The sequence below is a fragment of the Cololabis saira genome, chromosome 16 (genome assembly GCF_033807715.1).
Source record: "Cololabis saira isolate AMF1-May2022 chromosome 16, fColSai1.1, whole genome shotgun sequence".
Taxonomy (NCBI): domain Eukaryota; kingdom Metazoa; phylum Chordata; class Actinopteri; order Beloniformes; family Belonidae; genus Cololabis; species Cololabis saira.
In genome coordinates, this window is record NC_084602.1 from 25,773,167 (window position 1) to 25,845,255 (window position 72,089).

Here is a 72,089-nt window from a genome sequence, read left to right on the forward strand (position 1 = left end):
AATATTTCAGCATTTCCAGCTCACATTCAATGAAATAATAATACATTAAAGTTACATATATATGACATTCTAATAATACTTGAGTAAAGAAAAGAAGAAAAAAAAACTAATTTCAGTGACAGAACTCGTATCACAGTGCCATTACAGTTTTATATGCAAACAGGTAACACTGATTACGTCCTCTAAAGCAAAGCAGAGAAATGCTGCCCCCTACTGGTCAAAAGGAAAAGGAAGCTTCTCTTCACACCAATCATTGTACGCGTCTCGATTTATGTTACTGGTTTGTTTCTTAAGTATTCACAACTGCTTGAATACAGGTAAATAAACGAATCCTCACAGCTTCCACTTTCAATATAAAACGGGACCACAAAGACATCCTTCTTAACCATGTTTAATCTTTTAATGCTTCCAAGATGAAAGGAAAATTAGTTGGAGCCCAGATGTGCTCCGTAGGAAAACTTTACCATGATGAAGAAGCTTGCGGAGAGATGTTGTCATCTGTTTATTCCAATGTTTGAACTCATACATCAGTCGCTATTATTTTCCTCCCACAGCCGCATATTAGGCTGATCTGTGATTCAATTGTGACTCTAGGAGTGTGGGTAGCTCTTTGTTCATGGCCTGCTCTACAGTGGTGACCTGTCCTAAGTGACGTGCCGGCCTTTCACATAAACACAGCTCAAACAGACTGTAGCATCAGTAGACTGATCTTGCATAGCAAGATAGATGGATGATTTGTCTTGTGTTTATCTGAGCTCACAGATCATGCTATTATTAAGGAATGTGTGTGAGTTATTAAGGGAGGAAAAAGCCAGACAAATCCACTGCTGTTCTAATCTTGGACAGCAATAATCTTGTGAGCCCAGAGAAAGCAGCATGAATAACTCAGTAATTGATGACAGTAGTGTAGCAGTGTCATGAACACTATTAGAAGCTGCTGCATATTACTGTAGCATTGTAAGCAGATGAGACTGCAGTTTGCTACAAGACTTGATTTGTGTTTCTGTTGAAATATCCTGAATGAGCTCATGCACTGGAGCAGATGGGCTCTCGTAGCCCAGTAGCCTCCGCTGCAGGTGACGTTCAACTGAGCAGTGAAACGTGTGCGTGAAGTAACTGCTCATTTGCAGGAGCTCTGCAGTTTGAGTGAAGTCGACCCGATGATAAGGAATTTTCTTTCTTTGAATAGAAACATAAAGATTAAATAGGAACTGTATTCCATTCAAAACATTTTTTTACAACAATGAAGTGGTTGGAAATCAACCCATAGCATGAAAATATCATTAGGCCCTGCCGAACTTCAAAGCTTTTTTTTTTCACTTTGCATTTCACTGATTTCGTTCCAGTTTTTATAGCTACCATACTAACGTTTGAAATGAGCCCTCTGTTTAAAATCTGTCACCGCTCCCAGAAACATACGTTCTTCTGATCTTAAGTCCCTTTGCTGCATCAATCATTTTGTGGTCTGGCAGTGGCTTCACTGGCAGTGGCTCTTGTCGTGTTTTATCTGATCAGTTTAAATATCACAAGTGTTTGTTAAAGTTAAGCTAACTGCACAGAAGGCTTTTGCTTACTCAAACAAACGTCCTTAACAAACAAAAGGAGAATGAGTGAAAGCACGAAGATCCTGAATGATCTCTTAGCTGCTTTGTTCCCCCCGACAAGTCTCTCTTCCTAAATGAGATAATAACAACCCCAGCAGAGTGCATGTACGCTTACGGCAGCGGCTGCACACTACAGCATGTTGTCCACTTGAACTTGATTTTTCATGGAGGTGTTACATTTTTTATTTAATCTGTGTGTAATCCATGCATAAATTGAAGATTACAAAAACAGAAAAACTGAGCCAAAAATGACCACCAAGTTTTTGTTGTTTGGTTTTCCTTGTCCATATCCAGTTAGTCAGAACGGTTGTGATGATGAGTGCTCATCTAAAGTAAATCGTTTTTCTTTAGTTTTTTTTTTATCTCAAAATTGAGCACGGCATTCTTTATTTGGACCTCTGATGCTGCTCTCCACCCGAGGGTGAGCATTATGTACAGTCATAGTTATTATCTAACTATGCAGAAAATTGCAGCAGAATTGCAGAAGGAAAACATCAGTTATGACTTTTCTTAACACTTTGAGCCTGTTCTTTTTAACCTGGGATGTATAGATGTATGTTTTATTTTTTTACAAGCCAATCGCTCTCAGCCCTTTATTGTATTTACGCAATGTGTCACTCTTTTGATGTAAACTTTAAAGAGATGGGAGTTTAAACTATGAATTCTGCTTTTGTAGGTTTTTCTTATTCCTCGACTCAGCGAGTCAAGTCAAGTTTATTTATAAAGCACTTTAAAAACAAACAGCTGAGCAAAGTGCTGGATAAGCAAAAGGAAAACAACAAGAAAACAGGACAATGTAAAACATAAAACAGATAAATAAAATAAAACAATCCTGTTACGGGCAAGGTCTTAATTTCCACCTCCAAGGCCAGAGCGGAGTTACAGCCATGTCATCAATGTGCTTGATTTGTCAGTCATGACCTGAATCATGAGATTTGGTGAAGGGCAAAGGACCCGACTTTCATTTTCAGCGTGGATTTGAATCAATATCTTAGAAACAACTAGATAGTGCTTTGGTTCTGGTGGAGCTTGTCCTCCTGGGGTCCTTGCTAGTTTTACTAATTTTTCAAATCATAGATACAACAATCCAAGTCCTTATTGTAGTGTTAGTCTATCCTGACAACAAGCGGGCCGATCAGAGGCAGACGACACAAAGAACCATATACACTCACACAGTGATAGACTGTGATAGTGTGTATTACATCACCGAGGCATCGCTTCAAGAGTGAATGATAAACCTAATAAGACGAACATCCGGACCATACGAACATGCAAACACCTAAGCAAGGGCGAAACTTTAGTTTCAGAGGTAGGGGGGGGAGACAAGTAGGAACAGCAAATTTGTGCGTGTAACTGTAGCATGGATGTGCAGTGTGGCTTTTATAAGACTATGTGTGTGTGAATGCGAACAATCAAACAATTTTAATATGCATTTACTTTTTTAGACACTTTTTAACTTTTTTTTCCTGATATGGAAACCGTTTTGGGAAAATGCTGGATCTGAATTCTTGGCCAGGCTTGATTTTTCATTTTCAAAAGCCTGGGCACACAAAAAACATAGGATTCCATTGACTCCTTGTTTAAATGGAGCCAAGGAAATTCACAGTACCACTTCTCTTGAAATCTTAAGGTTAAGGTAAGTAACGTTGAGTAATATTTGGCTACTCATCTCTGCCCAGCCTACCTGCAACACAGCAGTGCTGCTGCTTTTTTGTCCCGCTGCAAAAATTGATTTTAAACTGAGCTGCCGGTGTTCTGCCAATCCTTGCTACCTGCCGAGAAATGCTACTTTGTGGTTCTGCGCATGCGCACAGTCAATTTTCAAAGTTTGCATCATTTCTTGCACGATGTAAAATTGATAATATGGGATGTTGAGTATTTGATCCTTCAAAATACACTACCCATGACATGAATTGCATTACACTTTGTGAACATTATACGATAAAGAGGGAAAAAAAACAATTCTATCGCCTTATTTGATATTCATTCAGTCATGACGTGCCGTCATCAGTACCTTTGCACAGGGTGTCTTGATGATTTGCAATTACAGGCTGAGCCTACCGTTAGTTTTTAAACTGTAGAAAGTGGTGGGGATAAAAACATGATTTTGAAAAGTGGGGGGGACATGTCCCCCCTGTTCCCAGTGGAAATTGCGCCCTTGCACCTTTTCAGGCATCAACTGAAAATCCAACTACCACAAAAAACAAAGTGAGATCATTTTGACACAAGAGGGCAGTATTTTATTACATATAGGTGTAAAGTTAAAGACGGCTCTTTAAAGTTTCCCATTCTTCTGTACTCTCTCTAAATAAAACCCCCTGTGTCCTGTACTACTCTGTCCTGAAATCTGGTTTATCTTTCCTCAAATGAGGAGATGCAGTGGCCTCCTGGAAGTCATTACTGAGGATGACTCTATTTTCAACAGAAGCCCTGTCTTAATCACAAAAACCTCAAAGCCTCAAGCTTCAGTCATACAGAGGAATGCAAAGTGTGAATGATTAGTAGAGGAATATGACCCTTTTATGACTGCCGTGTTTGTCGTATGGGATGCAGATGGCAGGATGCCAGAGGAAAAGAAAAATGTGAGCATGCAGTGTTGGGGGCCAACTTTGAGTGAGTTAGGCCGTTGCGTGCCTGCAGATAATTACCCTGAGCCTACAGAGAGCAGTATCCACTGGCTAACAAGAAATGAGCTCATGGTTACCTGTGGGGAAAAGATGCCAGAGGGAGCGTCTGGTGAAACTGTTACGCAAACTTTAATGGTTTTGGACATTCATTGAGATGACGCCACATTTGAATATTCAAAACAGAATTCTGAAAAACTGGTGATGCAAAATGACTGAATTAAATGGAGAGGTTTTAAAGAGATTTCAATTGTTAAACTTTAGCAGTAAATGTTGCCACCTAATCAAAGAGAAAAGGATAAGACTATGAATATTTTTCAGACTTTTAAATCTTCCTATATACAGATGTTTTTTTGCACATTTGTTTGCACATTATTCAATATCAGATTTAAATAATATCTTGCTACTATAACACATGGCATGTTTTTTTTTTACATATTTTGTTTAATTGCTTTGCAATAAAGATGATACTGAACACATTTTCCTTCCATCCATCCATCCATCCATCCATCCATTCATTTTCTATGCCCGCTTCAGCCTGTGCAGGGTCTGCTGGAGCCTTTCCCAGCTCATTACAGGCGAGAGGCAGGGGTAAACCCTGGACAGGTCGTGAACACATTTTCAAGATAGTTATTTTATTTCAGAGTTTTACTACATTTAAGATGATTTGAGGTCATTTTTGTTTTTCCTCTTAGTTCCAACCTAACTTTCCTCACGAGCCCTGTCCATCAATTGCAGAGGAAATCTGCCAGTTAACTTTTAGCCTCGACACCTGGTTACAGACTCACATTCACTGTTGGCTGTAACTATGTTTGGATTAGACTATTTTAGTACATCCATTGCATGGAGGACTGATCCCAACGCAGCTGCAGCTGCATCGATGGCATTCTTCTTCCTTTCCTTGCAGCACAGTCCAGCTGATTCAGTTTTGTGTTTACTGAGAAAGGCTATTAAAACAACTAGAACTTGAAGGTGTCCATGTCTCTAAATGCATAAGCCTTTACCTCGGGGGACATGGCGATACTGATTCATCAGTTATTTGTTTGCAGAGTACCAATTTGTTCAGTCTTGTGCAGTTTCTGGTCGTTGCCTTTCACAGCTGAGCTCAGCTGAGCTGTAAAGGGAACAGATAGTATTAGTTGCTGATTTGGTTCAGTTTGTTCTCCCAAAAGATTCTTTGTTTTTTATCATTGTGAATCACAAATTATGGATGTTCCACCCAAAGGCAATGCTATGTTTTACCACAACACAACATTAAGGGCCAGCACAGCGGGGCTGTTAGTCTGACCGTGGGAACTGAGGCCAGGGGTGATTAGCACATTTAGCCCTCAGTCCGGCCTGGATCGATTGTCGTAAAATAACTTTTAAGTGATGATCTTTGGCCCTTCAGCTAACGTGTCAAGGTGTGTTTGGATGACTGGATGATCCTTATTCATTTATTCTGAAAAGGTGCCTGCTGCACCTACCTACATATTAGGTTACATCACTTGAGTTTGATGCATCTTCAATCTCAAAAAGCTCCTGTCTCTTTTAGTCTGATGGTATAGCTACTGTATTACACTTTTTGTAGTACAAGTTTCAAGATTCTTTTTTTTTTTATTGTGATGTGAACGTTTTCATGTTTTTCTTGGGGAAAAAACACAAAAACATTCAGTTTAAACATACAAAAGCTTTTGTTAAAGACAGCAACACTCAATGGGTGCAGTGTGAGATGAGTATACACCAGATTAGTCTTTGCTTTAAGTGTAGCATGGAGAGAACAAGGTCTATTTATTTATTTATGACTGATCTGATCCTTTAAAATACCGGTGCAACTGAGCAAAAAGCTGGGGTAATTACTGCCTTGGACATCTGATTGGCGCTGGCCAAAAAGAGGGCTTTCATGCAGAGCGCAGCAGGCGTCTGTGGTATACCCGCGTGTGTCCATACGCTGAGCTACAGCAGAGACCTCAGTTGCAAACTGAAGCTGCTGTGCAAGCTGTGATAACAAATCACCGCCCCATGGTAAACGGCGGCAACAACATACATAAACAAATATATCAATATCAAGCGCTGGAGAGGTTTGACAAGTAAAAATACATAATCATTTGAGCCACATATCAACAAAAAGGCTTTTTACGCCACCAGATTAAGATCGGTAAAAGTCCACGTGCACATTCGGTATTGAATTTTACCTCTTCATATGAATGTCTACTTCTAGGAAATATCTGAAAGGTTGTCGAGGGATTCGATGATCCCGCACTGAGCCATGGTACGGAATGTTCACTTTTCACGCCAGCCCATAAAACTGTTACCAGAGTGAAAATGTGGCCACCAGAAAGGAAGTTCTAACACGTGTAGATCTGTGTTTCCTTTCATAGAGTGAAACTGAGCGCACAGACTAATTAATTGTTCTCAGTCTTAAACCACACTGGTGGTTCAGGGATTTCTCCAGACTTTGACATAAAACACGGCATGAAGGTCGAGGATGGGGAAACGGTGCTGGAGCTGAGGACTCCGTGACTGGGTTACACTTGGGGAGGGGGGGGTGTTAACTTCAGCCCGAGAGCATAAATTCTGATTAAGTCAATCATATTTGCTTTTGATGGGTTATTGTTGTCTTTAGCAGAACATAAAGGAGATTAATGACGCTGTTCCTAATGAGAACATAAAATTTGACAAAGGCTGATTTGTGATTGGCGTATTTTGTGTGCAGGAAAAGGGACATTGGCTCTGCGTGCTCTTTAATAAATGAAGTCTAAACTGAGTCTCCCCGACTGTGAATCTCATATGACCTATAAAACTTGAGGTCTTGTTCCTGGAACGTTGCGTGTCAAGAGGAAATATGATTAGTTAAATTCAATAACCGTGCATTGAAACGTCTCTTGCACTCACTTGATAATAATTACCAATTACGCAACACGACTGGGATTTATCTGAATGATGTTGGCATTAAGATCTCTTGCTGACAAAGATATGACCAAGCAAAACAACTCGAAATGGGCTTTATTTTACATTCTTTTCAGCAGGTTAAGGCAGCACACCCACCGGGACCCCCTTTTCCCCTCTCCTTTTACAAAAATGATTTATTTCCTTGAAAGCTCGCTCGTGAAATTGATGTGGGCCCTGAGCCTTTGCAACGTCTGGTTTCCCCACAGGCTGCAGTAAAATCAGGCTGAGGTCCACAAGCGGGGCAGCGGTTGCGTGACTGCAGAGTGGGGGAGCACTCAGTGGAGGGGGGCACCTGTGAACACCCCCACCTCTGTGCGTGTCATGATGTGGCCCCAAGATACGAGTACAAGGGCTGATAGATCTGAGGACCTTTAGTTAAGTTTGCAGATTTATGAGGGGCGTTTGCAGCGTGTCAGAGAAACTGTGTTACTCTTGCAGGGAGCACGAAATGAGGAAAAAAAACATTTAAAGGGCCTTTCAGGTCATGGCCCCGACTTGGGAAAAGTCTCCAAACAGTACACCGCCTTGTTGCTATCCATCAGGGTGGCCAGATGGTTTCAGACCTTGACTGAGATGAACCGTCTCGCCTGAGTCAGTTCGAAGTCTGTGCTTTCTACTCATCAGCATCTTTCATCACTTTGGAGATGTGGAAGATGCTGAAATTTGAGGAATCGTGAAACAGGAGAAGGATGGGGGGGGCGGGTGGATCAGAGGTCGGAGCCTCAGAAAATATTAAGATTGAAAACTTGAACTACAGCTTTTAAGCTTCTCCTTCCTGGAGGGTTCCATCTCTCCTCCCGTCATGTGGAGCAGCAGGCGGGATTTTTCCTTTTCATGTCACGTAATGTGGCTATCTTGTCTTTCTATGACCTCAGAAGCTCATCATCAAACAAATCACTCATTCATGGCCTTGTAAAGGAAAACACACAACCTGACATGCTGAAAGAGCTGTCTCACACACAGACCTGCCAATCAAATATGATCTAGCACAGCTCTCTCATGTCATTATCCCTTGAAATTTTGCTATATGTTTTTTTATACATTTTGTTTATTTGCAATTATTATTTCTTATTTTTTTCTTATCTTATTTATTATATATAAATGTGTGTGTGTGACATTGAGCTCTATCACAGCACAGCAGATATCACGACCAAGCAGAACATAAAATCAAGAATGGAGATTCTGAACTGGTCAGTAAATGCTATTGACAAGATTTTTTCTACACGGCGTGCTGGGACAAGGGAACCGGCCTGTCCAGATGGGACATTCTTGGCGGGATTCACCATGGACAGCTGGAATAAGTGGAAAGTAGTGTGTCTTGGGGTGCTGGATATAGAAGACGTGGAGGACGTCTATATATTCACGGGCATGACGGTGGGCCTAGTGATCCTAGGGCTTGGCGGGGTCTGGATGCTACAAAAGTTGAGAAAAGTGAGAGCTGATCAGGCAAAGCTGCTCTCTGGCCTCGCTGACATCCAGGAGAGACTGACCAGTGTATGGTCGGAGGTGTCCAAAGCTCGGGAGGAGATGAAGTCAGTACGAGCGGAGGGGGCAAAGGCGGCTAGAGAGCCAGAGGACGGCGACTAATCAAAATCTGCATTGACACACGCACCTCCATTGCAAAGTGGATTGCATGCAAAAAGAGGCTTGGACATAAAAATAACTGAACAGTGGACACAGTAGTAAATCACAGGAACGGTGATCAGGATGAGTGGACTGGACACGTGTACAAACATACATGCTATCTGGACTGTGAAGGATGAAATTAGACAAATTGCTATGTGGTAAACTATGTATCTTACTGAATTCTGTTGTTGATGTGATCATGAATCTTACATAGAACGGGGCGGGACTTTGATAAGCGTCAGCTTCTCCCGTACCCTTTTCGTCATGTGCTGAGTATGCAATGTATAATGTTCTGGAGATGAAATGTGTCTATATAAACATGCCGAAATAAACGAAAAAATAAAAAAAATAAATAAATAAATAAAAATAAAATTATTTCTTGTCTTGTGTTTCAAGTTGGTCGATGACCTGAGCAGCAGCCGCTCTCTGTTTATGAGCAGAGGAAGCACAACTGCACAGCTCCTCAACCTGAAACCCGAGAAGCACAACAAGTGAAGCCGTGTTCCTTTCACAACCAAAATCCTCAACACAAATCAACAACAAATTGCACTGAGTGAGAATGAACGGCCACTACCTCTCTCTTTTCACCAGCTCCGCTACTCTGATCTGCTCAACTCGTTCATTCTACAATCTTAAGCAGAACATTATGTGTAAAGTAAAAAGGTCCTGTAGAGGGTTTTCATCTCCCTACATGTTGGTATTAGACAAATAAATATGTGTCTTCATGCATATCCTCCGGCTGATTTCAAGGTATTATTGAAAATGCAGCAATTAATAAAGAATAAGAATGAATAATGTATGATTGTGGTCATAGCTGGAGTTTGGGTTCTCAAAGTCCATTACAGAAGCCAATGGTTAATAATTACTGTAGTGCAAAGTGTGTTTCCCCTCACCAGAGCACAACCTGGTGTTTAGATTTACACTTTGAAGTCCTTTTAAAGCAGCAAAACAATTTGTTGTGAGTTTTATAGACCACTGATTTTAAAACAGCTATTCACCCACCCAAGCATGAGCAATGAAAAAAATGTGAAGCTCTTCTGAAAATTGTGACCAAGTCAGAATTGGTCCCTGCACTGAGACAGTGAGAGCATACTCACGAGGATGCTGACTGCCAGCTGAAATGAGGTGTAACAAGCCAGAAAGTATGTATTTGTTTGTTTTTAACTGAACCAAAGACTTTGAAATTGAGCTCCTCAACCTGATGAATGAGGGAAGAGCGGCGCGGGAGCCTGGTGGAGCGGTCGGTGCAGCATTTTTAGCACTGCTGACTTGGTATCAGTCTCCTGTGGAGAAGAAAGAGGTGTGCCAAGAGGTAAATCTCTCTGCATACTTGTCAATCTATGTCCGTACTTTCACCTATGGACACAAACTGTGAGTAGTAACTGAAAGAATGAGATCAAAGATAAAAGAGGCTGAAATATATAGGGGGCTGGACATCCAGCTCAGGCGTCCTGGAGAGACTTGGAGCAGTCTGATGTAGTTCAGTTCCCCTGTCGTGGAAAAGCCCATCAAATGCTCTTTAATGTGTTCTTTCCAACTAGGCGAATACCTGGACTGAATCTGAGTGTCTAAGTTAACAAGAATAAGACTTGAGAAATGGTCCAGATTTCAGAAGATTTAATTAAACAGTTGCATGCAAAAGGGTCAGAACATACATGAGGTGTCTTGATTCAGAATGACAATGAAACAAAGGAAGCACAATGATTTTAAGCCACAAAGGATGATTCTTTCTTACGATCCGAGTAGACAAAAACATCTTTAAGGTCAGTGTTAATCTTTTTTGAGCAGACTACCAGTCTACATTTAGCCGGGCCAAGGCTATTATTTTGCTGCTCTCAGCAGTTTTGGTTTAATCAATTGGCCACGGTTGAATTTTCCATCACCCTTTTGATTGTGGTGCTTCCCTGGTGAAGTGTTGTGGACATGTCCAACTGGAAGAAGGCCCCAGGAATCAGGACATGCCGCAGAGATTACACTTCTCAGTTGGCCTGGGAAACCCTCGGTATTGGACCAGGAGGAACCTGAATATGGATTATTGGTGGCCACGTACTGCTGGCGTTGAGGCAACAGATGCTTGCGGGATCGGAAAATGAGCACTGAGGAGACAGGAAGTCTGGTCATCCATCATTTAAAGTGTCTGCAGCTTATCCATAAATTGTAACACTTTAGTATAAAAGGTATAAATAGTTTTTCCAAGAATGTATTTGGTCAGCTGCTTACTATGACAACATCTCTTGACTCAGCACCATCGTCTTCTCAGCTGCGAGGCATCCTGTGCCATGTGGTCTGCAGACATCTGAAGTTATTCTAACTGGCTGAGTCAAAGTGACTCAGCTGGACAAACAATTTGTTGACACCGTGTCTAAATTACACTAAGCAACTTTTGATTGAGGGTGTTTGTGTAGAATCTCAGTCATCGTAGGTCATAGTAACCACGAGTCTGAACAGAAAGCCACATTCATTTATGCAGGAGATTTAAATCTGTGCGTCACCAAATCATCCCTTGTTAAAAACAGCCACTGCTGTTTTCTAACTCTTAAGTACTGTATATCCTCTCTCAAGCAGGACTCAAACAAACCTCATAATAACCTCCAGCTTGGTCTCAACATTTACATAGATATATAAAAGTTAAGAATCTAAAGCTGTCTTCACTCAAACTGGACCTTGCTTGGTTTTGACTTGGCAGATGTTTGGGCCTTTAAAATTCACACTTGGTGAAGTTTGGCTTTTGTTTCCCACAAATGGTGAAGCCGTTCCTGCAACGAAGACGTATTTACTCTCTAGTGTAGTGCAGCAGGATTTTAAATTTGTAGAAATTTGTACAAAATAAACACTTGGTTCACTAGATGGAGAGCATGTGCTTAATAAACTAGTGCTTAAGTTTAATCATGTGAATCTGCTGTGAAATGGAGTTGAAAGGTGTGCTTTAGAGCCTTTCAGGATCTTAGCATTACATAAGTGCATGCTGCATTGAAGACAAAAACATGCGTTTTGAGCCTACAGGAGTCTGATCTCAGTGCAGCCACACACACGGTAAACTCAGTTTCCTGTGTCTCTCTCCACAGGGAGCCCTTAATCACCTTCCAGCGCTTCCCGCTACCCATCCAAGTGTGAGAATTTATTCCCCCAAAACGAAATGAACCAAGATCCCATGCGGAGAAAAATAAGGAAAGCATCCATTCTCGTGCCAATCCCAATCAAATCTTGTTTGTGTCTGTGTGTTCGCATTCGCGTTAGTGGCTGTTTAATGTGAGGGACCACCAGAAAAGTTTGCGTCCCGGAACAGTTGTTTTTTGTTTTTTTTTAATCTTCTCCATGGTTTGTTTTTAATGTCTTTCGTTAGTCTTTTAAGTCATTCTCAGAACATAAAGATCTTGCCCCTGTAATTTATTCATGTACTGTCAAAATATGCACTCCAGCTCTTTCAGGAAATGCAACGGACAAAACCACATACCATTTGGGCGTGCTGAGCTTGTTTGGAGCAAATTTCATCGTTCTGCTTTGAATTTGACCATTAAAGACACGTAATGACAGATGGGAAGCAGCAGTTGGTCAATAATAAAAATCTACATGTGAAAATTTCACAACTCTGTACGAGAAATGGAAGTCAGCGGCGTCACGTCCACAGCTTCTCGTTAGGAAATCGTGTCTGTGTTTACAGCAACCAAAGCACGACTCCCAGCTTCCTGAGCCAGACAGCTCCAAGTGATTCCATCCCCGCAGACATACTGACTGAAGCGATGGCAGAGGTTAATCCAGAACATGTTTGTGACTGTGTGGGGTTGTGCTATCCTGCTTTTCCTGACACTCTGCTGGATTTACGGGCCTCATCTCGCTGGAGTTTGCTGTGGCTCCTTGCTGAAATTAAGGATTACTGGGAAGTGATGCCAGCTGCTTTCCAGTGGACGCTCCAAGTGTGTGCTCCAAGGTGCTCATGGTGGATTTGAAGGGAGGAACACCTCTGATTAACATGTACTGCTGGATTGACGGGAAAAGTGTTGCTCTGCTTACGTCATATGCTTCACAATTGTTTGTGTGATTACTCAGAAGTTCTTTCCCGTCAAAAAAAGAAAAGAAATCGACTCAAGGATCAATTCACCGACCTTCCAGATTTCTTTCTCCTTTGCAATATATTCTACTCATGCATCATCCATCCATCTGGCCCGTTTGCTAGTTTTTATTTTCTTTCTGTGTGCTCTTGTAGCTTTGTTTCATTTTTCATCTGTGTGTAAGTCATTCAGCTCTAAACTTTTATGCCAGATGTCTTTTGAATGGGAGATGGGTTTCCTCATGGGACTCCTAACAGACTCAGAAGAGGTTCAGAAGAGAGAGGGGGAGAAAACATTTCATTAGTTAGTACATTATTTGTTACAAGAAGTTCATATAGAATAGCTAGTATGTGTCTTATTCGTATTATTTAAGATGCCTATATGGCAGGGGTCTTCAACCTTTTTTAGCCCACGGACCCTTTGGATTAGAGAAAAACAGAGCAGGGACCCCCGCTTGTAATTCTTATTTTTCCCCTCTTTTTTTTAATGTGTCAAGTTTTAAGCCTGGCTTATTATAACTTTTGAATGTGTTTTATTCTGCTTATATCACCTTATTAGCCAATTCCTGACTGGGTTATTAGCCTACATGTGTTTGTGGTTGATGAAACTTTGGCCTCGTCAGATGTGGGAGGAGTAACGTTAGGGCGAGCTGTAACATTACAATCTCCAGCTTTACGCTTCGTTATTGTCACAAATTTATCCATCAGTATCAATAGGAAATAGCCAAGTCAATTTCGCACCGAATTTTATTTTCTTAATCAGCTAGCTAGCTCGTTTTTCCTCTCTAAAGTTGACATTAGTCACATGACTCACGTCAGGGGAATTATTTATGTAGAGTTGTAGACTAAATAGTTATTGTCAAAAGTAGACTATTATTTATATATATTATAAATATATAATATTTATATTTAATTATAAATATAATATTATTTATATATATATATATATATATATATATATATATATATATATATATATGATTGAGAAAACTCCATTAACAGGAAATAATAGTCTAAAATAAATAAAATAAAATGTATATATATATATATATATATATATATATATATATATATATATATATATATATATATATATATATATATATATATATATATATATATATATGGTTAAAATTGCCTTTATTTCTTTTTAAGTTGGAGGACCCCCCGCAGTACCTCCGCGGACCCCCGGTTGAAGACCCCTGCTATATGGCGCTTATATTGTTTCTTCTGCAGGTCAGAAGCTAAAAAAACGCTTTCAGATAGAGTCTCTTTCTTTTCTCCCTTTTTCTCTTTGGTGTAAGTTTGAATTCACATAAAAAAATAACATTTGTATAATGTGGCCCATTTGTGATCAAATGTATTCATGATCCTGTAAATGTTCAGAAACTGAACAAAACTATTCAAGTGAACTACAGGACGAAAGATGCCCTTGTCCAATCTCTTCATAGACTGTGTAAATCAAGTATTTACTCTGCACATCTGCGAATAAGTGAGGAATTCTCACAGCCTGCGTGATGTAAATCATGTCATCTGAAGGTGCCTCTTTCAGAGGTCGGCCGTGTACCCTCCAGTCTTTTCTGATGGTTATATCAAAAATACATTTTATTCATGGGGAGAATTGTCACCATCAAAATGACGGTGTTACCAAAAATAAATTATCTTTTTTCAATGATACCATCCAAACCCCCTTCCTCTTGCTTTAAGTCATTGGACTCATATGTGTCAAAATTCTTGTGGAAGAATAAAACACCACGTATTAGCTTAAAGACATTACAAAAATCCAAAGAATGTGGAGGCTTAGACTTATTTAACTTCCTGCATTATTTTTTTGTTAATAAATTGCAGTATATCTTAAAATGGTGTAAAAATCATTCTCTAGATAGTCAATTGCTGGTGTTTTGCAATGATCTGGAAATCTCAGATTTACCATTTATTAGTCAAAACATTAAACATCATAAATGTTTTAAAAGCATTAATATTAACTCAACTCTGACAGCCTGGTGGGAATTCCTTAAAATAGCCAAAGTCTCACTTTTTCCATGTGACCGCACACCCATCTGGAACAACCCAGATATCCTGAAAAATGATAAAAAGATGGTGAACTTTACTCAATGGAGAGACCAAGGAATACGGTATCTACAACATGTATAAGTGGGCATTTTGTACCTTTTAATACACTCACTGTTCAATATGGAATTAGCAGTAACACATTTTTAGAATACCAACAATTTAAGTCCATAATAAATAAAAAATATAAACTCAACCAACTGGATCTGCAACTTCCCGCTAAGATAATAGAGTTATTTGACCTAAACACCCCAAAGTTGCTATTGAAACTCTACAGGTTAATGTCCAAAATAGATAACTCAGTCTCAAAATGGGAGGCGGACCTCTCTCTCAACACCGACCAGATCTCTTGGTCACAAATATGGGGCCCGCGCGGGTGTCGCCCTGTTGGGGGGTTCCCTCTCTCCGGGCCCGTCTCCGGTCCCCCCCACTGTCCGCGCGTCGGGGCACTCCTTTGGTCCTGGAGGGCTGCTTTCATGGGGGCGGGTGTGTGCCTGCTCGCGTCGGTGGCTGGGGTGGCTCTCTCTCCGGGCAAGCTGGCCTCTCGCCGGGTGGGGGTCGTTGGCCTGGGGGGTGTGGGCCTCCCGGCCGCATGTCCGGCCCGGGCCGGGTGGTCGGGGTTCGCCTGGGTCCCGGTCCGCCGCCGTGGGTTCCCTCGCTGCCTCTTCCCGTAGTCGTGGGGGCCCCGCCCGCAGGTCCCCTCGGCTGCCGCTGGGGGGTTGGCGGGCCTTGCTGGCGCTGGGTTTCTTCCTCGCCCTCTGTGGGGTTGCTGGTGGACTAGGTTCCGGGTTCTTCCTTTTCAGCCTCTGGTCTCTCGGGTCGCAGGGTTGCGCCCTCTCTCTTCCACTATAGTTACAGTTCAGGTGGAGCATCGATTGGACTATTACAAACACACACACGCGCACGCACACGCACACGCACACACGCACACACACACACACACACACACACACACACACACACACACAGCTGTGATTGGGTCCCGGGACCTGGGATAGTTGCTGCTCGTGTCTCTGCCTGTTCCCGTGTGTGTTTGTTTTTTTTTCTTGCAGATTTCCAGTGCTCGATGTGTGCTTCCATGAGTGTTTTCGCATCTTGGATTGGCGGCAGATGTAACGTGCACATATATATGCTTTAGGTTCTTACCAGCATGGTATTAACCATTAATATATGTGCAGACAAGGTAAAAAAAAAAAAACATTTTATTTTGTTTATTGACGAATGCTCGACCTGTTTGAAGAGAGGTCCTGTGATGCAATTTACTCTGTTTGTTTTTTAAACAAATAAAAATCAGCTTATAAATTATAATATTATAATATTATATTATAAAATTTTGAATTAATTCCACTCTTTTAAAATGCTTTGAGCAAACTCTGGAGCGCACAAGCAAACTATTAAAGAAACAACTACATATGTACGTCTCAGGTGCCTGTTCACGTGTGCAAAGGAGTCTGGTAAGTGCATAAAAAGTGAATATAACACAATAACCGGCAGATTGATGAATTAAATCATAAGTTCGCCATTTTTCTAATGTTTTATCTTTTCATTTAGACAGATTTTGTCAAAATAAAAGTGTTGACTTCCATGCTAACGTTGGTGCTCTAGTTGTGAAGTTAAAACTGGACTTTTTTAGCCACAGCCATACCTGATGTATGAAGTAAAAGAAATTCATCATATTTAGCCATTTTCAGCTCAGCCATAGACTTTCATCCCCAAAGTGCATATTAACATTAATTAATAATCATCAAATGAGCATGCCACAACCCCTCACTTCACTAAGTTTGTGATAGTTGCAATGAATCTGAGCCTTATATGGGTTCTGGACTTATCCCTCTAATATCAGTCAAACATTTACAAAGTTACATAATAAAAGAGGTGGTTCAGGAGTACAGAGCACATTACCAGGTAATATGTGTCAAACATGTACCTGACTGATTTGTGACTGCGTTCAAAGTTAAGTTTCATATTTGTGCATTTCACATCTTTATTATGCCTTCAAACTGCACACAATGCTCTTGCTTTGAGTGAATGTGTTCTCACGGGGCAGATCATTTTTTCCTTTTTCTGGGAACGCCAGCTGAACTGGTACACCCAGTCAGGTCCCAACGGGGGAAATCTGGCACAAAACATAACGTGCAGTGAAATTAATGTCAGTGTGAACATTGGGTGGATTACATCAGTAGGAACAAGTGAACTCTCCCTACACTGTCACAGTCGTCACGCTCCCTTTTCTCCGGTACGCTTTGTAAATAGCAACTGGCACAGTAAACTCTGAGTGACCCGGCTTTGCATGTCATTCCTCAACAGCAGTTACATCAGGGCGTTCTTCACCTCCCTTTAACCAAGAAAGGGGGTTCACATACTCACAAGGCAAAGATTCAGGTATTTAACGCCATCTGAACCTGCCGGATCCCTTGAATGATCTCTTCGCATACCCACGCACGCCATGAGTTTAAGCAAACACCTCTAGCTCTGCTCCACTCCAAGATCGCCCCTCCCTGAGCATGGTCAGAATCTGCCGTTCAAATGGGCAGCTGGCCAAAGCAAATAAACCCGCCACATGCCAGCAAACAAGAGCATGAAGCGGGTCAAGAGGGGTGGGTCGGGGGGGTCTGGCATTGCCGGGAGGTGCCAGGAGTGTCAGAGGGAGGGACATGGTCACGCAAAGAAAACAAACGCAGCAAGAGCGAATGCAGCCTTCTCACGCAGGGGCCCAGACATGTGTCTTGTCATGCAACAGCCACCCCATCAACCCAAATTAGGGCTGACGGCAGCAATAAAGCAAGTGAGCAAAAATAGAGTAAAATACAAAAAAAGTCAGAGTGAAAAAGCGAAACAGGGGGGAAATATCGTTCATTCTTTTTGAAGGGTCTTATGAAACAAGCCTGGTGACCTCAGCGCAGCCCAGATAAGTAGGTTCTCTGCTTGATAAAGGCTTAACAGTTGGATCTGTCATCTCTCTCTCACACACACACATACACACACACAGTCCTCAGTTAACCCTTCATGAAACACAAGGCTCTGTGTCATCGAAGCCACTAAAGATAAACGTTTAATGAGCTGTGGTACTGGATATAATAGACAGGTACTGTATGGGAAAACATTAAATATAAAGCTTATTTACCAGCGACATGAACCCTTTAACCATCTGAATTTATACATCTATGCAATTTGCAAATTTTACTTGTACAAATATGCAGAAACGAAAAGAAAAAACACTAATAAATAATTTTTATGAAAAATCCATGGCTGATGATGCTAGATGACAGCATGCTCATATGAGGCAGCTCTGCTCTTCTCCATCTTCTCTGTCTTACCATCAGTACAGTATGGAGCTAGAACAGTCTCATAATTCACAAATGCACACGCCGATTTGGTTGTTATTTGTTTTTTTTGTTTGTTTTTTTCATTTTCGTTTTTTTTCATTTAGGAAAATTCATTTTCTTTTTTTCATTGTTTTCTGCTTATTATTGTCTTTAGTTTTTATTTGTTTTTCTTTTTAGTTGTTCTTTGTACTTGTTATCTACTTTGTCTTATTCTGTTTAACTAACATTTATATTGTACTGTAAAAGTTTTATAGAAATTTATATTTGTACTGTTGGACCCCAGGCAGAATAGTTGCTGCTGAGGCAGCAACTAATGGGGATCTGAAATAAATAAATAAATAAAAATAAAGATTCACAAATGCACAGGACAAGATTCACAAATGCACAGACCGATTAACAAATGCACAGAACAATTTACACGTGCGTAGGACAAGAAACACAAATGTATTTTTGATGCACACACAAATATAACCTGATTTACAAACGTTTTTTTGTCTGTGAGCTGCGCTGGATTTGCGTGTGGCTTTTAAGACTCCCCTGACGTGACTCGATCCAAAAACGCGTTTTTTTTAACACGGAAGGATCTGCAGCCAATCAGATATCTTCCTTTGTTTCAGCCAATCATAAGAGCGCACCCCACGTGGGGGACGATTTACTCGTAAACCAGATTAAAGGGGCGGATACACCTGCTGTTGAGCCTCCGTTCGCGCTGTTCGCTTAGAAAAGTGATTCAATATTTCGAGTTGGTGGAGTAAAGATAAATAAACAAGACAGCAACATGGGATGGAGAGATCACTGCTCTGCTTTTCTGAAAAAACAGCGCGATTGGAGATGGTTTGTCGGGCCGTTCAACCAGAGCCGTCGGGAGACTGGAGAGCTCTTAGTTCTGCCAATGCAGGTAATTGATGATTAGAAACAGCGGAGATATTTATGTATTTGCTCCGTTTGGTTTGACTACGTGTTACATGCAGGGGCGGATCTAGGGGTGGGGCCATGGGGGCCGAGGCCCCGCCTGTAATCTGATTGGCCCCTGAAGTGCCCCTGTTCTGTCAATCAACGGGCAAGCTGAGAATTTGATGATCATTGCTGCAGTTCCACCCCCAAACTGGTGGTGGCGCCTGTCGCGTCAATACAAGTGAATAGAAGAAGAAACAGCTCGGTGCACTCCAGGGAGGACACTCTTTAAGAGCAGACCGCTCTGCCGCCGAGCTCCGCGGCGCGCAAGAGGGCGCCTGCCACTGGGTTTGTGCTGCCCCTGCCTGCCCGAATTGAACATTTTTTAATTTCACCGCTCAAAGCTGCTTTCACATAGAAAGCGGTTTGCGCCGCGCACACGACCGGGTGGGCGCAGAATCAACACAGAGTTGGAGCAGAGCAAGGCGCGCATGGCGCCGCGTACATATTTGTTGCCAGTACTCGAGTTGTAAAATAAAATCAGGGGGGATGGTGGATTTTATCATATGGGGACAGATAATTTGTGCTGATTACAAATAATATAATATATTACAAATAATAGCAGTGACCAAAACACCTGCAAAAATACTGCAGGAATGACATAGCAGCAGTTAAGTGCAGCCTTCTGTAAGCTTTAAATATCCACTGGGCTTACATCAAATACATCAAAACACAACAATAAAAAACACTTTTCTGAACTTATCAATATGACTCTGTCCTTCACAGGATAAGTAAAATGGATCACTGCAAAAACTCAAAATCTTAACAAGAATATTTGTCTTATTTCTAGTTAAAATGTCTCAATTTAGTAAAACAATCTCATTACACTTAAAACAAGACTCATCACTGGAAAAAACAACAATTTTCACCTGTTTCAAGTAGATATTCACTTGAAATAAGTAGAAAAATCTGCCAGTGGAACAAGATTTTTTTGCTTGTAATGAGAAGATAAATCTTGTTCCACTGGCAGATTTCCCTACTTATTTCAAGTGAAAATTTACTTGAAACAGGTGAAAATGGTCAAATAAGTTATTTTTCTGGTGATGACTCTAAATGTTGAAATAGCAGTAAAAGCACATTCATTGATGAAATGACATAAGGGATGGAAAGGGGGATGATTTGGACCGTTTTTATTTCAGGGGGGATGATTTGGACCGTTTTTATTTTTTCCCCCCTCATCCCCCCTCAACTCCAGTACTGTTTGTTGCTAGGCAACCGAAAAAAGTTTTTCCGATCTGGCGCCCTTTTCCCACTCGTTTGGACGTACAGTAGCTACAGCTCAAATTGCAAAATGTATCTGTCCCTGCTTCAAAGAAAAGCCCTGGCTTTAGTTCTTCTGAGGAGGAGATGAGCAGCAGCAGCAAGGAGGGTCCATGAAATCCTCATGAGAAGACAGGATTTGGGGGAATCCAGGCTCGTTGGAGCTACATCTCCATGATGACCAGGTCTACTTCAGATTGAACAGGGAGCAGTTTGACAGCCTGTTGGGGAGTGGGTCCTCAGCAGGATGACAACCACCTTCTCTCCTATTGGTCGCACCGAGATGCCCTCACAGCGCGATGAAATTAAAAAATGTTCAATTCAGGCACAGGCAGGTGAAACGCCCGTGGCAGGTGGCCTCTCGCGCGCTGCCAAGCTCGCCAGCAGAGCGGTCCACTCTTGTGCCGCAGTAGCACATGGGAAAGCCAGCGGCGGCCGCCCTATGTGAAAGGGGCTTAATACTGTTGGCCCCTGAAGGTTACATTTGGCCCCATAATGGCCCCTGTTTCAGAAAAATCCTAGAACCGCCAGTGGTTACATGGGATTGTCCCGCTGATTCAGCTCAGAACCAGACAGACCGCAGCAGAGAGCTGGCTGCGCTACCTGACGGGGATGAGCTGCAGCGGCCAGGTGGAGAAGCACGCGCATGTCAGGAGATTAATTCACTGAAATATCTGGAGCAAAGTCGGTATCGGTCGACTGATAACTGAAGAACCTCTGTATCCAGCTCAGATGATTTATGATCGGTGGGTAAAACAGCCCACCAGCAGCATCACCGCTGCATCTTCCGACGAGCAGGACTCCATCTACATCGGGACTGCCGGCACTGTTTTGACACATGTTTGTCTCTGTGCAGCAGCGATGTGGATCATAAATGTGAGGATAACAGCTGCTTGTTTCTGACCTCCGCGTCTGGTCACTTGTGGTCAGCTGGTGTCTGACCGGGACCACCGCCACTCGGGCCAGAGCGAGAACTGCAGGTCGCCTTCTGAACAGCAAGTATTGTAACGTCTCAACCAACTCACGAGACGTTCTCAGTGTAGAGTTGTTTATTAAACAACTATACAGGTTACTGTGGGCCGTAACCTACGCCAACCAACAACAATAACAAAAAAAAAGGTTTTCTCCTGACTTAGTTACTCCTCTCTTTTTCATCTCTCACAGCAACCACCAACCGCTCCGTTGCGCCTGTTATATTAACCATCACCATGGTAACTCTCCGCCCGTGAGGCCTTGACAGACACCTGGACAACACAACACTTCTAAACTGAACAGAACAGAACAGTTAAACATTCCAGTTCGTTACAGTATATTCGCCCCCGTCATTTGACGCGTCGACAGGCTCGTTCTCCTGAAAGACACTTGTAGTTCAAATTCATAAATATCTCTGGTGATTCTCATCATCAGTTGCAGCATCGGCAGGACTTAGAACTCTCCAGTCTCCCGACGGCTCTGGTTGAACGGCCCGACAAACCATTTCCGATCGCGCTGTTTTCTTCACTGAGATCAGAAGAAAAGCAGAGCAGTGACCTCTCCATCCCGTGTTGCTGTCTTGTTTATTTATCTTTACTCCACCAATAGTGGAGCGGCTAAGAGTGGATTTTAGGCAGAATCGTGCATTTGGTGATACAAGCATGAAAATTGGCATGAGCAGTCTCCATGGGTCACTTGACAAGAAAATTGGTCGGGCCACTTGAAATTTCAAGCTGGCAGCCATTTTTCAAGATGGCCGCCACCTTGGTCGATCAATTAAGTGATGTAATTGTTTGGTTGGTGATATAGACATGAAAATTGGCATGAGCAGTCTCCATGGGTCACTTGACCAGAAAATTGGTCGGGCCACTTGAAATTTCAAGCTGACGGCCATTTTTCAAGATGGCCGCCACCTTGGTCGATCAATTAAGTGATGTAATTGTTTGGTTGGTGATATAGGCATGAAAATTGGCATGAGCAGTCTCCATGGGTCACTTGACAAGAAAATTGGTCGGGCCACTTGAAATTTCAAGTTGGCGGCCATTTTTCAAGATGGCCGCCACCTTGGTCGATCAATTAAGTGATGTAATTGTTTGGTTGGTGATATAGGCATGGAAATTGGCATGAGCAGTCTCCACTGTATTTTGTCTAACTCCTCACCCTTGACCTGTCCGATGTGGTAAAAACCTGCCAGGAGTTCCCTCCTAACGGCATAGCTCTCAGGGTTCAGTGAAGTGCACAAGCTCCCTTACCACAACAAGGTAACAGTCACAAGGGAGGTTGACGTTGTCAAATAAATAGTAAGAAATGGAGAAACAAAAAGGAAGATTATTAAAATGGCCAGCTTTGGTGCTGAATGGATAGCGCTCCAAAAGATAATTGAACAATTATTTACTGAATGGCAATATGGGCAGATCTAGAGGCAACAGCAGCTCTGACTGACATAGCCGTGGAACCATGATAAACTGAAAATATCCCTCACAAATAAAAGGTAGAGGTGCTTTCATTACAAAGTATCTCCTCAACTAAAAATATCTCTCACTGGTAATTAGCCAGTGGAAAGAAATACTAAAGAACTAAACTAAAAATGCGATTAACTGGTAAAACTGAAGACAAACTGATGTGGCCATGGGGAGCCGAGCCATAGGTCTACACCTGAAAACACAGGTGCCAAGGGGGAGTAACCCTGGCAAAAAGAATATGCAGATAGGATCTAGCAGGGGCAACTAAACAGACATGTACAAGTGAGTCCATATCTGAAGCACTTACACCTTCCAGTACATGCCTTGGTGCACCCGCATTTGGTCAACTCCCAACAACTCTCTGCAATAGGTGGAAAAGGAGTCCAAAAGATTTTCCATTCCTCATCTTGTTTTATCGATCCCCAGTCAGATGGGCTTGGCATTTGTGGTTGTGGCTTTAATGCCTGTCCCCACACGTATCCAGCCTCATAAGATGCACGTTTGGCATGCTCTTTGAGTGCTGCTTGAGTTGGTGGGATCAGGTCATATGGTCTTTGCTTTCTGGCAAAGAGATCAAGCCTCGCCTCATTCACAGTTGTGACATCGCTGGATCTGTCATACATTAGCACAACAAATCTCTCCAAAACTTGCAGGTCGCTGTCATCTACTGCAGAGGGTTCTGTTTCGCAAGAGCATAGAGTGGCTGGTCAGCAGTTATGACAGGCGTTTGTCTTGGATTCAGGAATGCCGCTGTATCACTAACTTTGTCCATGACATGCTTTACTGTTGCAACAGAGTGGGCTTGGTCTCGGAGGAGGGGAAGCAGTGATGTAATGCTGACTTTAAAATCCAGGCTCCTCCGTTGGGATGCATGGTGGGCTGACCATATTATATTGGCAGAAGCATCGACTGCTTGGGTTAGGCTAACTTTCTCCAGCCAGTCAAACTCGGGTGCCAAGTTTCTGTTGAATACAGTGAGGTCTGGTAAAGGTAGGTTGGCTACAGGATGGGGCTCTGGGTTTTTCTTTCTGAAGAAAGCTGGTTGGATATTCGAGAAGGATTCAGGAATTTCAGAAACTTTGCTTGGTCTGTCATCTGAAAGTTGGAGTGGTGGCCTTATCTCACCCTCATTGTTAAGACCTGGATATTGGAACATGGAAATACTTGTACCATGAAAGGATGTATGGGCCGTTGTTGCTGTGGGATTATGGTCAATGTTGTCCATAGCAGATGTGGTGAAGAGTCCCTTTCTCAGAATCGGTGGGCCGACAACCCCCATCTACCACATACTGGTTCACCACAGATTCTCCTAGCAGTGCGGAAACCTCCAACACCCTGTCATAGGAGATGCATATCCCATTCTCATGAAGTAGGTCAATGAGTTGTCGTTTTCGTGTTTTAGCATACACCGCCATTCCAATGTAAACAGCAAATGGAGTTTCACGGTCTCTAGAGTGCCTATGGGTTGCTGCACCATCTTTGCACTTAGTTTTGCAATTGTCTAATCTCTAGTCTAATTTACCCGTAATCACCAAATCAACACAAATGTACTTTAATGCCTCAGTGTTAGAGGTTTTTTCATGGCATAAAATTGTTTTGGCATCATCCAAAACTTAAAAAATAATGACTCTAAGTCCTCTCTAACTCTAAGGAGTTTGCATGTTCTCCCCGTGCTTGCGTGGGTTTTCTCCGGGTACTCCGGCTTCCTCCCACAGTCCAAAAACATGCATATTAGGTTAATTGGTGATTCTAAATTGCCCGTAGGTGTGAGCATGAGTGTGGTTGTGAGCATGGTTTATGTGTTTTTATGTGGCCCTGTGATGGACTGGTGACCTGTCCAGGGTGTAACCCCTGCCTCTCACCTGAAATGAGCTGGGATAGGCTCCAGCAGACCCCCGTGACCCCGCAAGGGATAAAGCAGGTAAAGGTAATGGATGGATGGATGGATGGATGGATGGATGGGTGGACTCTAAGTCCTCTTTACTGAAAAAAAAAATGTATATGGGAAAATTGATTTTGAGGATCCAGTGGCGGCTCACGGCAGTTTCCATGCTTGTATTTGCCTAAATGCTCCAATAAGGTGGCGACCATCTTGAAAAAATGTCCGCCATCTTGAAATCCCAATTGGCTGTGAGCAGTTTCTTGTCAGGGGAACAATGAGACCGCTCATGCCAATTCTCATGCTTGCATAACCAACTTTACATCACTTAACTGCTCCAATAAGGTGGTGGCCATCTTGAAAAATGGCTGCCATCAAGTGGCTGGTAGCATTTTCTTGATAAGTGACTCATGGAGACTGCTCAAGCCAATTTTCATGCCTATATCACCAACCAAACAATTACATCACTTAATTGATCGACCAAGGTGGCGGCCATCTTGAAAAATGGCCGCCAACTTGAAATTTCAAGTGGCCCGGACAATTTTCTTGTCAAGTGACCCATGGAGACTGCTCATGCCAATTTTCATGCCTATATCACCAACCAAACAATTACATCACTTAATTGATCGACCAAGGTGGCGGCCATCTTGAGAAATGGCCGCCAACTTGAAATTTCAAGTGGCCCGGACAATTTTCTTGTCAAGTGACCCATGGAGACTGCTCATGCCAATTTTCATGTCTATATCACCAACCAAACAATTACATAACTTAATTGATTGACCAAGGTGGCGGCCATCTTGAAAAATGGCCGCCAACTTGAAATTTCAAGTGGCCCGACCAATTTTCTTGTCAAGTGACCCATGGAGACTGCTCATGCCAATTTTCATGCTTGTATCACCAAATGCACGATTATGTGACTTATCTGCTCCGCTACAACTCGAAATATTGAATCACTTTTCTAAGCGAAAGGCGCGAACGGCGGCTCAGGTGTATCCGCTCCTTTAATCTGATTGGTTTACGAGTAAATCGCTCCCCACGTGGGGTGCGCTCTTATGATTGGCTGAAACAAAGGGTGATATCTGATTGGTTGGAGATCCTTCCGTGTTAAAAAAAAACGTATTTGTGGATCGAGTCACGTCAGGGGAGTCTCAAACGTCACACGCAAATCCAGCGCAGCTCACAGACAAAAAAACGTTTGTATTTATGTTATATTTGTGTGTGCATCAAAAATACATTTGTGTTTCTTGTCCTACGCACGTGTGAATTATTCTGTGCATTTGTGAATCGGTCTGTGCATTTGTGAATTTTGTCCTGTGCATTTGTGAATCGGCGTGTGCATTTGTGAATCGGCGTGTGCATTTGTGAATTTTGTTCTGTGCATTTGTGAATTGGTCTATGCATTTGTGAATTATGAGACTGTTCTAGCTCCATAGTACAGTGAACCCTCAACACCCGGCTGTCTTCACTAGCGGACACAGAACCCAGCATCTCTGCACAGCCAGAAAATAGTTCAAAACTCCAACCCCCTCGACCACCACCTCGTTTCCTGCTACGCTTTGATGATGCTACAGGCCCGAGCATCCCTGGGCTCCTCCAGACGTTTCTACTCAATTGCCTAAGGCATTCAACTCCCCACAATAAGTGACATATCTGAGAACTCAGGACTTAACGGAGGAATTCCTGTCACTTCCATCACTCTGTCAGGCGTAGTTGTGGTTTGTGTTGCTTAAAAAACTGTTTGAGGTACCAGATCCTTCATCTTGGGACACATCTGCACAAATCCAATAGGAATCACATTTGAAACCGCCTCCATATTATGTGGTTTGAATGCCTTTTTTTTTTTTTTAAATAACATTGTCTGTGGTTTTCGTCCGTTCAGACTGTCAAAAAAACTAAAACAAAGCGGTCTAGATACAATCTAGATGTTCTAAATATGGTCTCATTTGTGACAGACGTGACAGACAAGGAAGAACACATGTGTCAGGGTTTCAAAAAGTAGATCATTGTTGGAGCATCATCACCCAAACGGAATAAACGTATGGGTGCAAAGTAAAAGCTGCATTGACACAGAGTCAAACACTCTTGAGGTAGCTGGAGTTTCTAGATCTTCAGGTGAGCTACAAACAATGATTGATGACCATGGGCTTGTTTGGGTAATGACCACCATTCGTCCAGAGCATAATCAGCATGATGCTGCAAACCAGCAGCCCTGAACACATTTAGGAAACTTACTAAAAGCCCAGATTTGGTTCTTGTACAACAAATGTCCTCATCACTTGTTGAGTTCTTGAAAATATTTCTACTTGGCTGTTTGGTTCTGATTGACAAGAAACACTCAAAATAACAAACAAAAACACTTAAAATAAAATTGTTCTTGAATGGAAAATATCAAAAGACCTCTGTCTTCTGCGTAATCATTTTCACTGTGATATCCTAGCTCCAAAATGTCGCACATTTGATTCAATATTTAAGAAAACATGCTGAAGTAACTGTAGAAATCCACATATGTATATTTTTTTAAATCAGAAAGTCAGAATTAAACATTTTATTTAATAAAATAAATACATTTTTTTTAAAAGGTTAGATTTGGTGCTTGATATCCAAAGTAGTATAGGTGGTCTGTGCCACATTTAAAGTTAAGTATTCCTCAAAAAAATAACAACTTTGGAATAAATTGTTTATTTTATACTGCTTTCTCTTCAGCTAGATGATTTGAAAGGTTTGGGATTTTCTTTGCATAAATTCTGATTGATACATTTACCACATTTACTGGAAGATGCAACAAAGAAAAAGTCAAATTTCAATGTTGCTCAGGTCTTGGTTGTCATCCAGCCGAAATGATGTCTCAAACAGCAAGATTAATAAAAAGTATTTGCAAGCCTAAACATAATTTCCAGTATGTTCCATGTGCGTCATACAATTCATCTAATTCTCGCAGCACTTTGCTCTTCTGAGTGACAGCATTAACAGGATCCTTATGTCTGCTTGCACTGCAAATACACATGCAGGGTTTATTGAAAATGTCAACGGTTCCAGGTGATGTCCACATGCTCTGAGGTGCAGGGTGTCAGCTGGACAGAGACGATGAGGAGTCCTCTAGCGCATCTGGGAGCAGTGAACGGGCCAGAGGTAAATACGGTCTGGAAACATGTCATGCTTGTGTTATAGAAAATTATAAAGTAAATCCAGTTCTCTTGGAAAACATTTTGTTGGACTCATTTTAATGCATTGGCAGTCAGATGTCACTTTACATTTCTCCCTAAGAATGTGTATCTGCTTAGCGTCATCAAGGATGATGATGGTGATGTCAGTTTTGCTTCTGGATTGCTCTTCATATGCAGTACATGCAAGAAAATGCAGCAACACCAAGACACCCAGACAGGATATATAATCAAAATATGGTATTCCTATGTAAATTAAAGGGTATAATAGTGGTAAAAATGGTGGGTAGAGAAAAAGGCATTCAACACAGAAATGGAAATCAGGAAAGCTTGTTTGTTGGACATCAGGAAATGTAAATCATGCAAAGGTTGCAATAAAGACGCTTAGTCTGGCTTCTCCAGCCGAACCCAGAGAGAGAGAGAATTAATGTAACGTGAAGAGATATAGATGAGCCGGCTTGTTAAAACCCCTGCACACTGTCAGCAACGAAAGAACAACATTAATTGCTTTCCTCTAAATACCTTCAACAATATACCGTATTGACCAGAACCAGATGACCAGTTTTTCTCCCCCTTTGAATAAATAAAAAAAAATGTGATCCTCCTGTATTTAGAGTCCAGACTTTTAAGCATCAAGACTGTTACTGCCATAAATCCGTAGTTGGTGGGATCCAATTATTTCAAAATAATTTCATGAAAAAAAAAATTTAAATTAAAGCTGTAAGCAGCGATGAACGGGCCCTCGTGCGTGCAATTTTTACCCATAAAGATCAAGTACTCAAAACCGAGTCCGATGACACCACCCACGACTCTATGTCAAACCATTCAAAAGTTATAGCAGAAAATAGGAACTATCAAATATGGACCAATCAGATGAAGGGGGGGCGCGCTTTTTAGCGTCTTAGAAAAGTAATGTGCGTCGTTGCAGGATGGAGACTCACATTTTGATGTATAACACACCTGGGTGCACGTTACGGTTCGGGCCGTATTAAGGGCCGAAGAAATGGCATAAATAGCGCCAAAATTACACGATTAATTAAAAATGGCCAACTTCCTGTTCGGTTTCGGCCATGGCGCCAAGAGATTTTTCTTTAAGTTGCGACATGATACAGGTGTGTACCGATTTTCGTGCATGTACGTCAAAACGTATTGTGGGGCTCAAGGCACCAAGTTTTCTAGGGGGGGCTGTTGAGCCATTAGGCCACGCCCATTAATGCAAACCATTAAATATCAAATTTTTCGCCAGGCCTGGCTTGCGTGCAAAATTTGGTGACTTTTGGGGCACGTTTAGGGGGGCAAAAAGGCCCTCATTTCGTCGGAAAAATAAAAATAAAAACAAGAAAAACAACGAGGATAACATCCCCTACAGATACAATAGGGCCTTCGCACTGTAAGTGCTCGGGCCCTAATAAATAAATAAAACAACCAAAACACTAAAGGAAGATGATGAACTCGGAGCACGGCACGGGAAGAGGCACAGAGAGAAAAAACTAATCACATGCCACTGAACCGGCAAAGGAGCAATGAGACTAAAGACCAACAAACATTAAAGGGATAACAAGAAAAAACATGGCAATAACATTTGGATTACTTGCAGCCAGGTAACTAGGCACAACTAATCTAAGGATGGAATTGAAACAGAGCTGAACAAGAATCCAGGAACTCAAAGCCGGCACAACAGTAACTTCTACAACAGCTGGTGGTGCAGTGTCAGCAACCTGAATTACAGTTGGAGCTTTTCAATTTCTATTCAATTACATTTTATTTATATAGTGAGTATTACAATACAAATCGTCTCTAAGGCCTATAGCCGGTGTTTACTCGCAAGGAAAAAGTCCCCTTTAAGAGGGAAGAAACCTTGAGCAGGACCTGGATCATAAGGGGGGACCCTCCTGCCAAAGGCCAGCTGGACAGAACATGGAAAGGGATATAGGAAAGAGAGGATGAAGAACAGAGAGCGGACAGACACATATCTATTGTCAATGGCACATAAGACAAAATATATTAGTGGTAATCATCTGTTAGCAGGAGAACCAAGAGTTCTACGAACATATTACATGATGAAGATGATTTAAATATCCAGATGTTCTGACAACCTCGCCTGGGAACATTCAGCCCAACAGCTGATGAATGCTGCTCAAGGTTTAGAAAACCAAAAAGAAAAGGGCCGGCAAGGAACTGTTACAGTAATATTACATGGTCAGTTGGTGGATACAGAGATGACTATATACAGTAAACACCAAGATGGTCAGAGGGTGGGACTGCACGCAGCATGCAGATTCTGAAGATCTGGCTTGGAAACATGTACAGATGAGAAAAGGAGGGGCAGACCAGCTCAACAAACTACTGTAATGGAAAATTTTGGTATAACACTGTCTGTTGCCTGTTTTCATTCCTATGCCGAGGTCATGTTCCTTTGACACAGAGCATGGCACGGTTGCCAGGGTGATGGGTGATGTTTTGTCTTTTCCAGCTCCCAACTATAAAATAACCTGTCTCTAATCTTCTTCAGCGCACTCAGGACTGACGGTTCATGTGACCGGTTGGACTGTGTGGCTCCGTTCAATTGAATGTTTGTCCTCTTTTCATTAAATCTTCAGAAAGACAGCTGAGGTGTCCTGACATTTCTTTTTGAACAACAATTTTTGCCACCACACTACAAGAACAATGGAGAACAATTATGGTGATGAAATACTTCTGATTAATAACTGAGGGTTGATCTGAAGTAAGCAAAGAGAAGAAGAAGAGAGAAAAAGGGTGATGGGCACCGCTCAGTGGCTCATGTTGGTGTCCCCCTGCAGCGCAGGCCTATAGCAGGATATCTAGGATGAAGCTGCTCTGGTCTTGTCCTGCAGCTGCAGCTATGACTACTGCCCCTAACACACTAACACACAGAGTTTACACTAACTATAAGCTTTACTAAACAGAAAGGTTTTTAGTTTGGTTTTAAACGTGGAGGTGGTGTCAGCCTCCTTAACCCAAACTGGAAGTTGGTTCCATAGTAATGGTGTCTGATAGCAGAAGACTGTCCTCCAAATCTACATTTAGATCTAGAACTATAAGTAAACCTGCACTCTGAGAACGGAGAGGTAGTAGGAACATAACATACTATCAGATCTTGGTCATAACGCAGAGCTAGGCCGTTTAGGACTTTATATGCAAATAACAGAATTTTGTTTTGGATTTAAAAATTTTAAACAGAAAATCTGTAACAGGTCTGCAGGGTTGTCGTCTGTTTGTATTATGTTCCATGGCCGATATCACCAACAAATAACAGTGCACTTCTACACATCTCACGCCATCAGTTGCATATGACAGAGACGATGGTGTTGCTTCAAGCCTTTTTCCTTGGAGCATGGTTTATTTAGTGATTCAGTAGGAAAAAAAATATTAAATATCCAATAGCTGTAAGTTGATTATGCTCTTATTGCACAAGGAATCTCACATGCAGCAGCCCTTAAAGAAGCCCGGTCCACCTATTATTCGAACATCATCAATAGCAGTCCAGGAAATTCAAAACAGCTTTTTTCCACCATAAATCATCTCCTTAATTCCAAAAACAAAACCCAAATAGAGTCTACAGCAGAACACTGCAACAGGTTTCTTGTATTTTTCAAAGACAAGATAAATTCCATCCGGTCTCAGCTCGCAGGCTCCTCAACACCATTTCTACCATCTGCCTGCCCTCAACCTGCACCTTTTAGCACCTTTGCTCCTGTAACACAGACCGAAGTTGAGAGTTTCATCAAAAAAATGAAACCCTCCACCTCCACTTTGGATCCCATTCCTACAACACGCATCAAATCCAACCTGTCGGTTATAAGCCCTCTCCACAAATAATAAACCACTCATTAAACTCCGGCCATGTCCCGCCGTCACTCAAGACTACCATTATCAAGCCTCTTCTGTAAAAACCCAGCCTCGACCCAGAATGTCTCTCCAACTACCGGCCCATTTCCCATCTTCTTCTTTCTGTCCAAGGTGCTTGAAAAAGCTGTTGCCACACAGCTACAGGAACATCTTCAACACCATTCACTATTTGACATTTTTCAATCTTGTTTCCGCACTGCCCATAGTAAAGAGACAGCATTATTGAGGGTAACCAATGACCTTCTCATCTCCGCCGACTCTGGATCCCCCTCCCTGCTCATCCTCCTCGACCTTTCAGCAGCTTTTGATACTGTTGACCACCATATCCTCCTAAGCCGTCTGCACACCGACGTTGGTCTCCATCACTCAACACTGGACTGGTTCACCTCCTACCTTACTGACAGGACGGAGTACGTCAGCTTGGGATCTTCCAAGTCCCAAACAGCCCCTGTTACGTGTGGTGTCCCCCAAGGATCTGTCCTAGGACCTCTTCTTTATTTTGTACATGCTGCCCCTGGGTCGTGTCATCAGCCGACACGGCATCTCTTTTCACTGCTATGCCGATGACACTCAGCTGTACCTCCGGACTGACCCCAACCTACGTTCCACCCCATTCCTCTCATCATCACCCACTCAAGCCATTTCCAACTGCCTGGAGGAGATTAGGGCTGGATGAGTCACAACTTCCTTCAACTCAACAGTTCCAAAACTGAAGCCATACAAATTGGCACCCCTCACCAGGTCCAGTCATCCCCCATAACCACCATCTCCTTCTCCGGTCAAGACATCCCCCTCTCTACCTCTGTTACCAACCTCGGTGTGAAGCTGGACCCACAACTCACCTTTGTAAACCACATAAAACATCTGTACAAAACTTGCTTTTTCCACATAAAGAACATATCCAAACTCCGCCCCTTCCTCACTTTCTCCGATGCAGAAAAACTCGTCCACGCCCTAATCTCCTCCAGGCTCAACTACTGTAACCGACTGTTCATCGGTATCCCCAACAAAATCCTGGAAACAATTCATTCAGAACTGTGCTGCCCGAACTCGCAAATACGACCATATCACGCCTATTCTTCAGAACCTACACCGGCTTCCCATAACGTCAAGAGTTCAATACAAGATCGCCCTCATCACCCACCTCTGCATCTACAGCAATGCCCCTCAATACCTCAAAGACCTCCTGACCCCTCACTCATCCACCCGGAACATCCGGTCACAAAACACCAACCTCCTCTATCAGCCCCACACACGACTCCGCTCCATGGGAGACCGAGCCTTCTGCTCCGCTGCCCCCCACATCTGGAACTCCCTCCCTGAACAGCTACGTCGACCCCAGTCTGTGGACACTTTTAAAAAGGGGCTTAAAACTTTTTTTGTTCAGGAAGGCTTTCCCTGGTCTTTTATAGATGTTTTTTTCTGTGCTTTTATGCTTATACTTCTGGTCTTTTATCTGTTTTGATTTTATTCCTTTTTGTTTATTTTGTATCTGTAGCACTTTGAGATTATTTTATGAAAAATGCTTTACAAATAAAATGTATTATTATGTACAGTATATTACTCATCTGTGGCTGAACCAGCTGCCACGGCACACAACACAAACACTTGGGTTATGACTTACACGGGGGGTACGTGAAAGAAAGAACACCATTAGGATTTGCTTCAGTATTAAGGTTCAAAATACTAAAACTTTTGAGAAGGAACACAACGCGGCAAAAGCTGCTGTGATGTCATTACTAGTTACACTCCACTACGTCACATAATCTTAGTGGCCATTGCAACTCTGTAACAGTGTACATGAGCCATTCGCTTAAGAGGCTTCTGCTTTTAGCAATTCTGGATTTTATTCAGTGGATTGAGTTGCCATCAGAAATAACTAAATCTAATCTAATATTAATGTTCTGATTGATGTGCTGCAGAAGGATTTTTAAGGTTTGCAACAACTGAAATTTTAATGCAAGACACATTTCAAGTGTTCAGATGGCCTGAAGTCAATGCAACTGAACATATCTGTGAAAGTTGGCTGAACTGAAACTTAGCCTTTGGCAATCATGATTTAATTGGAGTCAAGTGAATTAACAGATCTTGATAAAGTTTCCGTTCCACAGTAATTGCCTCCCAGGTTACAATCTCAAATACACAGGGGCTGTAGCGTGCAAATGAGGTATGCGGTGAAGCACTAAAGTCTAACAAAAGGCCACCCACAAACACTCACTGTGCAGGCTACTTGTTTAAATGAGAGAGTTTTTGGACTTTTGTAAAGCTCTAGTTTTAATGAAAATATTATCTTTATAAGTATCTTATCTTTATATGATTGTATAATCTTACTTACTCCTTTTAGATATGCAGCTATTTAAGTAATGTACATCATATTTTGCTAACAGTTTTGGTTCGTGGTGGCACTGCAGCAGAAGCCCACGAGGCGTGCAACCAAAACTCGTCTGTCCCACTGCTGTACTATGAGCTCATCTACAAAACTGGAGAGGTGAAGAGCAGGATAACCCGACCGTTTGCTGACCCGGCTTCATTTTTAGGACACCGAAATGCATAAACCTGCCCAAGCAGAATGTGTGGCCGTGCAAAAGCGAGGGGAAAACATCATCCGCCCAATTACACAATGAGAAGTGTAATCTGCTGGTGGCATCCAAACTGCAAATAGTGTTCAGTGTGCCTGTGGCGGTGCTACAGGCCCCACCTGCAGAGATCGCATGGAGAGTCTGCTTCAAAGGAAGATGAAAAACAACTTATATATGTATGAATACAAAAAAAACAGGAACATCAAGTTTCATATGAAAAACCTCCTTCATGTGTTATTACAGATTCCTGAGTCAGATGTATATAGTTAGGTATTAATATAAAAAAGGTTTAATGAGGAATGGAAATGATTTTCAAAATTCTAGTAAACATACCAACATTTTAAAGGGACTTTTATTCTCATTCAGCAGGAGGCAGGAATCCAGTGATATAAAAAGCTGTGACAAAAAAAGCTGTTTTCAACATTTTTGACCAAGAGTTGACTTGCATTTACAAATTTCAAATGGATAAATAAATTATATTTAACTGTTTAAATGTTCTCACTGCAAGAAAGTCCCCGGTTCGACTCCCAGGCCCAGCAGGGTCTTTCTGTGTGGAGTTTGCATGTTCTCCCCGTGCTTGTGTGGGTTTTCTCCGGGTACTCGGCTTCCTCCCATGGTCCAAAAACATGCATATTAGGTTAATTGGTGATTCTAAATTGCCCGTAGGTGTGAGCGTGGTTGTGAGCATGGTTTGTGTGTTTATATGTGGCCCTGTGATGGACTGGTGACCTGTCCAGGGTGTAACCCCTGCCTCTCACCTGAAATGAGCTGGGATAGGCTCCAGCAGACCAGTCTTAAAAAATGTTCAAAGAGTCTTTAGCTTGCTCTTAAAAGTAGGTACAGACCCTGCAGATCGGACAGAGTTAGGTAGGTCATCCCACCATCGGGGGAACAATGGAGGAGAAGAGTCTACTTACTGATTTCACGCCATGTTGTGGCGGAAGCAACAGGTGTCTTTCACTGGCTGAGCAGAGTTGTCGAGAGGGAGTGTAGCTCTGAATGAAAGAGTGAAGGTAAGCAGAAGCCATTTGGGTAATTGTTTTGTAAGCCAGATGCAGAGCTTTGAACTTGATGCACGCTGAAACTAGAAGCCAGTGCAGAGAGATTAGCAGCGGAGTGACATGAGCTCTCTTGGGTTGATTGAAGACCAGACGTGCTGCTACATTCTGGATCATCTGCAGAGGTTTAATTGAGCATGCAGGAAGGCCAACCGACAAGGAATTACAGTAGTCAATGCGTGACATGACCAGAGCCTGAACCAAGAGCTGTGTTGTCTGTTCTGTTACAGTAGGTAGGGTCTGATTTTCCTGATGTTGTAAAGAGCGAATCGGCAAGACCGGGAAACCGAGGCAACATGGTTCTTAAAAGGTCAGGTGGCTGTTTAACATGACATCAAGATTCCTACCAGCAAAAGTGTGATAGACTCCAGCTGAACGCTTATCTGAGGAGGTAAGGAATGACTGGCTGGACAGACAATAAGCTCAGTCTTGGACAGATTTAGCTGAAGGTAACAGCCGTGTTGCCAGGTGGGAAGGAAAGAAAAAAGCTGGGTGTCATCAGCATAGCAGTGGTAGGAGAATCCATGAGAGCTGATGATTTCACCTAGTAAAGAGGTCTTATAGTGAAAAGAGAAGAGGGCCAAGTACCGATCCCTGTGGCACCCCTGTTGCCAGCGCATGCGATCTGGACACTTGTTCAATGTCATGCAGGCCATTGGCTAGTTGCTCAAATTTCATGGTGTCAAGTGATGCTCCAGCTTGCGGCTGCCTGTTTTTTTTTGTTTTTCGGCATGTTTTTCCGAGTTGGAATCCAGTGACTGGAGAAGTCCTACATTTTGTATCATGGCAGGACAAGTGTCTTCCTGTGAGGTACCGTATTTTCGCGACCATACGGCACGCCGTGTGGAAAGGCGCAGCCTCAGTTATGTGTGTCATTAGGTAGGGCGGGAGTAAAACTGAGGTTGATTGTGCTGTATTTAAGTCTTTATTACAAAGTACTAACATTTTTTAAATCACCAATGAATAATCAAAAATTTAAAAAGCGTCATTAATCAAACCTATCCAAGTCCTCATCCTCCGTTTCTGAATTAAACAGCTGCGCTAAATCAAATATGCCACAGATGTCAGGACTCAGCCCGTCGGGCTGTGAACTGATCAGTGCGTCGGCACGAGCCAGGCGCGCAGCTCTCTGGCCACGCGCTGAGCAGTTCTCCCGGGCTCAGCGTGATCAGGCTCCGGATGAAGCCCGACGGGCTGAGTCCTGACAACTGTTCCACTTTCTTCGCTGTCAGAGTCACTTTCCGTGCCGTGCGGCCCCTCGGAAGTGATGCTGCCTTCCACTCTTTGTGAAACTGTGGTCTCCATCGGTCCATCCATCCTAGCGTGGCAGCCAAACACAACAGTAAACTGCGGGCAGGCCGCCCTCCCCGCCTGCGGGGACGCATCAGCTGCTGCTCGGGCGGCGGTTCCTCCAGAACGCACGGTGTTTCTCAAAGCGCTCCCGAGGGAGCCGCGGTGAGAGCCACCAACAACACACATTCGGTGCACTGCGTCATTGGGTGCGCAGCACATTTCGAAGAAAAAATAAGACGTTTATATGCGCCTAATGGTCGCAAAAATACGGTAATAAAATGAACCACAAGAGGACGGATCCTGAAATGCCAAGCTTTGAGAGTGTGGAGAGCAGGATGTGGTGGTTGACCGTGTCAAATGCAGCGGACAGGTCAAGCAGTGTGAGGACTGAGGATAGACCAGCAAATCTGGCAGTGACTCAGTAACTACCAGAAGAGCAGTTTTAGTTGAGTGGTCCTGCCTAAAGTCTCACTGATGTGGATCAAACAGGCAGTTGTCAAGAAGACATCTTACAGCTCTGCAAAGATCTGGTGCAAAGTTGGATTTTTTTCAATATGGAGATTGGCTCACGTTAGGAGCCAGCCCCTAGTGGTAACTCAATGAACTGCAAATAAATGTACTCAGACTAGCAAGGGGGAAGTAGCTTCTTGATTCTGCCAAAACAGCCTTTAGCCCTCTTCCAGATATGCACGTTTGCAGGATGAGAGGAAGAAGCTGAGCTGGTTGTACACGGAGAGATTATTTCACCCACACCCCACCTGGTGCTCCTCTGGAAGACGCCATCATACACCAGAGAATCCACTGTTATCTGGACAAAGTAGGCAGTACTGTAAGGATCATCTTCTGTGATTTTTCTAGTGAAATTAACACAATTCAACCTGTTTTATTGTGTAAGAAACTCCCGAACACACAGGTGGATGCCTCCAACGTCGCCGGTATTACTAATTATTTAACAGTTTGTGGGTACTAAGCAAAACCTCACCAAGTCCTCAGTTTAACTTTATTAACGTTAATAATTTGGTTTTTTTTGGAAGCACTTTATAAAACACAACACAATCTCAGGGCAATGAGCAAATAACTTTAAACACAAAAAAATAGAAAAAAAGTCCTAACTTGAGGTCCAACACTTTCAATCACACCTCAGTTTGTTTTTCTACAGTTTGTGTTTCCAAACTCAGCAATGATGCATATTTCCTCATTCTAATTTAAAAATGATACATATCTTAAAGCACTTTCATACCATTCCTCCATTAAACCCTGTTTACACATACTGATCCACGCCTTGATACACGACAAACAAATTCTAAATATGTTCTGGTCCGTTCATCGTTGCAGTACAGGAGGCGAGAGCCAAGGAAGCAGTTTTCAAAAGACTGAAAGATGTCTGATGAATGGTAACACTGAAAAAGAAGAGTAAAGCAGTTGAGTCGGATGCTTCTGTAAAATCACTTGGAGTACTTTGTCCCAGTGTTAGGATGGCCGGGTAACGGCTGGACGGAAGCAGAGGTGGCAAATCCGGCTTCAGAAAGTAAAAGTCCTACCATGTATTTGTTCTGTCCATTCACTCAACCAGCTGATTCTAATCAGCACAGCTCTTCAGCCAGGTAGATGAGCTAATTAGTGAACTCACCTGGTTTTAGTGAATGGACAGAACAAATATATGGCAGGACTTTTACTTTCTGAAGCCGGATTTGCCACCTCTGGACGGAAGACAAGAGGAGGCTTGAGGCAGAGGTCAGGTGTATACCAACTCGGTGTTTATTTCACCAAAAAGACATCTCCAAAACACATTCTCTCAAAAATGGCTGCAGACCCACAGCAGCACGTGGTCCTGGCAGCAACCGGGATTGATGGAAACTGGCAGCCTTATATACACCCTGCCACTGACAATGACCACAACAAAAGGGAGAACTCACCCTCACCATACATTTAAATATATACCCCAAAACACAAATACATGAAAATATTATTACAACTAAACTTCAAATACTCTAACTAAGGTTAATGATAAACTACACAAATCAATTAGCAATCAAACAAAAGCTGAAGAGTCAATCAAAGAACCTAACACCCCTCCACTAATTGCTGACTTGGTTTCTCCCGAGCCTTTAAATTGGTGCTCAGCCCTTGCAGACACTTTTAGCCTGAACACCCTGCAGAGAAACAGAGGTGAGTAAACTACACAGCATGGCACGGGTACACCAATCACATAAGCACATGTGTTGAGCTATCCAAACCAAACGTTTGTCTCTGTTTTACAGGCTGGCCTTCAATTCCTCCCAGCAACAAAAGTCTACAAAAACACAACAAAATTAACAAACAACTTCAATAAAAATATTAAATGTTTTGTGTTTGTGTCTTAATTTACTGTTGACCACCATAAATACTATAAAATACAGATAACAAGTAATGAAGAGGGCCTTCATTACACCCAGGAAGACTGTAAAAGATGTGGAACAATAAACACAGTAGCCTCCAAATATGTTTGGCCCCAAAAAGTTGGAAAACATCAACCCACAGCACACAGCTGTAGCTTTATGACTCAGTTGTTCTCTTATTTTTAGCTTGAATGCCCATTTTGTCCAGATATTTAATACGTTTGACCCATTAAAAAAACTTTAGGTTGAAATTGTCACGCTTGATTGCCCTCCACTTTCATACACTTTATTTTGCAGCACAAATGAAAAGACTCATGAGTGATCATCTTCCGAAAAGGAGTGGTTGTTCACCGACTAGAAGGTTGTCCCTTCAGTCTCCAGGTTCCCTTGTTCACATCTGAACCTAATACAGAACTCCATATTTCCCCTTAAGAGTCTGGATGAAAGTGTCTACTGAAAAAATACATCTGAAATCCCTGGCACATCTAGTAAATGTTGTGTATTAAGAAATAAAACATCTCTGATCAGGTTTTAGACTGAAATGCTGCACAGCTCTGCAGACAATAACTGGACTTCTCTTTTGTGCCATATGAGGAATTTCTTCATGTGAAAGTAATTTATTTTTCGAAGTGGATTTCCTCTTCAGTTTTCCCCAGTGATACAAACATTTTTATTTTGAAGTCATCCGTGCAGCACAATCAGTAAGAAATTTCAAAAAGCTTAGTCCAGACAAGTTCTGATTGTTAATAATTATATTGATCATCACTGAATGAAAGTTGATGTGAATGCAGCAAGGAAAGTTAGCCTTTTCACTGCAGCCGAATGTATTTACGTGATAAGTTTTGGTGACTCGAACACCATGTGGAGGAGAAATGAACTGTTTAATTTAATGTACTACATTTAGAACTTGTTCATAGTTTAGTTATTCATTTTTGCAATGACTCATGCAGTGTAGATCTTTTCTTGTGTGTAACTGTGGAACGTAGAAACTTAGTTTTTTTTCTTTTTTCCCGTTATTCCTGTAATTCTCCTCCACATCCGTCTCCCCTGTCATGCATGGTGCACCAGAGCTGCTTGTTCACCACATTTGTAGTCTAACAGGGATCTTGCTGTGTGTTTGCTTACCTCAACAAGAGTCTTCTGTTTTGCAGGGACACGGTTGTGATAGAAGCAGATCGAGGAATGCTTTTACCTCCACACTAGAAATTAAAACCAGTGCAGCAATTAAAGCAAAGTTTGAAGCATGAAACTGTGAACCTGAGTAAGCTGAGTAAATTAATTGACTAAAATAAAAGAATGTAACAAATTAACTTAAGATTTCAATATGTCATTAACATACAAAACTGAGATTAAAGTGCCAAGGTACACTTCCTTCTAACCCACCGTTTTCTGAGGAAAATTTTTGTTTTATTTTGTTTAATAATTAGACGCTATATTGGCTGGAGTGGACTCCATCACATCCTGATTTTCTGAAGACTGAAGGCAACTTTTATGGGCTCAAATTAGAGCCATAAATATTTTGTATCTGTAAATAAACTTTGTACTTGTAGAAATATTTTGTGCATGTGCAAAAAATATTTGTACTTGCAAAACATATTTGTACTTGTAGAAATATTTTGTGCATGTGCAAAAAATATTTGTACTATTTGTACCAAGCTGTGGAATTAATTTGTCTGTGTGCAACATTGGATATACAAAGCTATAAACTTTTTTTTACAAAAGCTACAAACTTTTTTTACAACTATGAATTATTTTCATAAAGCGCCTTTCTACAAAGAAATTTACGTTTTACGTCTCATTTATTCATTCACACACGCACTAATATACTTGGGAAACAGTTAGGCACCAAAATATAATATATTTAATTTTCTCAGACGGCAAAAATAAGAACTTTATTGATCCCACATAGGAGTAATTCATGTTACACAGCTATAGAGTGCCGAAAAACAATATATATCCCCCCTCACATAAACTTTGACCTTTGGAACTCTTCCCAACACCATGTGACACCAAGAGCTGACTCCAACCAGCCCTACTTAGTCCAAAAATGGGCAAATTGGGGAAACACGCAAACCTGAAAGCTGCCTGGAACATGCCCATCTTAGCTCAGTAACCACTAACCAGCCTTTTTAGCTTGGCTTACCTCGTGTTAAACTTAATGCAAATTAATCCTACCTTATGTTTATTCTGATCACGTCTGTCCTGACATCCTCATTCCAGTTGTTGTTATTGAGATACAACCTCCAACAAGTACTGCCAGAGTTGGAACCACGACTAGTGGAGCTCCGCCACTTGGTCAGCAGCAGCAGTCTTGTGGTTGCCATGGCAGGGTGCAGTCAACTTTTCATTGGTTTGTGGTCACATTTATTAACTTCCAAGGGTCCTGGAACGAACCAAGGGGAAGGAAGTATGAGTAGGAGCCTTCAACCACGGGTGAATGTAGCTGCCGTCTTTAGTTAAACTTTGATCCCAGGCAGGGACCACAAGTTTTTGTCCCTGGACCCTTCAAGACCCAGTTAGAGGGGGTCATGATACATTTAATAGCATAAGCCATATCTTTCATATAAAAGCGGTCGTCCTCTTTTAGCTCTTAAGAGCTCAAGCATTCGCAGAAATTGCTTAGAGCTAAAACTAAAAACAACAAGACAGATCCAAATCTCAGTCAGTCCGGGTTAACATGAACACACAAGGATGCACACAGTTTAGTCTTAACTTCGTGACAAAAACGTCACCTGATTACTCACAAAAACAGGACACTAACTTATATCCGTGGAGTCGTGAAGCACATTGCTTCAGACTGTTTTACGTTTGGCCAGTTGGTGCAGCTGTTTGTACAACTTACACTGAGTTTGTCTGAGAAATATGCTCCAGCCATAAATATATCAGACACGCAATTTGAATCCATGTGTCATTTTTCCATTTTCTGACTTTTTTTCACATACAGCCACAGCATTCTCCTAGTAACATAATACTGAGGAGGAAAAAAAACAAAACAATAGGTCTATCATGGATAAATCTCATAAATTTCATCCAGAGGAAGAACAACTTTAACTACACTTGAAGTCAGACTGACCAAAATGTTCCTAAATGAAACATGCTGACCTTCTCGGTTGTGTCTGCAAACACCCATGCTCTGTATTTCCTTTATTTAATCTTACTTTGTTGTATTTGGGATGTTTTGGGGTTTTGTTTGGTGGATGTATTGGAATAAGCAGGTCAGACCAGAAACTCAAAGACAGCCGTACTTTTTGAAGTGAGAAGTGGCGCAACTGACTGTGCCAGTCCCAAAATAAAGAAAGCCATCATCTTTTAAAATGGAAATGAAAGCACCTACTGTAGGCCTCCGCTGCAGCAGCAGTCCGTTTAAAGTGAGTATTTAAAAGCTTAAACATGAAGAAGAGATATTTTCCATTTCTTTCATCTACCATCACTTCACTCTTGGCATGACATGAATTGTTATAGTAATGCGTTGTTGTGAAAAAAAAAAACACAAATGTTTTGGGATTTTCGGTGATACATTTGAACTAATGGACGGTCCAGTCATGCACAAGTGGCATCGGCTGCCTACATCACCTGCAGGCCCGTCTGAGTGAAGCACAAACATTTATGGAAAAGTGATCAAAGTCTGAATGATTGATGCCATTGCTTCAACTAACAGAGCCAATAACGTGACATATCACATGTCAGAAAAAGGCTTCGGCCTGTGCTATGAGACTAACTACACTCTCGTTGCAAATTGTGAAATCTGGTTCTCTTTTGCAGGCTGTTAAATATGCTAATATAGTTCTAATACCTGACCAGAGGTGGGAGAATTGTAACAAGGCCCGTGTCTGAGCTCGCTGGGTCATATGGAAGCCATTTTTACTTGTGCTTTCCGCCTCGTCTTATTTTAATCACTCGGTGGAGCCCCCCACACCTTCTCTCCCCTCTGGCCTCGCTCTCCAGGGAAGCCAGAGTTCAGTGACCGAGCACCGCGAGCACCAGGCCAGCATGGCACGCAAGTTCATCTCCGCTCTGCCCCCCCTCCACTCAACATAGACTCAAATGGATTATGAGTAAAAATCCACTATAAAGTCCGTGATACATGTCTCCTGTCCTGGGTACAACATGAAATAAATATATTTCCTACTGCCTGAGTGAAAACGCCTTTTCAATCAAAGTGATTGTGAAAAAGATTATTTAAAAAAAAAAACTGCTTTATTATATCAATATGCAACTAAGAGACTTTGTGACCTTTCTGCAGAAGGATGTATGAACATGTTTGTCCTTTTTGTTGCATTTGTATTTTTACAGGGGTTTTATTGCTCTTTTTTGTTTCTTTTTTTTGTTTTTGCTGCTCTCTATTGCCAAGCTAAAAATATTTAAGTTGTTTACAGTCTGTTATTGTGAGACAACCATGGAAATTTATTTAACTTGATTTTCCTTCCCTTTCCTTTTTTTTTCTTTTTACAGGACCTGCCCATTTTTTTTAAAACATATTGTGGTTGAATCTTACAAGCTGTCTTCATTTCGTCATCATGAACATCATGTTCATGTTGACCAGCAGCACCAAGAACATTGAAAGTCCCGGAGTTTTTCAAGGAACTAAATAACTGTTTCAGCCCTAGGTTTTGTTTTTGCTTTTTCATTTTTACTGAATGCCCCTTTTTAGACATAAGTCAGTTTTAAGGTTACATTTAAGGTACATTTGAACATATCCAGAAAGCTAATGGCTGACAACCTGGCAGCTCCTCCAGCATGATTAATGGTAATCCTTTAAAGCGTGTTCGATCTGAAACGGTGCAGAGTGTTTTTGCGTGTCGTGACCAGATGGTGCGGTAACATATATGGTGACATAGTCGCTGTGGGACGTATCACTGACACAAACGACCACCACAATTCATCAGAGCACTCATTTGGGAACACAACAAAAACTGCAATGCCAATTTTAAAAAAGGGGACAGACTAAAATCAAAGGGCCACTGTTTGTGCCACAGATTACTGTACTGAATGTAATAATATACCATAAAAACTGTTGAAAATTCAAATTATTGTTATCTTGAAACATCTTTGTATTATAAATGTTGAATTTATTAAAAGTAGCTGTTGGCGAGAAATGTCCCTAACAGCTGTGAGCAGGTCCAGCAGCTAACAAGAGGAGCTGCAGGAGTGGGTCATTCAGCCCTGTTGACTAAGGCCACGTTTACACGTAGCCGGGTATTTACAAAAACGGATATTTCCCCTTCTACGTTTTCAAAAATAACCTCGTTTACACGGACCCACATGAAAACGCTGTTAAGGTGCTATGAGCATCCAAACCTGCAGAGGGCAGTACAGAGCGCGTCGCCACGTACCCCACGCCGTAGGCTCTGCGTTGGTGTAACGCGGAACCATAAATCAGCCTTGACTGCCAGTTACTTCCAAGACTGGACGAGAGTCTTTCGTTTGGAGTGACAGAGAAGTGGAGTTAGACCCCGTCCACACGTAGCCGGGTATCTGCTAAACCGAAGATATTAAGATATTAACGCAGCAGCTCCGTGGCGGGACACGGGGGGACTCGGGCTCGTTAACTGCGGCTTGTGTCCACACTGCATGCGACGCGTCTCCTTCTCTTCTACAGAGAAGCAGATGCGCCTCCCGGGGAAGCTGCGCAGCGGATGTGCAGCTTCCCTGGGAGCCGCAGATGATCTACAGGTTTAAAATGCTTATGAATGTGGTCGAAAACGCAGATCTTCGGTTATGTGTGGAAGGGTTTTTTTTTTTAAAAACTATGTAATGTGGATACAAATTATTTTATAAACGGAGGGGGGCAATATTCGGTTTTAAAAATACCCGGCTACGTGTGAACGGGGTCTTACTTTTTAAGTGTGAGTTTAGAATATAAAATACAAGAAAATATTGACGGTGGCCAAACAAATTGTAAACACAGGTCGCACAAATTATGCTGGTGACGTTTCTGTGACGTTCTGAGCCTAAATCTCCGTTTTCCTCAGTTTTCCTCCGTTTTCCTCTGTTTAGACGCAAACGTGAAAACGGAGTTTTTGAAAATCTCCACTTTGGCCGGAGTTTTCAGAAATTATAGTTTTTGGGGACTTTGACCTCCGTTTTCGTGTAAACGAACGGCCAAAACGCATGAAAACGCCTCCGTTTTTGCTCCGTGTAAACGGGGCCTAATCCAGATACTTCGACAAGTTGTCACCGGGCGAAAGCACCGCATGGATTCCCTCTGAGCCTGATGTAGTTTCTTATGGGGCAACAGTAAGTTGGCAAATGCTGCAGTTCTATACGAGCAGTTTGGAACTGGAATAGAGTGATGAAGGGATAGGTGACAGGATAAGCAAATGAGTTTGAATGTGGGCTTGTGTTATTTTAATTGCTTTTAATGGCCTGTCAAAATTGTCACATTTTCTCCCCTATGTTAAACTAATCAGGTTTTGCATCTAGAGTCAGTATTAGGTTCAGGGTAGATTAGACAAATTAAGAAATGTGAAGTGTGTCTCTGAATTGGAGTGGCTACTGCCAGGTCTGTGTGTCTATCATCTGTATAAACCTCTGTGAGTCTTATAGGTTTCTACAAGTTGTAAGTGTTTTCATTTGTACAATACAATGTGGCTGCTGATGTGAGAAACATCAGAAGTGAACATTTTATTGCTCCGAGTCACTCCTCTCTTGTCATGGTTTGCGATCTGTGTCCTCTGTGGTGTACACACAGAGCAGTTACAGTAAATGAGGAAGCGCGCTACAGCTGCATACACTAAAAGTCTTATTCATGTTACACATTTCTTCGGTAGAGGGTGTTTTATTTGTGCCTTGGAATGCAACCACGATGGGAGATTAACATTTCATGGCTCAGACTCAATCCTTTCTTTTTGCAACTGAAGATAGCTGTCCTCCTCAGTAGAAACACATGAGGAAGCGCGCCTTAGCTGCATGCAATAGCTTTTAGTCAGTGTTCAAACTCAAACCAGGGCTGGTCATGGCAGTCTGTTAATGCAGTTGACAAGCAGAGCAACGAGATATATTATCATTAAAATCTAAATGATTAGTGGTTAGGTCTGAAGTCACAGCTCAGGAGTCATGTTTATCAAACCTGCTCAAGTGACGACAGCCTGTAATTGTGCATATATTTGTAGTTTTATATCATTTTAACCGATGGAATACCGTACTGTTGTGGAATCTACTTATGGAAATCATAAGTAGATTTTTTTTGTCATTTTTATTTCTCCTGAAGTTGAATGTCTATATATATATTGAGTGTCTACATATATATATATATATATATATATATATATATATATATATATATATATATATATATATATATATATATATATATATATATATATATATAGGATTTTTTGTGCCAAAATTAAATAAATAAATACATCATTAATTAATTAAAATGGGAATAAAATATATCATTAATTAATTAAATGTGTCATTAATTAATTAAAATTAGAATGAAATATGTCATTAATTAATTAAAATACAATTCATTTTAAGTAAAAATATATATTTATTACTTCAGCATTTAATTAATTAATCACACATTTAATTAATGATATTGTGTTGCTGAATCATGAAATGTAAATGTAAAACTGTCAGTTTCACTCGTATATATATATATATATATATATATATATATGTACTTCTGCAAGGGATTCATTTTTCATTTTTCATTTTTCAAAACAGGATGTTGCCCCTTGTTTAAATATTGGTGTCACAATTAATAACAACTATTCCTCTGGTACAGCTCAACACATTTAGAGTAACAGATTTAGAGTAACTGTTGCTCAGGTAAATGAAATAGAAAGGTAGAAATAAAAGGCTTTCAACACTTAACGAATCAGAAATGTTCAGCACTAAATGGTTAGATCAGGTCCATTCCCTCATTCAAGACAAACGAAGCAGATAAAAGGACTGGAGTTGATATCAGGTACGGCGTAGGCCGTTGGCAGCTGTTTGACTGAAACTACCGATATGAAGTCCAAAGAGATCTCAGTGCAAGTCAAGATGTGGTGTACGTGGCAGGTATGCCCAAAAACGTAGAACTGATAAAATTCATTTTTATGCAGGATACTATTTTCACAAGCCAAATTCTGAAAAAGTTCAGTTGCTGCATAAACTGTAAAAAAAAAAAAAAATAAAAACTTGAACTCTTAATATCTTATTCACAGTAGATCATATATCAAATGTTGAAAAAGAGAATTTTTTCCATTTTTATGACAAATATCAAACTCATTTTGAGTTTGATGGCAACAACATAACTCAACAAAGTTGGAACACGGGCAATAAAAGGTTGGAAAAGGAAATGGTACTAAAAAGAAACACCTGGAGAAACATCTTGCAGCTAATCAGGGTAACTGGCAAAAGGCCAGTGACATGCCTGGGTACACCGTAAAAAATCATCTCAGAGAAGCAGAGTCTCTTGGAAGTAAAGATAATCAAAGGCTCGCCAATCAGTGAAAAAGTGCATCTACAAATTGTGAAGGAATGTTAGAATAATTCTCTTCAAATTTAAATTGCCAAGACTATAAGTATGTCATCATCTCCAGCACACAATATCACCAGACGATTCAGAGATGTGAAGAAACGCCTGTGCATGGAAGACAAAGCCTGAGATCTGTATTGGATGATATTTGGGCTCTAAGTTAATAATAATTAGGGGTGTAACGATACACTAAGCTCACGATACGGTACGATACACGATATTGAGGTCACGATAACGATACGATACGATATTATAGCAGTATTTTTTTAACAACCTTGAATGAGGAACATATGACTGGAAAAAAATGTATTTTATTTGAAAGACACAAAATTCAAAACAATGCTGTGCGTTTGCCCTATTGTTACAGTTTGTAATGCTTTATAACTGTTAAGTTTTAAAGAGAAAGCCAGGCCAACCATTTTCCACAAACTGAACTAAAAGTAAATGTCAGGTTTACATTATGCATCTTCAGTTTCATACAAGTAAAAATATTTTGCCACAAACTGAATAGTTTCTCTCATGTATGATTTGACTTTTTTCTTTTCCAGAAATTTAACAACTAAAATTAAATAAATAAGTTGCTCACCTTATAAGTGTAAGAGGAGATTTATTTTTGTTAAGAAGGTTATTTTGGTAATTCAGGGTTCATTATTTTATAAATATATTCTTTATATTCTGATGAAAATCAGGGACTATAATGACACTAGTCAGTTTATCTGTAGTGATTAGTCTGTTTTAGATTGGGCGGAGTGATACGCCACAGTACGGCACTAGGTGCTGTGTTGATGTTCTAAAATCCTACACTGTTGAGGGACATTAAAGTACACTGGAACTCAGCAGAAGTTGTCCCCGTGTTTATCCTACTCACGACCCGAAAAAGGTTTAATTTAATAAGGTAAGGCTTAACTCTACACCAGCCTTACATAAGTAAAGGTTCAGAGCTCAAAACCCCGCAAGAGTCCCGTGATCGGGACCAAAACGGTACCAGTCTCTTCTGACCGTAGTAAGACTTTGGTCCGCGGGTCGAGGCGCGGTCGGATGCGCGTTACTAGTCAACACAATAGATTAATATTTTTTTTTTTTTTTAAAGATTTTTTTGGGCTCTAGTGGCCCTTTATTGAGATGCAGACTGGAAAGGGGGTAGAGAGAGAGAACGGGGAAGACACGCAGCAAAGGTGCGCGGGCTGGATTCGAACCCGCGACCGCTGCAGGAGGAGGACTGTAGCCTCAGTATATGAGCCTCCCCTTAACCCACTGCGCCACCGAGCGGCCCACAACAGATTAATATTAATAACCCAATATCACGATACACTTTGTCACCTCCACGACACGTATCGTGACGTTTTTGTATCGCAAAATTTCGTGGCACGATATATTGTTACACCCCTAATAATAATAGACATGATTCTTTAACAGTCCTGATAGATTAAATCTCTACATGCAAAGAAGAAGCCATACGTGAATGATCTGGACAAAAAAATAATTTAAAGTGAACTGGCAAACTGAAAACTGTCCCGTGGTCATACAAATTTATTATCATTTTTTAGCCTATCTGGGAAACATCATTATGATAGTAAAGTTAAGGTTTTACAGTAATTTACCATAAGTTCCCATCTAGAAAGTGTATTTATCATGGAAGGCCTTGCATCTTTAAGCAGGGCAATGCCAAACATTGGATGTATAACAAAAGCCTGGCTTCAGAAGAGCCCGGTGCTGAACTGGTCTGCGTGCAACCCAGACCTTCCGTTATCTGAAAACATCTGCAACATCCTGAAATTAAACATCATCTTCATTACATTTTATTTACATTTTACACAACTTTTTCAGAATTTGAATTGTGAAATGTTTTTGCAGTGCCTCTGAAACCGCAAGTCCAACAGGGACGTCCAGTGTTATGTCACTGCCAGAGTGGATTGTGTCTTTTCTTGCCTTTCCTCAGACTGTTCACATGCACACAATGATCAGGTTAGACAATTACAGTTTTCAAGCATCTCTCTTTCTTCATGCTGTGGTCTGGCAAAAGAAAATGCTCTCATTTCAAACATCACCAACACTAGACTAGTAATATCTGGTTGTTACCCGCTGGCTGGCCGAGACGGTACCGGCCCAGAATGTTTTCTGCCCACTGGTTTGTCTGAAATGGTTTTGGCTACAGCCTTTTCAAATTGTGTTCACCATTGTTCTTCCACGGCTAACATCTCTGTTCTGAATTCGTCCTCTCCTCTCTTCAAAGCCCCACCAGCTTCCCAAATTGCCTGTCGGACCCCCGATTCTCCTTTCACTATCTCCACAAACCCCCAGCCCCCGTTCCCTCTTCCTGCCTCCCTGTCGGTGCTGTGCGTGACAGTAGCTCACTGAGAAGTGGAAATGAGACTAGTAAACAATGATTAGCTCCAGAGACGGGGTAGGCTGGTCTGCCATTGGTCCTGTCTCCACGCAGGGAGAGCAGCCCACCCGCCAGCACATGACATACAGGCTCAATCCCTGGCTCCTCCCCATCTCCCACAAGCCCCCTGTGATTGCTCCCCCTACAGCTAGAGTCAACCCAGGGTCAGGGCCAACCTCTTGCAGCCAGGTTACAAGGGCTAATCGCAGGCAAACACAGCAGCCACACGCAAAAAGCACACATGACACCCCCCCACACCTGCCTTCACTCCAACCCGATCGCTCCCTACCGTGCACATGCACAGAAAGCCGTCCGTCCAACCACCCGAGCACCCCCGTCCTCAGCCACAAACCTGACTCTAATTACTGTGATGGGGATGTGAGTAGCCACATGTGTTTAAGGAACAGGCTCATGCAAGGAGGAGAAGGTAATGCTGTGGTCGGTGGAGGTGGGGGTTGTTCCTCCTATAGGGGGGGAGGAAGGAGCAATCTCCAGCACAGACAGCGTATTTGAAGATATTGCTATGTGTATGGTTAACCGAGGAATCGTTCTGGAGGCTTTGGTGCTCGGCCACACCGCATTGCTCAAGACAAACAGCTCTCAGGCAGAACTCCAACAACTCTTAACATCTGTAAGGGCTGTTTCAGGGACTTCATTGTTAGAGAATAAGACAGAACTGTTCTTTCATAGTTACCTCTACTTTTATTTTTGTATTTGCCCTTATACTGTTATTTATTATTGTGTTTTTTTTATGTATTATAAATGAAGTGAAAAATGTGAGTGAAAAAATGTATATAAATTACAACTGTGAAGGCGTGTTATGGACTAGTAACCTGTTCAGGGTCCCCTCCTCTCACCTAACGGCTGAGACAGGCTTGGAAATAGATGCATAACTATAGAAATCTAAACCTTTATTCTGTTACACTTCAGTAATCTATAATAATGTTCAGTATCTGTGACTTCTTTATCTTTTTCTAACAATAAATGATCTTGCCTCCTGATCGTTGTCCTTTATTTTTCAGCATCTCCCATCCTTTTCCCACTTCTCTCCTGATTGTGTGACAGTGAAGTTTCTGTCCCTGCGGATTTTATACCCAGCTTAGGAAATGTCTCAGTGCCTTAATGAGAGTCATTACCGCCTTTCAAAAATAAACAGTTGGTGGGAAAAAAAGTAACAGACTGTGATCAGCACTGAGAAAGTGTTGCCTTGGGAGACAAGATCATTTAAACTGCACGTTCAAGTCTGAGTTGGGAAGACTCATGTGGAATGTGGAAAAAACCGAGCTTGTGATTTACTATAAGACAAAAAAAAGGAAAAGTAAGTATGATTTCCCTTCAAATTTGGATATATAATCCCTGCTGTGGGGGGGGACCTGAAGTTTGATGTCTGATGGCGTAATGTCTCAGCTCATGCAGACTCGAGCATCAATAATTTATGGTTTGTCTGCCGTGGATTTTTGTTCCATAAACTTTCAGTCAACATCTTCTAGAGTTGTACTTTCTGAGGCTGAGTTACAGGACTGACTGAAAGAAGGACAAGAGAAGTAAGAAAATAATGCATCTGTGTGAGTTATAGGTGGGGTGTGAATTGTTTCTTTTTTTTGAAGACATTCATGACAAAGAGATTTGTCATGAAAGTTTTAATACTCTGAAACATTTTTACTATTTTGATACGCATATGGTCTGTGAAGTAGATGTGACTTTTAATTTGATACACACAAATGTCTCTCATCTTAAATATCCATTGCTGCACACTACATTTATATTTATAGCAGCTGAAGGATAAAGGTTCAATAAGGAAATACAACTATTAAAAAAAAATTAAAAAAGTTTTAAAAAAATAGTGTTATTGTGAAATTAAACTACTGAAGCATGCAAACTAATGTAATAATAAAAGTGAATTCCAAATGAAAATGTATTGAAGCCAGAGGAGATTATGTGCCGTTATCACTCTAGAGTTAGACAAACCGTGTCAAACTAGTTTTTCTGGTCAAAGTGCGCCCTGCTGAGTCTCCCACAGCCAGAAAACAAACAAAGTTAGAGGGATTCGTTTTGAAATGTACAAACTCTGCCAATCCTCCAATTAGTAAAACAAACTGTCTCGATGCGACTCCCGCTCATTCGGTCACCAGAGTGTTGCCTCCGGTCCCTGCAGACGGAGCGGCGGTCGGACGCGCTGCTCGCTCCCGCTCCCTCGGAGCTCCGCAGCGCGCCCCTCTGAGCGGCCGACAGCACAGATAATAGTGAGGTCTGCAGGGCTACCACAATGGGAGGAGTATGAAACTTATCCCAAGCCCTGCCCACCAACTGCAAAACATATAAGACGCTTGAGACTCGCAAAGGCAGGCACTTCTGCCTTAAATCTTAATGAAAGAACAAACTGATGATAAAAAAAATAACTTTATCAAGACCTCACTGGGATCTCATCAGTGTATCTAAAAATGATTTTCTTAGCTGACATGGATGCATGAGAGATATAATTTTCCTCAGAAATATTGAAGCACTTAAAATTTTGTTCTTTTTTTTTTTCATTTTTGAGGCAAAAAAGCTTGCAGCCAATTCATCACAATGACTCTTGACACTGAGTTTGGTGTGAAGAGCAGCAGCATCATCAGGGAGTGGAGTGGACAGGTCCATCCTGCTCTGGTTGTCTCCTTTGTCTTCCTCTTCTGTCTGGAAGCCTGCCTGTGGGTCAGGAACCTCCGGCTCAAAAGAAGACTGCCGGGACCGTTCGCCTGGCCCGTGGTGGGCAACGCCATGCAGCTGGGCCAGATGCCTCACATCACCTTCAGCAAGCTGGCCAAGAAATATGGCAACGTGTACCAGATCCGTCTGGGCTGCAGCGACGTGGTGGTCCTGAATGGAGCCCGGGCGATCCATCAAGCCCTGATACAGCACAGCACAGAGTTTGCAGGCAGACCCAACTTCGTGTCTTTCCAGATGATCTCTGGAGGCAGGAGTCTCACGTTTGCTAATTACAGCCAACAGTGGAAAGCACACAGGAAAATTGCCCAGTCGACCCTCAGAGCTTTTTCCTCTGCAAACAGTCAGACTAAAAAAACCTTTGAGCAGCACGTCACGGCCGAGGCCACAGAGCTGGTGCAGGTACTTCTGCGCCAGAGCGGCAATGGACGGTATTTTCACCCGGCTCATGAGTTTACAGTAGCTGCTGCTAATATCATGTGTGCTCTCTGCTTTGGGAGGAGGTACGGACACGACGACCTCGAGTTCAGGACCTTGCTGCAACGACTGGAAAAGTTTGGAGAGACAGTAGGGGCAGGTAGCCTGGTAGACGTCATGCCCTGGCTTCAGTCCTTTCCCAACCCTGTCCGCAGTGTCTATGAAAACTTCAAAAATCTTAATGAAGAGTTTTTCACCTTTGTGAAAAACAAAGTGGTGCAGCACAGAGAATCGTTCAACCCAGAGGTGACCCGGGACATGAGCGACGCCATCATCAGTGTGATTGAGCACGGTGAAGACCGCCGACTGACCAAAGAGTTCGTAGAAGCGACCGTTACAGATCTGATTGGCGCGGGTCAAGACACCATGTCAACTCTCATGCAGTGGATTTTCTTGCTCCTGCTCAAGTACCCAGACACGCAAGCCAAGCTGCAGCAGCTCATAGACAAAGTCGCCGGCCGAGACAGGTTGCCATCCATCGAGGACAGAAGCAACCTGGCGCTCCTGGATGCTTTTATCTACGAGACCATGCGCTTCACCAGCTTTGTCCCCGTCACCATCCCTCACTCCACCACCTCAGATGTCACCATCGAAAGCCTCCACATCCCCAAGGACACAGTGGTCTTCATAAATCAGTGGTCCGTCAATCACGACCCCCTGAAGTGGAAGGACCCGCATGTATTCGACCCCACGCGGTTCCTCGATGAAAACGGGGCCCTGAACAGAGACAAAACCAACAGCGTGATGATCTTTTCCACAGGTAAAAGGCGCTGCATCGGGGACCAGATTGCCAAGGTGGAGGTGTTTTTATTCACAGCGGTCTTGTTGCACCAGTGCAGCTTCGAGAGCGACCCCTCCGAGCCTCTCACGCTCGACTGCTCTTATGGTCTCACGCTGAAGCCCCTCCAGTTCCGCGTCAGCACCAAGCTCAGAGGAAAGCTGCTTGGTGTCGTTTCCCCAGCGTGAACAGCATTCCCCCATACTGGGACTTCTGCAAACACTTTACCGCCAATGACACTTACCAGTGAGTATCAACATACCTGCACTAAACGGTTCTGTTGTAAGATGTTCATATTTAAAAGGGAATATTTAATTCATCTATTAAAATAGTTTGTATTTGATTATTTTTTATTTTTGGTGCAGGACCGAGATATTACTATAAAGATATCATCTTGTGGACTGTTGTATTCTGTTTGTGCTTATAAGGGATACTCTGTACTTGATCAGATTTTGTGCATAATGTCATGTTGTGTGCTTGTTTGTTATCCACTATTCAGCATGTTGGTGAGTGCACCAAAACTAGCTACATTTAAACTATAATAACTGTATATGAAAAGCTTGGGAATGTTATCAAGCTGGTTGATGCCTTTTTGTTCACATTTTTTTTTTTAGGCGTAAAAACATATTTTAACTGTGTCATGTAATTCGTAGTTCAGGTTTGTCAAGAATTATTTAAGTTAAACAACTATCTACTGTACTCAAAGCATAAGAGCTGAATAAACAGCGCATGTCGATCAGAGTAAAGTTTATTTTGTTTTTAAAGATGTACTTATGAAGCTAGAAAGAGGAAAAGAAGTGTTTCACCAGGAAGTGTCCATCACTTATCAAAGTTTAAGGACCAGACATGACTGTGGACTGTAAAAATACAACAAGCGCTGCAGCTACCACATGCCGAACACATCTCGCCAAGACAACAAAACACATGTGCAGAGTTTCTCTCACACATCAGGAATTCTCTAAACCATGTTTGTTTACAATAACTTTTTTCAAAGCTATATGGATGTCAGTGCACTCTCTCCAAGCCTCTGTTTTCAGGAATTGATATAATGCCAATAGGATGTGTTTTTCTGTTAAACTCAGTTGGCCTTGAATGTTTAAGTTCTCAAGCTATTATAACTCCTTTAACATTCAAGGAATATTGAGACTTCACATATTGGAAAAATAAGCTGTATTTGAAATTAATAAAGTGAATTTTGAATGGTAAAGTGTGTGGAGTTTGAGTCAGCCTGAGTAAAGGCATCTGAGCCCAGAAGGGAGGGCTTTATCTCTGGCCGTGATGTGAAAGTAAACGCAGTTTTAAGACCCATATTTGGACTATTAAATAAGTGCCAACACTGTCACCATTGTTTAGATGTCTGTCATTGCTCATTGCTCCATAAATAGATACCCCCTGGAATACTTGACTTGTGGCTGAATAGCACTACATCATTTTGTTGCACAAGCACCCCACGTAAGGAGATTTACAGCTGGACTCAAACTTTCAAACTCTGTTTAAAACTACTTAAATGTAACATCTTTGTTTGAAAAGATGTTGCATTTATTGCCATGCCAGCAATAACGTTGTATAAATTAATTTTATGGAGCATGATAAATCGTTAGTTTCACCACACGGTTTAAAACTTGAAATTTACAGCTTTCCAAGAAGATCTCCCAGAGCCTCTTTCTTCTTGTAGGGTCACAATTAAAGCCTGGCTGTTTATAAATTAAAAAAAAAATTGATATGAACAATTAAGCATATATATATATATATATATATATATATATATATATATATATATATATATATATATATATATATATATATATATATATATATATATATATATATATATATATATATATATATATAAACCCTATTGCAATAATTATCATATGTGCTACCTGTACAAAATTAGTAATAACAGGCTTATATCAACCACTTTGCGATCAATACCTCCTTAGCCACACATTGCGTGTGAAGGTATTTGGCAACAACGCTTTAAATCTGTCATTCTTGGCAATGTGGCCAATTAAGTAGCTGCTCTTCTTGTCCAGTTGTTATTCTTCACAGGCAGAGCTGGGAGGAGAGTGGGCCAGAGTGGGAAAGGGACTAGGGTCTGCAGGCTGAGGTCAAAATAGGAGGAGAGAGATAACAAAGAACCTGACTCGCTGATCCCTCCCACCACGGACATATAAGCGAAGTGTTTCGCCGTGAAACTGCATTCCCCCGAAGTGGTCATCTGAAGACGGGCTGCGCCACCGCTAACCGCTCGAGCCCATCTCACCAGCCACTCAGGAGAAAGGTCTGAGACGGCTTTTCAACACTGTTTGGGGAGCTTTTGGAGCTATTATGGCAATCTAATTATCATATAGGACAAGAACACTTCATTTGGTGTATCTAGAACACTTGACATGGATTTTCATTTTAAGTGAAAACTGAATTTCACACAGTGGTTGACTGACAAACTGCTGCACAATGGCTCAAATGGATGCAGACTTTGGTGTGAAGAGCAGCAGCATCATCAGGGAGTGGAGTGGACAGGTCCATCTTGCTCTGGTTGCCTCGTTTGTCTTCCTCTTCTGTCTGGAAGCCTGTCTGTGGGTCAGGAACCTCCGGCTTAAGAAACGACTGCCGGGACCGTTCGCCTGGCCCGTGGTGGGCAACGCCTTGCAGCTGGGCCAGATGCCTCACATCACCTTCAGCAAGTTGGCCAAGAAATATGGGGACGTGTACCAGATACGCCTGGGCTGCAGCGACGTGGTGGTCCTGAATGGAGACCGGGTGATCCGTCAGGCCCTGATACAGCACAGCACGGAGTTTGCAGGCAGACCAAACTTTGTGTCTTTCCAGATGATCTCTGGAGGGAAGAGCTTAAGCTTCACAAATTATAGCAAACAGTGGAGGATTCACCGGAAAATCGCTCAAACAACAATCAGAGCATTCTCCTGCGCTGACAGCCAAACCAAAAAGGTTTTTGAGCAGCAAATTGTGGCTGAGGCCACAGAGCTAGTTGAGATTTTCCTCAAACTCAGCGCTCAGAGACAGTATTTCAATCCGGCTCATGAGCTCACTGTAGCCGCTGCTAATGTGATTTGTGCCTTGTGCTTCGGAAAGCGCTATGGGCACGATGATACAGAGTTTAGAAAGTTGTTACAGCAGAATAATCAGTTTGGACAGACCGTCGGGGCTGGCAGCTTGGTCGATGTAATGCCATGGCTTCAGTCTTTCCCCAATCCAGTCCGACGAATGTTCAAGAACTTCAAATACTTAAATCAAGAGTTTTTCGGGTTTGTCAAGAGCAAGGTGGATGAACATAGAGCGACTTTTCACCCAGAAATAACAAGAGATATAAGCGATGCCATCATTGGAGTCATTAAGGACGCTGACAGTGACGCTCAGCTCTCCACAGACCACACAGAGGCAACGGTGGCAGATTTGCTCGGTGCAGGCATGGACACCGTCTCCACTGCTCTTCACTGGATTGTCCTCCTGCTGGCTAAACATCCCGACGTCCAAGCCAGACTCCACGAGCTCGTTGACAGGGTGGTGGGGCGAGACAGGCTGCCATCTGTGGAGGACAGAATACATCTGCCGTACCTGGACGCCTTCATCTACGAGACGATGCGCTTCACCAGCTTCGTCCCCGTCACCATCCCCCACTCCACCACGTCAGACGTCACCGTCGGAGGTCTCAACATCCCCAAAGACACGGTGGTCTTCATAAATCAGTGGTCCGTCAACCAGGACCCGTTGAGGTGGAAGGACCCCCACGTCTTCGACCCCTCCCGCTTCATGGATGAAAACGGCTGCCTCGACAAGGATCTCACCAACAATGTCATGATCTTCTCTGCGGGGAAGAGAAGATGCATCGGGGACCAGGTCGCCAAAGTTGAGATTTATTTGCTCTTTGCGATTCTTCTCCACCAGTGCAGCTTTGAAAAATGTCCAGATCAGGACTTCTCTTTAAACTATACTTACGGTTTAACACTGAAGCCTTTAGATTACAAAATCACTGCCAAACTCAGGGGAGAAGTACTTAAAAGCCAGTAAAAATCTGTTTGATTTTCTCCTCCAGCATACTTGCTCTGACATGAGCACTTATGCTCCGAAATAAAGCTAGTTAAAAGTAATAGCTTAAACTAAACCAAAAAAAAAAAAATGAGGTAAGCATTTTCACATGTATTATGTATTAAAACAAAAAGAAAGGCGAAGCACCATTACATTAAGTATTTCAACCTTCACCTCTGAAATGCTTTGACTCAGTGGTGAAAGTCAATTATAGAAAAAAAAACCTCATGCAAACTTAAATGTGGCTGCTCTGCAGCCACAATTCCTAATAAAGCTTATTAAGTGCTCAATGTTTATTATTTGATGACATTTAGCAGGAATTTCAAGTTACAACATGATTTATACATTTTTCTGGGTTTTTTTCTTTCTTTTTTTTTACTGACAGAGAAAAATCCAGCTGTGTGTTTGGACATAGCTGCTCAATTTATTTTTATGCGTGGTGAACGTTTTGTATGTAAAAGCTTAATTCAAATACCAGCTCTGTACACTCACGTCCTTTTAAATTACACATATAACTCAAGTACTTCAATAAAAAGTGTGTAATTTTAATAGTTAAGCAGCTGGTTACGGCCGCTGTCTTCCTTATCTTATACCCATTATGTATTAATGTACGGCATCATTGAAGCATATCTCAAGATACTTATTATTTTCTGTATTTAATGTTATCCAGTGTGACAAAGTCATTGAATCTACAATAAACAATTGAAACTGACTTTTTTATCAAAGTTCTGTGGGGTTTATCAGCGGAAGCGCTGAGAATCATGGGAGGCCAGAGAAGTGTAAGTGATAATAATAGATGGTGATGTCTGGTCTCTGCGCTGCTGTGAAAGATTAATATGGTTTACACAGTGTTGTTTGAGAAGCTTAGCATGCAGGCTGTGAATATTTAACAGGGGCTGCGCTGTGCTCTTCTCCTATATTTTTCAGAAAATGTAGGCTTTTGGGAGCAGGATAAATTTCTAGTTAAAAGGCTATACTCGAGTAAATAAGAAAAAAGTCAACACAGATTTACACAGATGGGCCATTTGGTAGTTTTCAATGGCTCATGAACTGAATATGACATGGATTTCTAAGCTTCCACTGTTTTTGAAAGGAACGTCCTTAACGCAAAGAAATAACTGCATATAAGTTTGATTATTCTGTTAAAAAGCATGCACTTTGAGGTGTCACTTAGCCCATGCTGAGCCTGTGCCGCGTGTACGGGGGCCACAGGCCTCGTGCTGCAATAAAGCTCATGCCCATGTTGAGGCTCGGCCCGTGGCTCTTTGCTGCACGCCTTCCCCTTCTCTTCCTGCCCCCATTTCTCCCCCTAATTAGTTCAAAAGCCACAAAACATTAAAAAAAGAAAGTGACTTTTTATAAGGTAATAGAACAGAGTCTTGAATTCAATGTTTGATTTAATGTCAGCTTGCTCAAAACCTCAATAAGGTTGCTTTTTTTTTTAAGTATCAATGATAAGTGGTACTCCATACTTTAGAAAATAAATAAATAAATCCAGACTTATTAATCAGTTCCACATTGTTCCAACAGAAAAATGCCATTAAAATTGCTATAAAATGATCCGTTCATTCAGTGTTCCTTTGCCTGAGAGCCCTTGAACAAAACCACCTGACAGCATACTCAGCGATCTTAAACATGACCAGTCTTAGGAGTGTTTGTATGTTTTGCTGACATATGCTACATTTTGAATCAACATCTCTCACTTCAGGAGCCCATGTGATGTTTATTGACGGATTTGTGATTTTTCTGTCAGATTTTCAATACTCAATGTCAAAGGAGCTGAGTTAAAAAAAAAAAAAAAACAATCAGAGGTCTATTTTTTACGACGGAGTATTAGGGCCAAACTAAGAATAAAAAAATTGGAAATTACGAGAATAAAGTCATAATATAATGAGAATAAAGTCGTAAAATTACGAGAATAAAGTCGTAATGTCGCGAGAATAAAGTCGTAATAGAATAAAGTCGTAATATTATGAGAATAAAGTTGTAATATTACGAGAATAAAGTCGTAAAATTACGAGAATAAAGTCGTAACATTACGAGAATAAAGTCGTAATCTTGCGAGACTAAAGTCGTAATATTATGAGAATATAATTTATGAGAACTAACAGGAAGAGCTTCTTCTCCCTGTGTTAAAATGAGGAATATTGAGCATCTTGTGAAGTTATATTTATAAATTTATAATATATTACTTTATTCTCGTAATATTATGACTTTATTCTCGTAATTTTACGACTTTATTCTCTTAATATTATGACTTTATTCTCGTAATTTTACGACTTTATTCTCGTAATATTATGACTTTATTCTCGTAATTTTACGACTTTATACTCATTACATTATGACTTTATTCTCGTAATTTCCTTTGTTTGTTTTTTTTTGTTTGTCTTAGTTTGGCCCTAATACTCCGTCGTAATTTTTTAGCTATGGTGATGAGTCTTAATATTTTTTATAGGGAAAGAATGATGTGAATTAAAGCAGTTTTGCTGGAGAACAGGATATGTATTTGCAGTAAAATAGTAATTCATGTTAGCACGGGCAGCAGTGGAGCTACATCAAAATAAATCGTCATTCTAATATCATAACCTTATTTTCGGATTTATTAAAAGAACATTTTAGTCAACTTGTACACACTTATGACAAGATAGCAGCATTGGAATAGAGATGCCTGTGCAAACATTCCATTTTTTTAAAATCTGCACTAACAAAGTTTAAATTATCTCAATCTGTATAGGTGGAGACCCTAACCTTTATTTCACCTGGAGGCTTTCTTTTTTTTTTTTTTTTTTTTTTACACACAATTATTCTGTTCTCACTCAAAACGGCTTAATTTCACGTTGTTTTGGTCCCTAGCAAATGTTTACACCAATTACCATCTAATAATAGACGTAGGATTGTTTTAACTCTGGAATGTTCCTTTAAAAACAGGCTCTATTATTTCATTATACACAGCTGCTGCTCCTTTCAGCTTCACCTTTATTTGAGGTGAACCACCAACTGAGCCCTGTGGTTTGATGTTCATTTGTAAAAGAAGTCAATCCCAGATTTCCCAGATTGACCTAAAACAAGGTGTTTTAGGCAGTTCAGGTGAAGGGTCTTCTCTTTTGAAGTGGACTTTGAGCGTTTGCAGACCTTTCAGACGGTCCAAAAAACTGAATGAAAATGATTCAGGGACGAGAGAAGCCCAAAGAGTGTAACGCGACCACTCCTTAAGAAGAATAAAGGGTACTTTTCCAACACTGGTTGTGAAAACTGATACCTTCCCTGATTTTCATTTGCTGCTTACTGACACATAAACTGAAGTGAACCACCTGTGTTTGCAATCATGTCAGATAAGGTCACTGCGTTCCCAGTAGTTTCTCTCACCTGTACCTCTGGTGTCATGGGAATCACTGGGGGAAGCTTGCTTGGTATTCAATAACGACAACATATTTAACACGAATTAATATCCTTGTGACTACTTTGTTACTTTCTTTCAATATTTTGGCAAAACCGAAACCACACAATACTCAACATTTACCATTCCAGTAAGATAGGGTTCATAAATATTAGTTTAATTGTGGCCTATTTTTTTTTAAATAGGTTTTACTTCTCCTCCTTGTCTCTGGAGAGTGTTGCCTCAGTGAGTGGTCTGGAGTCTACCTGCGTATTTGCAGCACTGTGGCTAAACTTGTTTTCATTCGGGTTAATAAAAGGCAGGCCGAAGACATTTTGTACTTTTACAGGCTCTGACACTGCAAGGACCCAAGAGGAAGGAATGGGCTGTCTGACCTCCCCTGTTTCCATCACTGCTTCCCAAAACATCCCTGAAATGTGTCCAGCTGAAAGACTCCCTTTCACCCCGACTCACCCAGTCCTCGCTGCATATGCCCCGCAGCCCTCCAGTTGCCGAGTTTAACTTCGAAAAAGGAAAACAAAAAAAGTGTACTCTCTGACAAGTTTTTCAGCTCTGAGGTTATTCACATTCTGCACGTACACATCGCCACAGACTGACCTCCCACAAGACTCCCCACTCCCACCGCTTACAGCTGCAGCATCTAAAAACTCTCTCTCCTCTGCTAAGAGGTTTGAAATGCAAATTGCAGTCACAGTTTGGGAGATGACATGCAGTGAGGTATGCTTACAAAGGCAGCTCTCCGCTAAACCTCTGCCATCATCTACTGAAACACAGTGGAACATTGTGTCTGAACACTGGCAATAAGAGCCCTCAAGCTCTCCAGCAAATCTTTCCTAATGTTGTCCTCAACACCGGCACAGCTACACTTGAACTCCCATATGCTTGAAAGCAAAAGAATACCATTAAAACTGGCCCAAAGCTCCACGCATCAGAGCAGATCATTACTCAATCTGCGGCAGAAAAAGAAGTGAAGCAACCCAAGTCGATATTTTTTAAGGAAACATTTATGAAAAAGCTCATGCAAAGTAACCATAAATCAGCTTTTTTTTTATTCTCTGTCCTCAGCACAAATATGACATTTCCAACAAGTGAAAAAAAGAATCATGACTGCACAGAGACCAACAAATACTCCTTCACCTCTCTATTTTCAGTTGAGGGTTTGTGCAAGATTTTCATAATGGACTTCACAGAGAGGCTCTTAGTGCCAGCAGCGTGCACACCCTGGTTTAAAAACCTGTCTTAGCTTCAATTTAAATGTAGAGTTTACTACGTTTTAATAAAAAAACAGGGAGACATTGTCATTTTAACTTCAGCTTCACTGCAAAATATTCCAGTTTTTGATTGATGTTCAAGTCGCTAGCTCAGAAAACCTTTCCCTTTTTTAAAGGCCTCCTGGGGAAGCATGTCATGGACATGAATACTGAGCAGGACGTGTAATTATGTCTCAGTTACAATTATAATCAAGTCATGTCACCTTCTAGTCAGTCCTGCAATAGGCTTTATTAAACGAGCCCCAACATCCAGCAGCCATCATAAAGACACGTGAAGTGGCTCACTTCAGTAAACAATTATTCAACTGTCATTACAGGGCGGGACAGCAGATGGCTGCTGTTTTGTCCTTACAATTATTGGGTTTTGGAGTAGCAGCGAGGAGAGGGCCTTTGATGGAAAAGACAAAATGTACAGTTGCATTTGCAGTGGTGGACAGTAACGGAGTAAATTTACTTGAATACTGTACTTAAGTACATATCCAGAGGATTTGTACTTTACTTGAGTATTAGATTTCTTTGGTACTTATTACTCTTACTTGAATACATTTCCAAGACAAATATTTTTACTTTTACTCGAGTAAATTTCTAGGAAGGCTGAAAAGTACTCGTTACTTTCAGGTCTGCTCTTTTTTCTTCTTCCCTAAAATCCTATTGGACACAAGCTGTTTTTGTCAAAGGAGGAGACCTATCACAGTGCACGCTCTCAGACAGACATGGGGAGACAATTTGTTATGCTCTATATTGCTATATTGTACTGGTACATGTCCTTCCTGTAAAGTTAAGTGACTTCAACATTGAGTTATTGAAAGCAGAGATGTAGTTTTTTGTAAAGCAGTGGTCTTTGAGGGGGATCCAGACTTAGTTGGATGGTGCAGGTTCATTTGGTTTCAGTTCATGATTGTTAAAAAACTCTGCATCATCTGCTGTCCTCTTATGATCCCATTCATTTGATTTGTTTTTGGTGTTTCTGCAGGTTTTATATAACATTGTGGTTCTAAAAGCAGCACATCAGTGCAGCTGGTTTAGTTAATTCTCAGAAACAAGAGTTAAAACATCCTTAAATTAATTTAGAAAAAATATAGTAATTTACTGATGTGGAAAATAAGAAATTTACTCTTACTCTTACTCTTACTTTTACTTAAAGTAAATTTAAAAGCATTTACTTTTGGATACTTAAGTACCTTTAAAAGCAAGTACTTTTCTACTCTTACTCGAGTAATATTTTGACTGAGCTACTTTTACTTGTAACGGAGTAAATTTTGACCAGTAGTATTTGTACTCTTACTCAAGTACTTGGGTCGAGTACTCTGTCCACCTCTGTGCATTTGTCACAGTTCTTTCTTTTCAGACGAGCAGGATGAAGCGCTCTGCGTTGGTCCTCTGGAGTACACAGGTGGGTTTTTTTAATGGATGGGAGTTCGTGTGATGCTCCGAAGGAGTCACTCACATTTATCATGTCTAAGTGGTCAGTTTCACGTTAAACAGCTTGACTCACAGCCGGTGGAGGAGGCAGATGAACTGAAACAAATGTGTGCGGAGGAGCGCCTGGTGAGAAAAGCTGTTTTGCACTTGTCCATAACTGAAGCATTGAGATGAGATGCATGAGCTCCATCATCTTCAACAGGCACATTTCTGTCTGTCAGGTGCTTTCATTTCTTCCTTTTCTTAAAGAACAACAGAATGTCTTATAATTTCACCCGGACTGCCAAAGCTTGAAAGAAAATTAAATTACTACAGTACATCTGTACTACAAATTGACCTGGATGTGATTTATCTCCTTATAAATCCATCCTGCTGGACTTTCAGATCAAGTATCCACTACTTCCCCACAGGTCCAGCACCTTGAAGACGCAATCAATCTTCTGTGGTGTTTCAGATAAGCGTCCACTCCCAACAATAACAGACGAATAGCACCGCCATTGTGCAACCCAGATTAAAACATTCTTCTAAAGAAACATGGACGTGTCTCAGAGAAGCAGACATATCTGATTCGTTTTGAGAGGGGAAGAAATAAATCAGATTATTGCTCTGTGTATTTTTAAAGTAACACAAGAACTTTGGAAAAGCTCAAGGCAGCAATATCCCATACACTGGGGGTTTCAAGACTTAGGACAAGAGTAAGACATCCTGTAAAGTGCAACTTGAAATATAGAAGAATAATAGTCAAATTGGAAGAAAAAAAATACTATCAGAAGGAACACCTAAACCTAAATTCACTGAATTTTCTCACACCCAAACACAAAGGGGGTGACTCAGAGATGAAAAAGTGGTGTCACGTGTGTGTAACATGTTGGCATCTAAAGTGGCACGTTGCTTGCTGATAATAAGGTGGTATTCTTGACCAGCAATCACACTGTTGCTACGACAGACTTCAAATTAGGGCCGTTCCCTTTGTCAGTGCGTCGTCGGAAGGCTTTTACTCAAAAGTGTGCTTTAACATAAGATGCTAATATCTGATTACGATACAAACTTTTTTGTTCAGACCTTGCATTAACATGTATCCTTAGAAATCTAACCCCAAGTGACCAGTGCATATGCGTGTATTGACACCTGGCATTAAACCGTCTATCCTGATGATTCTTCAGAATATGACCTTCCCACTCTGAATGCAATATACAGGTAATCTTTCACTTACAAACGCCAAATGATTTGTTATTTTTGACTGTCAAAGGCACCATTCAGAAATAATAAGGCCTTACTCACGGGGAAAAGAGTAGAGGAACGCTACTACTCTAACGCCAGAGTCCTTAAAAACACCAGGAAACTGGACCATATCACACTGGTCATGAAATCGCTACACTGGCTTCCAGTGAGTCAAAGGATAGAGTTTAAAATCTTAATGCTGGTCTACAAAACACTGAATGGTCTTGGACCTAAATACATGGTTGATCTGTTAGTTCCTATGAAGCTCCCAGACCCCTGAGGTTCTTCTGGATCTGGTTTGTTGTGGTTCCCAAGAACAAGAACCAAGCAAGGTGAGGCAGCGTTCAGTTATTCTGCTCCTCACCGGTGGAACAAACTTCCTGTAGACCTGAGGTCTGCTCCAACTGTCCTTTAAATCAGGGTTAAAAACATTACTGTTTACTGAAGCGTACTCCTAAATTAAATACTTACCTACTGTACTCTACTGCCCTTACTTTTTAACAACTTGTGCTTTTTATTATTTTGCCTCTTTTGTTATCATTTTATTTTATTTTATTTGTTAGTTACTGTTTAATTGTGTCTTGCTACTTTTAATGTCAATGTAAAGCACTTTGAATTACCTTGAGTTGAATTGTGCTATACAAATAAATTTGCCTTGCCTATTGTTATTTTTTTTCCAGCTTTAACAGCAAACAGATGAACTCTTCTTACACAACAATATTGGCAATGAGTAAACGTTCAAAATTTCAGATTTCTTGTTTGTGTTGTTCTCTCAGATGTAAGTCAGCTTTGAATAAAGCGTCTGCTAAATGACAGTAGTAGTAGTAGTAGTAGTAGTAGTAGTAGTAGTAGTAGTAGTATTAGTAGTAGTAGTAGTAGTAGTAGTAGTATTAGTAGTAGTAGTAGTAGTAGTAGTAGTAGTAGTAGTAATAATAATAATAATAATAATACATTTTATTTGTAGAGCACTTTTCATGTATAATCTCAAAGTGCATTACATAAACAAGGGAAAGTCAGGGCACCTAAAAGACAAGAAGTAAAAAAAAGCATAAAAATAGTAAAAAAAACATCTAAGAAAGTCCAGGGAAGGCCTTCCTGAACAGGAAAGTTTTAAGCCCCTTTTTGAAAGTGTCCACAGACTGGGGTTGACGGAGGTGTTCAGGGAGGGAGTTCCAGATGTGGGGGGCAGCGGTGCAGAAAGCTCGGTCTCCCATGGAGCGGAGTCGTGTGCGGGGCTGATAGAGGAGGTTGGTCTTTTGTGAGCGGAGGTTCCGGGTGGATGAGTGAGGGGTCAGGAGGTCTTTGAGGTATTGAGGGGCAGTGCTGTAGATGCAGAGGTGGGTGATGAGGGCGATCTTGAATTGGATTCTTGCGGTTATGGGAAGCCAGTGGAGTTTCTGGAGAATAGGGGTGATATGGTCGTATTTGCAGGTTCTCATCAGAGTTCGGGCGGCACAGTTCTGAATGAGTTGGAGTTTCCGAAGGTGTTTGTTGGGGATACCGATGAGCAGGCTGTTGCAGTAGTCAAGCCTGGAGGAGATAAGAGCGTGGAAGAGTTTTTCTGCATCAGGGAAAGTGAGGAAGGGGCGGAGTTTGGATAGGTTCTTTATATGGAAGAAGCAGGTTTTGTACAGATGTTTGATGTGGTTTATGAAGGTGAGTTGTGGGTCCAGCTTCACACCGAGGTTTGTAACAGAGGTGGAGAGGGGGATGTCTTGACCGGAGAAGGAGATGGTGGTTATGGGTGATGACTGGACCTGGTGAGGGGTGCCAATTTGTATGGCTTCGGTTTTGGAACTGTTGAGTTGGAGGAAGTTGTGACTCATCCACGCCCTAATCTCCTCCAGGCAGTTAGAGAGGGCTTGAGTAGGTGAAGATGAGGGGACTGGGGTGGAACGAAGGTTGGGGTCAGTCCGGAGGTACAGCTGAGTGTCATCGGCATAGCAGTGAAACGAGACTCCATGCCGGCTGATGACACGACCCAGGGGCAGCATGTACAAGATAAAAAGGAGAGGTCCTAGGACAGATCCTTGGGGGACACCACACGTAACAGGGGCTGTTTGGGACTTGGAAGATCCCAAGCTGACATACTCTGTCCTGTTACCAAGGTAGGAGGTGAACCAGTCCAGTGTGGAGTGATGGAGACCAACGTCGGTGTGCAGACGGTTTAGGAGGATGTGGTGGTCAACAGTATCGAAGGCTGCTGAAAGGTCGAGGAGGATGAGCAGGGAGGGGGATCCAGAGTCGGCGGAGATGAGAAGGTCATTGGTTACCCTCAACAATGCTGTTTCTGTACTATGGGCAGTACGGAAACCAGATTGGAAAGTTTCAAATAGTGAATGGTGTTGTAGATGTTCCTGTAATTGTGTGGCAACAGCTTTTTCAAGCACCTTGGACAGAAATGGAAGATGGGAAATGGGCCGGTAGTTGGAAAGACATTCTGGGTCGAGGCTGGGTTTTTTCAGAAGGGGCTTGATAATGGCAGTCTTGAGTGACGGCGGGACATGACCAGAGTTTAACGAGTGGTTTATTATTTGTGTGATGAGAGGGCTTATGACAGACAGGTTGGATTTGATGAGTGCTGTAGGAATGGGATCCAAAGTGGAAGTGGAGGGTTTCATTGTTTTGATGAGACTCTCAACTTCGGGCTGTGTGACAGGAACAAAGGTGCTGAAGGGTGCAGGTAGAGGGCAGGCAGGTGGCAGAAATGGTGCTGAAGAGCCTGTGAGCTGGGACCGGATGGAGTTGATCTTGTCCTTGAAAAATGAAAGAAATCTGTTGCAGTGTTCGGCTGTGGACTCTGTCTGGGTTTGGTTTTTGGAGTTTAGGAGAAGATTTATGGTGGAAAAAAGTTGTTTTGAATTTCCTGGACTGCTGTTGATGATGTTTGAATAATAGGTGGACCGGGCTTCTTTAAGGGCTGCTGCGTAGGCCTTCTGATGGTCTTTGTAGGCCAGCTTGTGTACCACCAGGCCGGATGATTTGACTCGCCTTTCAATGGCCCGGCCAGCAGCTTTCATCCTGCGCAGTTCATTGGTGAACCAGGGGGCAGTGCGGGAGAAAGACACAGTCCTTGTTTTAAGAGGGGCATGTACATCCAGGAGGTGGCGAAGAGAATGGTTGTAGTGTTCAACCGATTCCATAACTGAGGGAAAGTTAAGTGAGGCCAGCATTTGGAGGTCAGAATGCAAAATGGCAGGGTTGATGTTTTTTAAATTGCGAAAATGAATATCGCGTTTAGGCTGAGGGAGGTGGGATGAGCAGGAAATGTCCATTGAAATAATGCTGTGATCAGAGACACCCAGGTCATATACTGCCAGATTATTGATGGAGGGGGAGTCTGAGATGACCAGGTCTAAGGTGTGCCCCCTGGTGTGAGTGGGTGCATCAACATGCTGTGTGAGGTTGAGACAGTCCAACACCTGAAGGAAATCAGCTGCCAGGGGGGAGGAGGGGTTATCAACATGAATGTTCATATCACCCAGTATAATGTTATTGGAAGATAGAGAGCAGAAGGAGGTGAGAAGGTCATGAATCTCCGCGATGAAGGATGGGTGTGGTTTGGGCGGCCGGTAAATTAATACAGCATTGATCTTGGATGGAGGTTTTGATTTGAAGGCCAGATATTCAAATGAGGACACTTCAGGTAGAGACAGAGGGGACAGCTTGAGAGTATTGCGGTAGATAACCGCCAGGCCACCACCTCGGCCAGTGCAGCGAGCTCTCTGCAGGTAACTATATCCAGGGGGGCAGGCTTCATTTAATGAGGAAAAGACCTCAGGTTGGTGCCAGGTCTCCGTGAGGCACATCAGGTCAATATGTTTGTCAAGGATGTGATCGTGGACCAGGCTTGATTTATTTGAAAGAGACTGGGCATTAAAAAGTTCAGTCTTGATGTGGATTTGACCAGTGGATCTCTGGATGGGACAGAGCAGGCTGGGATCCACACCTCTCCGCCCACCACACACAGTATGGCTCAGTCTCGCGATGTTCCCGGCAATATTCCTTACCGCGGTGTCGGCGCTCTGATGACGTGTCAGTGACGCGACCGGAAGAGCGGAGGACCAGGTGAGCGAGATGGATCCAGCATCGGGAGGCTGGAAGCAGGCATTCCTTCTAGTAGTAGTTGTGGTAGTAGTAGATGGTACAGATAATATGTGACCTTACATTTCCAACATAATACATTTATATTTTCAACTATTATTTTATTAACCGTTATGTATACAGGTAAAATGTAATTGAAACCCAGGGTCTAATTTACGAGAGAGACCTGTTTTAGCAATTTTGATCCCTCTTCATATTGATCAAGCACCAAAATAGAGCTGTTTACACAAAAACTCTCTGGGTCTGTTCGATCCTGCAGCCTTAATCCCTTCTTTTTTTTTTTCAGGTGAGCAACATGTTTGCCGTCCCCTTCCCCTGGTCCCTGTGCACGCTGCTGATAATAATTACTTTCTAAACCAATCAGACACGTCACTGCAAGTCACATGTCATGGTTACAGAGACAATAGGAAGATGTTTCTTTTTAAAATGAGCCAAATCGAAGGGGTCGGGAGTGACCTCACATGGGGACAGATGCATGGGTTGATCTGCACTTGGAAAATACACAACCGATCTACACATGCAAGTTCTGCTTACATGAGCAGAAAGTCGTTTTGAAAATGAAAAATATGTTTTTCTTTGAGACATGCTACCAAGAAAGGTGAAAAATACTGGGAAAAATGGAAGTCCTATTTGAACCTAAAATAATTTTCTGTATGTGTTTGGTAGAAGGAATATGCCATTGTTTTTGTATTTTTCCTCTGCACAAAAAGAATGGACTTTTGAGTTATGAAAGAATGGGAGACATCTTCCATCTTCCTACGGAACGCTTAGGATCTACAAGAAACAGAGTAAAGGATCTAAAACCATCTAGCACCCCAATTGGCACACATGGACACTAAGGACCCAATATATTTTGATAAAAATGTAACCCGGACCCATTCAATCTTGTTTCTACATTATGCATTTCTATACACCTGTGATGCCCCTGTCTGTCTTATGTTTTGTTTTTTTTGAAAAACTAAATAAAAATAAAATATAAAAAAAGAAAATTATAAATATGCTGAAGCTCCTGCTGTGTCGCCTTTTTCAAAACTGTTCATTGCTTAATCAATTGCGCATCTCTTACAATCACAGCTAAATTGCCTGCAAACCATACATAAACATAGCATGAAAAGAAGGAAATATGTGTTTGGTGGATTATTTCTTTGTTGTAACAAAGCTTTTTGGCGATATATATTAAACATTTTGGTGGATTGGCTTAAATCAGTCAATCCACCAAACACCAAACAAGAGTCAAGTTGTTTGGCATTGGCAGAGAAGATTAGGGAAACTTTTCATGGTTACAACCCACATAACCAGCTCTGTTGCTCATCCCACAAATGCATGTTCTTAACAAATGTGTTACCATTTAAACGAGGAATAAACAGCCTTTCCAACTGTTTAAGACTTTTTGCCAAAAGGCATTGTTACAACGAAGAGGTAATCCACCAAACACACGATGGGATGGCCTGCCAGCAGTCCCGACCTCAACCCCACTGAACACTTGTGGGATCCGCTTGGGCGTGCTGTTCGTGCCAGAGTGACCAACGCGACCACGCTGGCTGACTTGTGACAAATGCTGGTTGAGTAATGGGATGCCATCCCACAGCAGTGTGTACCCGGGCTGGGGACCAGCATGAGGAGGAGGTGCCAGGCTGTTGTGGCTGTGTCTGGTTCTTCCGCACGCTACTGAGGCTCCTGCTTGGTAAATGGATAAATTGTTAAATTGCCAATATGTGTTGTTTCTTCAAACTTAAATCAGCCAATCCAACAAACACCAAACAAGAGTCAAGTTGTTAGGCATTGGCAGAGAAGATTTGGCAAGTTTTCATGGGTACAACCCACATAATCAGCTCTGCTGCTCATCTCACAAATGCATGTTCTTAACCAATGTGTTAACATTTAAAAGGGGAATAAACAGTCTTTCCAACAGTGACTGCGTTTACTTGCAGTCAATAACCCTTTTAAAACTGGAATATTAGCAATAACCCGGTTTTGCACGGGCATGTAAACACCAATAACCCCATAACCGGAATTTGCTCATATTCGTTTTTTTTAAAACCTGAATATGACCCCTGGGTTACTCCTTTTATACAGAGGTGGAAAAAGTACAAAAATATTGTACTTAAGTAAAAGTACAAATTTTCTGCTTGAAAATTACTTAAGTAAAAGTAAAAAGTACCCATTAAGAACATTACTTAAGTAAAAGTATAAAAGTACCTCAACTTAAATATAATAAAGTACCAAAAGTACATGGTGTAAAATGTACTTAAGTACAAAAGTAAAAAGTAAAAAGTACAAAAGTAAAAAGTACAAAGTACAAAATTCAAAGTACAAAATTATTTTCAAAAGGATTGCAAAGAAATGAAGAATCCAAGAATTTGCTTACAACTCTAAATAATGGTGATATTATTCTGACCTCTTTAGCGTTTGTTTCCATTACCCCATTTTAATTTCTCCCTTTGCTCATCACTGCTGCTGTACCCCATTGGCCCCGCTGACAGGTCCACCCCCAGCCTGTAGTATGCAGTGACAACATTAAGCAACCCCAGCTGATAAAGGATGAGACTTTTGAACTTTTAAATGCCAAAACCACCTTAGAAGGGGTGGAATAAAAGAATGGTGCGCATGGACAGGCGTCGGCTGCCGCTCAAGGCTGATTTATGGTTCCGCGTTACACCAACGTACCCTACGGCGAGGCTCTGCATCGATTTAACGCGGAACCATAATTCAGG

The 72,089-nt window shown here is 41.8% G+C and overlaps 2 protein-coding genes and 1 long non-coding RNA gene across 3 annotated transcripts; 2 read left to right on the plus strand and 1 right to left on the minus strand.

The window, feature by feature from the left end:
* Nucleotides 1-10,419: 10,419 nt before the first annotated feature.
* Nucleotides 10,420-40,297, minus strand: LOC133462508 (uncharacterized). Its single transcript, XR_009784253.1, has 3 exons — nt 40,222-40,297; nt 14,869-14,912; nt 10,420-13,084 (listed from the first exon to the last, which is right to left on the minus strand). It is a non-coding gene; the product is annotated as an uncharacterized LOC133462508 (long non-coding RNA).
* An 11,988-nt stretch (nt 40,298-52,285) lies between these two features.
* LOC133462094 (cytochrome P450 1B1-like) lies at nt 52,286-55,117 on the plus strand. Its single transcript, XM_061743224.1, has one exon. It carries the CDS (start codon nt 52,521-52,523, stop codon nt 54,096-54,098), a length of 1,578 nt encoding a protein of 525 aa, XP_061599208.1. The 5' UTR covers nt 52,286-52,520; the 3' UTR covers nt 54,099-55,117.
* Nucleotides 55,118-56,124: 1,007 nt separating this feature from the next.
* Nucleotides 56,125-58,872, plus strand: LOC133462277 (cytochrome P450 1B1-like). Its single transcript, XM_061743431.1, has one exon. The coding sequence runs from the start codon at nt 56,368-56,370 to the stop codon at nt 57,940-57,942; it is 1,575 nt and encodes a 524-aa protein (XP_061599415.1). The 5' UTR covers nt 56,125-56,367; the 3' UTR covers nt 57,943-58,872.
* Nucleotides 58,873-72,089: the final 13,217 nt, after the last annotated feature.

What these genes read in the sequence shown, in the direction of transcription:
- LOC133462277 (XM_061743431.1), top strand. Translation starts at nt 56,368, where the DNA reads ATGGCTCAAATGGATGCAGACTTTGGTGTGAAGAGCAGCAGCATCATC.
- LOC133462094 (XM_061743224.1), top strand. Translation starts at nt 52,521, where the DNA reads ATGACTCTTGACACTGAGTTTGGTGTGAAGAGCAGCAGCATCATCAGG.